The following is a 71,662-nucleotide window of genomic DNA, read 5'->3' on the forward strand; positions in this document are numbered from 1 at the left end:
AGATCCTTATCGGTAGAACCGAATTGCTAGGGTTTGGCAGTGGCTAATGACAAGTGAAACTCGGTGGCGCCGGATAGGAAAAATCGGTAGGACCGAGTTTGGCTTAGAGTTTAGGTCAAATGTGGATATGGGAAAGTAGTTGAGGATTTTGGAGCATATCATTAAGCACATGAAGCAAGAGGCTCATTAAGCAACACCTGATCCCTCCTTAATAGTATTGGCTTTTCCTATGGACTCAATGTGATCTTGGATCACTAAAATATAAAATGAAGAGTCTTGAGCTTTTGAGCTTGAGCCAATCCATTTTCCTTAGCATTTTGAGGGTTCCACTTTCATATCCATGCCATGCCAATCATTGAGCTTTCCTGAAATAATCATCTTGGAATAGCATTAGCTCAATGAGCTATATGTTGTTATGAATTACCAAAACCACCTAGGGATAGTTGCACTTTCAGGGAGTTACTTCTACGTTTGCTTATTATGCCATGCTATGCTAGTAGACGTGGATTGGGTGAGTGATATCCATGACAGATGCGAGTTTGTTAATTAATGGTTTATCTAAGGTGGCAACTTAAACACACATCTGGGTGGATTGAGGCACCTGGGTATTCCAGGACTTGCATGTTTTCTTTTGGACCGCCACCCAGGCTCAAAGGGATCATGAGACTATTCATACTAGAAACTTTCGTGTGCAGCCACAAGCTATTATGGGCTCTAGCATAGTTGACTAAGTCATGCGAACTCTTACAGTGGTAGACTAGCAGATGTAGGGGATGTAGGTGGTACGGTCTACCTGATCGTAAGGTGCGAGCGCTTCTGAAAGACTATGTCTCGGTCATCCGTCTTCTCAAACACCATGTAGTGCGAGAAACCAAACGGAGGCGATCGAGTCTTGTGGGGAAAAGTGCGCAAACCTCTGCAGAGTGTAACAAACTAATCATGGTTAGCCGTGTCCCCAGTTATGGACATCTTGAGTATCTAGTACCTGGATTATCATGTGAATCTCAACATGTTACTCTAAATTAATTTTGTTGGGTTTTTTTAATGATGATGTTTAATTGGGATTGAGAATGCTGTCAACCATTCTCAATGTTTAACAACCACCATGATAGTAATTAAATTTATTCCTTTGAAGTAGGGAAAAATTGGCTTTACGCAAAACTGTAACCATAGAGCTTTCCACCAGCCAAATATGCATATAGTATAGCTGTTTCATTCCATTGTTCTCTATGTGTTACATTGCCAGCATATTCCATGTGCTGACCCATTTCGGGCTGCAACGTTAATGTTGCAGACTTTTCAGACGACGATTAAGGAGTTTTTAGGTTGTGGTTCTATACTCAGTGATGCCGTTGGAGTTGATGGACTCACTTATCTTCCAAGTCTTCCGCTGTTATCGTTATTAGATGGCCTTAAGCCATATTTGCTGTAATAAGTTCTCTATGGAGACACTCTATGTAATAAGTGTGTGATTGCTACTCTGTTATAAATCCTCTGAGTACTGTTATAAGGAAATTGAAGTATTGGTGGATAAGAATGCCGACCTAACTATGAAGCTAGCAGTATTTATGGGAGACCCTACACCAGTAGATATAGACGAAGAACCCAAGGAGATTAGCCCAGAAGACTACATCATCATCGACGACACAGACTCGGACCCAGATGACAGCGATGATGACTATGTTGATGAAGCTGGAGTAGATATCATGGAGTCAGCAACCGGAGAATATTTCTAGTAGACCACCTCATCAGTAGTAGTAGTCCACCATATAAATATAGTAGTCCGAGCACTTTTGCGATAGTTAGATCGATTGTATGCCCTTGTTTGATTGAATGAAGTGAATTGTTTGCTTTTGCCTCATGTGCATATGGGTAGTGTTTTCTCTTTAGACCCCCTCTATTCTTACATCTCATCTTTTCTAAACCCTCAGATGCCTCCGAGACGTGACCCCGAATTTACCTTTCCACCCGAGCTCACCCAGTTGATCCAGCAGCAGAACACATTGATGCAGTTCCTAGTCCAGAATCAGAATCAGGGGAACAACAACAACAACCCACCACCACCACCACCACCATCTGTTGACCACTTAGCCCGTTTTCTTAGGTTGAATCCGCCGGTGTTTTCCAGTAGCACCGAGCCGATAGTAGCAGATGATTGGCTCCGCAAGACAGCTAGAGAGTTGACCACAGCAGGATGCACGGATGCGGAGAAGGTGAAGTTTGCCGCGCATCAGCTTGAAGGACCCGCAGCATCATGGTGGGAGAATTTCACAGCCACTTTCCCTGTCGACACTGTCACATGGGACCAGTTTTAGCAGGCTTTTTGTACTGCCCATGTTTCAGCAGGAGCTATGGTCATGAAGAAGCGTGAGTTTCGCAACTTGCGCCAAGGAGGACGGACAGTTGGCCAGTATGTGGAGGAATTTAGTAAGTTAGCATGTTATGCCCTAGATGACGTTGCTACGGATGCGGCTAAGCAGGAGAAGTTTCTGGAAGGACTGAATGATGAATTGAACATGCAGTTGATGGTAGCAACCTTCAACAACTACCAGGAGTTGTTAGATTGTGCACTTATGATTGAAGGGAAGCAACAGCAAATTGAGAATCGCAAGAGGAAGTATGGACAAGGGAAGTACAATTCAGGAGCTCAGCAGAAGCCATGTTTTACCCCTAGACCGGGAGGACATTTTCAGCATACCCATGGAGGAGGTAGCTCGCACAATCACAATGGCACCAGGAATGGTAATGGGATTGGAGGAAGCAATGGCCAAAATCGCACCAACCCATCAACCCCAGCCAAGAAGGACCTGAGCCAAGTCACTTGCTTCAAGTGTTCAAAGACCGGACATTATGCCAATGAATGTCCTGAATTACAAAATGGAAATGGCAATGGAAGCTCTGGGAAGAAGCCGAACCCTTTCAACAGGGGACAGGTGAACCACGTTAACGTGGAGGAGGTTGAAGCTCAGCCTGATGCAGTAATAGGTAAGTTTTTGGTTAAGTCATTTACTGCACTCGTTCTTTTTGATACTGGCGCCTCGCATTCATACATCTCAAGGGGATTTGTGGATAAGTATAACCTGTCAACCCAAGCCCTTAGGTCACCCATGTTAGTAACCTCGCCTGGAGCAGAGTATATGGCTAGTTGATGGTGTGATCGGTTACCATTAAGGATTGGTAACTATGTTTTTCCCTCAGACCTAATAGTATTGGAATCCCAAGGATTGGATGTGATACTAGGCATGGATTGTTTATCAAAGTATGAAGGGAATATTGAATGTGCTAGTAAGTCAATTTTGCTTACCACACCAGAAGGGAGAAGGATCAAGTATGTATCCCGGCATGTGCCAAAGGGAACTGAAGTAAATTGCTTAACAGGAGTTGTGCATGAGGAAGTACCAGTGGTAAGGGATTTCGCTGATGTATTTCCAGAAGAGTTGCCCGGCATGCCACCGGATAGAGATATTGAGTTTTTGATTGAGCTATTGCCAGGCACAGGGCCAATATCAAAGAGACCATACAGGATGCCTGCAAAGGATTTGGTGGAAATTAAGAAGCAGATTAAGGAGTTATTGGATAAAGGATATATTCGCCCAAGTTCTTCGCCTTGGGGATCGCCAGTACTTCTAGTGGAGAAGAAGGATGGATCGTTAAGGATGGTTGTCGATTATCGAGGATTGAATGAGGTAACGATCAAGAACAAGTACCCACTACCAATGATCAATGATCTGTTTGATCGATTGCAAGGAGCTAAGGTATTTTCCAAGACCGATCTGCGATCAGGATACCACCAGTTGAAGATTCGAGAACAGGATATACCTAAGACAGCTTTTACCACCAGGTATGGGCTGTACGAGTATACCGTTATGTCATTTGGTCTGACTAACGCACCTGCATATTTTATGAACATGATGAACAAAGTGTTTATGGAGTTCTTGGATAAGTTCGTCGTAGTGTTCATTGACGATATCCTAGTCTACTCGAAGAATGAAGAGGAGCATAAGGAGCATTTGCGTTTGGTACTTGGAAAGATCAGAGAACATCAATTATATGCCAAGTTCAGCAAATGTGAGTTTTGGTTGAAGGAAGTTGGATTTTTCGGACACGTTATATCTGGAGAAGGTATAGCAATTGATCCCACTAAAGTAGATACCGTGACCAAGTGGGAAGCACCAACCACCGTGGGAGAGATCCGGAGTTTTCTTGGACTCGCAGGATACTACTGGAGATTCATTGAGAATTTCTCAAAGATTGCGAAGCCTATGACTGAGTTGTTGAAGAAAGATACCAAGTTCATATGGACGGAGGAATGTGAGGCTAGTTTCCAGGAGTTGAAGAAACGTTTGGTTACCTCACCAGTGTTGATTTTGCCAGACCAGACCAAAGATTATGAGGTGTATTGCGACGCTTCACGTCGAGGACTTGGAGCAGTGCATATGCAGGAAGGGAGAGTTGTTTCATATGCCTCAAGACAATTGAAGCCTCATGAGTTGAGTTATGCTACGCATGATTTGGAGTTAGCAGCCGTAGTGCATGCATTGAAAACATGGAGACATTTTCTGATTGGAAATCATTGTGAGGTGTACACGGATCATAAGAGTTTGAAGTACATTTTCACGTAGAAGGAGTTAAACCTCAGACAAAGGATATGGTTGGAGCTCATTAAGGATTACGATATGAAACTGCATTATCACCCCGGAAAGGCTAATGTAGTAGCTGACGCATTAAGCCGTAAGAGCCACGTCAATACATTAATGACGGGAGGAATACCAAGGGAGTTAGCGGAAAATCTTCGTGAACTATGTTTGGAAATAGTTCCGAAAGGCTATGTAGCAGCATTGGAGATTCAGTCTACATTGATGGATAAAATCAGAGAAGCTCAGAAGACTGACAAGGAGATTGCCGTTGGAAATATGCCCTAGAGGCAATAATAAATAGTTATTATTATATTTCCTTGTTCATGATAATCGTTTATTATCCATGCTATAATTGTATTGATAGGAAACTCAGATACATGTGTGGATACATAGACAACACCATGTCCCTAGTAAGCCTCTTGACTAGCTCGTTGATCAATAGATGGTTACAGTTTCCTGACCATGGACATTGGATGTCATTGATAACGGGATCACATCATTAGGAGAATGATGTGATGGACAAGACCCAATCCTAAGCCTAGCATAAAGATCGTGTAGTTCGTATGCTAAAGCTTTTCTAATGTCAAGTATCATTTCCTTAGACCATGAGATTGTGCAACTCCCAGATACCGTAGGAATGCTTTGGGTGTACCAAACGTCACAACGTAACTGGGTGACTATAAAGGTGCACTACAGGTATCTCCAAAAGTGTCTGTTGGGTTGGCATGAATCGAGACTGGGATTTGTCACTCCGTGTGACGGAGAGGTATCTCTGGGCCCACTCGGTAGGACATCATCATAATGTGCACAATGTGATCAAGGAGTTGATCACGGGATGATGTGTTACGGAACGAGTAAAGAGACTTGCCGGTAACGAGATTGAACAAGGTATCGGTATACCGATGATCGAATCTCGGGCAAGTACAATACCGCTAGACAAAGGGAATTGTATACGGGATTGATTAAGTCCTTGACATCGTGGTTCATCCGATGAGATCATCGTGGAACATGTGGGAGCCAACATGGGTATCCAGATCCCGCTGTTGGTTATTGACCGGAGAACATCTCGGTCATGTCTGCATGTCTCCCGAACCCGTAGGGTCTACACACTTAAGGTTCGATGACGCTAGGGTTGTAAAGGAAGTTTCTATGTGGTTACCGAATGTTGTTTGGAGTCCCGGATGAGATCCCGGATGTCACGAGGAGTTCCGGAATGGTCCGGAGGTAAAGATTTATATATGGGAAGTCCTGTTTTGGTCACCGGAAGAGTTTCGGGGTTTATCGGTAATGTACCGGGACCACCGGGAGGGTCCCGGGGGTCCACCAAGTGGGGCCACCAACCCCGGAGGCTTGCATGGGCCAAGAGTGGTGAGGGACCAGCCCCTGAGTGGGCTGGTGCGCCTCCCACAAGGCCCAAGGGGCAGCTAGGAGGAAAAAAGGAGGAAACCCTAGGCTTAGATGGGCCTAAGGCCCACCCTAGGGGGCGCCTCCCTCTCTCCCCTCTTGGCCGCCCCTTGTTTCCCATCTAGGGCTGCCGCCCCCCCCTAGGGGTGGGAACCCTAGAGGGGGCGCACCCTCCTCCCTCTCCCCTATATATAGTGAGGCCTAGGGCTGCCCATAACACGCGATTCGATCTCTCGTTGGTGCAGCCCTGCATCTCTTCTTCCTCCTCTTCTGTGGTGCTTGGCGAAGCCCTGCAGGATAGCCACGCTCCTCCACCACCACCACGCCGTTGTGCTGCTGCTGGATGGAGTCTTCCTCAACCTCTCCCTCTCTCCTTGCTGGATCAAGGCATCGGAGACGTCACCGGGCTGTACGTGTGTTGAACGCGGAGGTGCCGTTCGTTCGGCACTAGGATCATCGGTGATTTGGATCACGACGAGTACGACTCCATCAACCCCGTTCTCTTGAACGCTTCCGCTTAGCGATCTACAAGGGTATGTAGATGCACTCTCCTTCCCCTCGTTGCTAGATTACTCCATAGATTGATCTTGGTGATGCGTAGAAAATTTTGAATTTATGCTACGTTCCCCTACAATTGCCTCTATTAAGGAGAAACTTAGCAAAGGAAAGGCTAAAGGATTTCGTGAGGATGAGCACGATACCCTATGGTTTGAAGACCGTGTTTACGTGTCCAATGACCCGGAGATCAGGAAGTTGATACTGCAAGAGGCACATGATTCACCATATTCGATTCACCCAGGAAATATCAAGATGTATTTGGATTTGAAGGATATTTTCTGGTGGACCGGAATGAAGAAGGATATTGCGGAGTACGTAGTAGTTTGTGATGTATGCCAGAGAGTAAAGGCAGAGTATCAGAAGCCAGCAGGACTGTTACAACCATTGCCGATACCCGAATGGAAGTGGGATAAGTTAGGCATGGATTTTATCACGAGATTGCCCAGGACTCGTTCAGGCTATGACTCGATTTGGGTTGTAGTCGATCGGTTGACGAAAGTAGCTCATTTCATCCCGGTAAAGACCACTTACACCAGTGCTAAGTTGGCAAAGATATACATGACCAGGATCGTATGTCTGCATGGAGTTTCGAGGAGTACCGTATCAGATAGAGGAACCCAGTTTACCTCAAAATTCTGGAAACAGTTGCACGAAACTTTGGGAACCAAGCTAGAATTCAGTACAACTTTTCATCCACAGACAGATGGATAGACCGAGAGAGTTAATCAGATTTTGGAGGATATGCTGAGAGCTTGTGCGCTGGATTACGGATCTAGTTGGGACAACAATTTGCCATATGCAGAATTTTCTTACAACAACAGCTATCAATCTAGTTTAAAGATGGCCCCTTTCGAAGCCTTGTACGGAAGGAGGTGCAGGACACCGTTGTCATGGGACGAAGTTGGAGACCGCCAGTTGTTTGGACCTGACTTGATTAAAGAGTCTGAACAGAAGGTGAATTTGATTCGCGATAGGCTCAAGGTAGCTCAGTCCAGATAGAAGAGTTATGGAGATTCAAAACGCAAGGAGACAGTTTACGAAGTTGGAGATAGAGCTTATCTTCGAGTATCACCACTTTAGGGAACAAAGCGTTTTGGAGTTAAAGGAAAGTTAGCGCCACGATTTGTATGACCATACCAAGTTTTGGAGCGTATGGGAGAAGTGGCCTACAAGTTGGAAACTATTCAGTTGGATAACGATTTGACCTATGAGGAGAAACCAGTTAAGATTCTCGAGTTTGCCAGTCGAGTCACTCGCAGCAAGGTTAACAAGTTTTACAAAGTTCAGTGGATCCACCACACGAAGGATGAAGCCACCTGGGAACGAGAGGAAGATTTGCTCAAGGACCACCCTCACCTATTTTCTAGCCAACCCGAATCTCGAGGGCGAGATTCATCTTAAGGGGGTAGGTTTGTAACATCCCAAATTTTCAATTTGGAATGTTATACATTAGATCATAACTGCATATCATATTTTATTTTCTTTTGGTTTTGATCCTAGAAATTCTACGCAACTCAAGGACCCACGGAGAGAGAGTTGGGGATTTCGTTATTTTCATATTTGAGTTTTCTCAAATTTTGAGAATAGGATCATTTGATTTTATTTATTTTATCATCAATCATTTTTATTACAAAAATATGAGAGAGGGAATAAAATGACTTTTCCAAAATAAAGAAATATTGAGGATTTAATAATAAAATCAAATAAGATTTTATTTTGGAGTTTTTCGCTATTTTATTTGAATTTAGGAAAAATGTGCGTTTTTCAAAATTGCATTTAGGCCTCAAATAAATGTTCACCTTGTGCGGCTTGATTTTAGAAGCCCGGAAAATTTATTTTGGGATTTTTGGAGTCCGTTTAGTATTTCTTTTTATTTTTCTTCCACGCGTAATTATAAAAAAAACGAACCGACCTAACGGGCCGTGTCCGACTAGGACTCCGGCCCGACTAGGCTATATAAGCCGGGGGGAGGCCCAGCCGAAGCCAGCGCCCCAGCCCCGAAAACCGCCGCCGCCGCCGCCGCGCCGCTGCCGCACGCAGCCGGAGGTCCGCCGCTGCCTCGATTTCCGCGCCGGTTTTTTTCTTTTTTTCGAAAAACCGTTCGGTTTTTCTGTCGGTTTTTTTAGTTTCGGTTTTCTTTAAATAGATCGGTTTTTCCGGTTTATTTAATTCAGCGAGCGTTCGTCATTTTTTTCTTTTTCTCGGATGAAATCCGCGATTTTTCTGATCGCGATTCCTGATCCGATTTTCGTTTTAGTATAACTTTTCGCTCGTTTATCGGAATCAGGAGATTCAAGTGCCTGGAGTTTCGTCTCGAAACCCTCTATCCGTTTAACCAACTTAAATAAATTTTTGCTACTGTAAAAAAATTGCCCTAGATTCAGATTAGTAGAACGAAGTTGTTTCTTTCGCCGTTTGACTTTCGTTGCTTCGTTCGATTTGATTCTTTTTGCAAACCGGAGTTCTTAAGTTGAACCTTCTGGTTAGATCTCTTATTCGAGTTTTACTTGTGCATTAGATGAGTACTTATTGTATGTTTGTTTGTTTGTCTGCGATAGAATACCCGGAGTGCGCCGCTTGTTACTTCGAATCGCTAGGTTTCCCGGATCATCAGCAAGGCAAGTAACACTTTGATCATACCTTTTCTACTACCCAGTTTTACTGCATTAGATCAATCCTCACACATTGCATGATTAGGATCTAATTAAATTGTGGGATGAGAAGTAGTTGAGGTAGTACCTATTACCTGTTTAATATCAAACCTTTGGGAGTTACTTCTACGTTTGCTTATTATGCCATGCTATGCTAGTAGACGTGGATTGGGTGAGTGATATCCATGACAGATGCGAGTTTGTTAATTAATGGTTTATCTAAGGTGGCAACTTAAACACACATCTGGGTGGATTGAGGCACCTGGGTATTCCAGGACTTGCCTGTTTTCTTTTGGACCGCTACCCAGGCTCAAAGGGATCATGAGACTATTCATACTAGAAACTTCCGTGTGCAGCCACAAGCTATTATGGGCTCTAGCATAGTTGACTAAGTCGTGCGAACTCTTACAGTGGTAGACTAGCAGATGTAGGGGATGTAGGTGGTACGGTCTACCTGATCGTAAGGTGCGAGCGCTTCTGAAAGACTATGTCTCGGTCATCCATCTTCTCAAACATCATGTAGTGCGAGAAACCAAACGGAGGCGATCGAGTCTTGTGAGGAAAAGTGCGCAAACCTCTGCAGAGTGTAACAAACTAATCATGGTTAGCCGTGTCCCTGGTTATGGACATCTTGAGTATCTAGTACCTGTATTATCATGTGAATCTCAACATGTTACTCTAAATTAATTTTGATGGGTTTTGTTTAATGATGATGTTTAATTGGGATTGAGAATGCTGTCAACCATTCTCAATGTTTAACAACCACCATGATAGTAATTAAATTTATTCCTTTGAAGTAGGGAAAAATTGGCTTTACGCAAAACTGTAACCATAGAGCTTTTCACCAGCCAAATATGCATATAGTATAGCTGTTTCATTCCATTGTTCTCTATGTGTTACATTGCCAGCATATTCCATGTGCTGACCCGTTTCGGGCTGCAACATTAATGTTGCAGACTTTTTAGACGACGATTAAGGAGTTTTTAGGTCATGGTTCTATACTCAGTGATGCCGTTGGAGTTGATGGACTCACTTATCTTCCAAGCCTTCCGCTGTTATCGTTATTAGATGGCCTTAAGCCATATTTACTGTAATAAGTTCTCTATGGAGACACTCTATGTAATAAGTGTGTGATTGCTACTCTGTTATAAATCCTCCGAGTACTGTGTGGTGTCAGCATTACTGATCCAGGGATGACACCGTAGCACAGAGATCAGACTGTTTGAGGTCTGGTCGCTACAACTCCCTTGCCGTCCTTCTTGAAGTTTTTTTTACCCTTGTCTTTCTTGAACTTAGTGGTTTTATTCATCATCAACACTTGATGTTCCTTTTTGACTTCTACCTCTGCTGATTTCAGCATTGAATATACCTCAGGAATGGTCTTTTCCATCCCCTGCATATTGAAGTTCATCACAAAGCTCTTGTAGCTCGGTGGGAGCGACTGAAGGATTCTGTCAATGACCGTGTCATCCGGGAGATTAACTCCCAGCTGAGTCAAGCGGTTATGCAACCCGGACATTTTGAGTATGTGCTCACTGACAGAACTATTTTCCTCCATCTTACAGCTGAAGAACTTGTCGGAGACTTCATATCTCTCGACCCGGGCATGAGCTTGAAAAACCATTTTCAGCTCTTCGAACATCTCATATGCTCCGTGTCTCTCAAAATGCTTTTGGAGCCCCGGTTCTAAGCTGTAAAGCATGCCGCACTGAACGAGGGAGTAATCATCAGCACGTGTCTGCCAAGCGTTCATAACGTCTTGGTTCTGTGGGACAGGTGCGTCACCTAGCGATGCTTCTAGGACATAATCTTTCGTGGCAGCTATGAGGATGATCCTCAGGTTCCGGACCCAGTCCGTATAGTTGCTGCCATCGTCTTTCAGCTTGGTTTTCTCTAGGAATGCGTTGAAGTTGAGGACAACGTGGGCCATTTGATCTACAAGACATATTGTAAAGATTTAGACTAAGTTCATGATAATTAAGTTCATCTAATCAAATTATTCAATGAACTCCCACTCAGATAGACATCCCTCTAGTCATCTAAGTATAACATGATCCGAGTTAACTAGGCCGTGTCCGATCATCATGTGAGACGGACTAGTCAACATCGATGAACATCTTCATGTTGATCGTATCTTCTATACGACTCATGCTCGACCTTTCGGTCTTCTGTGTTCCGAGGCCATGTCTGTACATGCTAGGCTCGTCAAGTCAACCTAAATGCATTGCGTGTGTAAATCTGGCTTACACCCGTTGTATTCGAACGTTAGAATCTATCACACCCGATCATCACGTGGTGCTTCAAAACAACGAACCTTCGCAACGGTGCACAGTTAGGAGGAACACTTTCTTGAAATTATTACGAGGGATCATCTTATTTAAGCTACCATCGTTCTAAGCAAATAAGATGTAAAACATGATAAACATCATATGCAATCAAACAGTGACATGATATGGCCAATATCATTTGCTCCTTATGATCTCCATCTTCGGGGCTCCATGATCATCGTTGTCACCGGCATGACACCATGATCTCCATCATCGTGTCTTCTTGAAGTTGTCTTGTCATCTATTACTTCTACTACTATGGCTAACGCTTTAGCAATAAAGTAAAGTAATTACATGACGTTTATGTTGACACGCAGGTCATAAATAAATAAAGACAACTTCTATGGCTCCTGCTGGTTGTCATACTCATCGACATGCAAGTCGTGATTCCTATTACAAGAACATGATCATCTCATACATCACATATATCATTCATCACATCCTTTGGCCATATCACATCACAAAACACTTGCTGCAAAAACAAGTTAGACGTCCTCTAATTGTTGTTGCAAGTTTTTACGTGGCTGCTATAGGATTCTAGCAAGAACGTTTCGTACCTACGCCAAAACCACAACGTGAATTGCCAATTTCTATTTACCCTTCATAAGGACCCTGTTCATCGAATCCGATCCGACTAAAGTGGGAGAGACAGACACCCGCCAGCCACCTTATGCAACTAGTGCATGTCAGTCGGTGGAACCGGTTTCACGTAAGCGTACGTGTAAGGTTGGTCCGGGCCGCTTCATCCCACGATGCCACCGAATCAAGATAAGACTAGTAACGGCAAGCAAATTGACAATATCGACGCCCATAACTACTTTGTGTTCTACTCGTGCATAGAAACTGCGCATAGACCTAGCTCTGATACCACTGTTGGGGAACGTAGCAGAATTTTTAAAATTTTCTACGCATCACCAAGATTAATCTATGGAGTCATCTAGCAACGAGGGAGAGAGGAGTGCATCTACATACCCTTGTAGATCACAAGCGGAAGCGTTCAAGAGAACGGGTTGATGGAGTCGTACTCGTCGTGATCCAAATCACCGAAGATCCTAGCGCTGAACGGACGGCACCTCCGCGTTCAACACACGTACGGAGCGAGGACGTCTCCCGCACCTTGATCCAGCAAGGAGGAGGGAGAGGTTGAGGAAGAGGGCTCCAACAGCAGCACGACGGCGTGGTGGTGGTGAAGCTGCAGTACTCCAGCAGGGCTTCGACAAGCTCTTATGGAGGAGGAGAGGTGTTGGGGAGGGGAGGGGCTGCGCCTTGGATGTTGTGTGCAGCCCTCCTCTCACCCCTCTATTTATAGGGGAAGGGGGAAGGGGTCCGGCCCCCTCTAGATGAGATCTAGAGGGGGGGCGGCGGCCAAGGGGAGGGGGACTTGCCCCCCAAGCAAGGGGGCGCCCCCTTTAGGGTTTCCCCCCAACCCTAGGCGCATGGGCCCTAGGGGGGGTGGCGCCCCAGCCCACTTGGGCTGGTTCCCTTCTCCATACAGCCCATAAGGCCCTCCGGAAGAGGTGGCCCCTCCCGGTGGCCCCGGTACAATACCGATATGCCCCCGAACCTTTCCGGCGACCGTATGACAACTTCCCATATATAAATCTTTACCTCCGGACCATTCCGGAACTCCTCATGACGTCCGGGATCTCATCCGGGACTCCGAACAACATTCGGTAATCACATACAAGTCTTCCTAACAACCCTAGCGTCACCGAACCTTAAGCGTGTAGACCCTACGGGTTCGGGAGACATGCAGACATGACCGAGACGACTCTCCGGTCAATAACCAACAGCGGGATCTGGATACCCATGTTGGCTCCCACATGCTCCACGATGATCTCATTGGATGAACCACGATGTCGAGGATTCAATCAATCCGTATACAATTCCCTTTGTCAATCGGTACGTTACTTGCCCGAGACTCGATCGTCGGTATCCCAATACCTTGTTCAGTCTCGTTACCGGCAAGTCACTTTACTCGTACCGTAATGCATGATCCTGTGATCAACCACTTGATCACATTGAGCTCATTATGATGATGCATTACCGAGTGGGCCCAGAGATACCTCTCCGTCATACGGAGTGACAAATCCCAGTCTCGATTCATGCCAACCCAACAGACACTTTCGGAGATACCTGTAATGTACCTTTATAGTCACCCAATTACGTTGTGACGTTTGGCACACCCAAGGCACTCCTACGGCATCCGGGAGTTGCACAATCTCATGGTCTAAGGAAATGATACTTGACATTCAGAAAAGCTACAACAAACGAACTACACGATCTTTGAGCTATGCTTAGGATTGGGTCTTGTCCATCACATCATTTTCCTAATGATGTGATCCCGTTATCAATGACATCCAATGTCCATAGTCAGGAAACCATGACTATCTTTTGATCAACGAGCTAGTCAACTAGAGGCTCACTAGGGACGTGTTGTGGTCTATGTATTCACACATGTATTACGATTTTCGGATAACACAATTATAGCATGAACAATAGACAATTATCATGAACAAAGAAATATAATAATAACCATTTTATTATTGCCTCTAGGGCATATTTCCAACAGCCCCAACAAACTTCGTAGAGTTAGCATATTTTGTCGGTGATACATAGTATGTTCATTGACTTTAATAAGAATTTTATTTGAGAAAAAATGACTTTAAGAAGAATTTTATTTGAGAATAAAGGAGAGGTTTCAACGATGGAGATCATGGATAATGTACGTCTAGGTTGGGCGTTGGCATGCTTCTACTAGTTTTTGCGACACATTGAGCTAAAGGCAAGAAAGATACGCAAGTTCAAAAAGTTTATTGCATGATGCATTTGGTGGTAGCATGTTACCATTTTTTTATTATGGTCTCGCATAATAAAACTGGGCGTTAACTTTGCTCATTGAGTCCTGGGCATATCGTTCTTTGTAAAAAGCTTGAGGGCATTTGTCCCTTGGATAAAATAGAAGATAAGCATGTTCTCTACATCAACTTTGAGTTAAGGATTGCTTGGAACAGAAAGATTCCATAGGAATGAATCTGTGAAATGTTCCTAAGGCGTCCTTTTGGTTGTTGATTCACTTTATAAATAACTATAGGAATTCCGCCATTTCTCTACCATTTGGGGGGATTATTAGCATCTGCACTTACATTACGTTTTTGTTCCTTGTATTGTCTATTCTATGTTCGAAACAAGCCATGAATGTATGTATGTTTTTTGTTGTTGTTGAATATATGTATGTTGTTTGGTGCCAAAGCTAGCCTTGCCAAACAAAAATATTCGCCCATCATATATTTTGAATCTGTTTTTGATCCTTTGCCAAAAAAACATAATTTTCAATGAGTATCCATCTACTCCCATTTCTCTTACAAATTCTTGGCAAAATAATTGGCCCAAGTGCGGGCAAAGGAACTGAGAATTTGGAACATTTTGAGGAGTGCCGGGCGCACTTTGTTCGCCTGGTTTTCTCCGCACGCCGGCCGTCTATCAGGATCTCAACGGTACAAAACGCGGCGAGCCTCACCACCCACCTGTCACCCCCGCCACCAGCCCCACACCCCGCATATAACACATGTCCACCTCCATGTCCGTCTCCGTCTCCGCCGCCGCATCTTCCTCCCTGCCTCCCCTCCTCGCCCGCCGCCGCTCGCCGCCGGCGTCCCTCGCCCCGGTCCGGAGCCTCCGGTCCCGGTCCCGCCTCCTCTCCTCCGCGCGCACGACCCCCGTCCTCCTCCCCGCCGCCGCGATGGCCGCCCCGGCCCCCGCCGCCTCCTCGAAGAGGGACCTGCTCATCTTCGACGCCGAGGAGAACCTCGCAGTGGCCCTGGCCAAGTACACGGCGGATCTCTCCGCGAAGTTCGCCACCGAGAGGGGCGCCTTCACCGTCGTGCTCTCCGGCGGATCCCTCATCTACGCCCTCAGGTCCGTTCCCGCCCGTCCTCCCCGGAGATCGCTCCTTCTCTGCCTGCCCGGGGTCTCCCGGATCGCGTGAGGATCCCTGATTCCTTTTTGGTCTCGCAGGAAGCTGACGGAGGCGCCGTACCTGGAGACGGTTGACTGGAGCAAGTGGCATGTGTTCTGGGTAGACGAGAGGGTCGTGCCCAAGGACCATGAGGATAGCAACTACAAGCTCGCCCTCGATGGGTTCCTCTCCAAGGTATTCCCCACGGCTTCTTCCTAGATTTACTCCTCTTCATGCAATTCCTATGGTAAGGCAGGACATTATGAGGATATAATTTTATTTTATTTGCTTGAAATTGATGGGGAGTTATGGATGGGGGAACAGGATTATGGCAATGCCTGGATTTGCTAACAGGTCATTTAGCTTCACCATGTTAACCTCTGAATAAATTTGGGCTGTTTGAGTGTATCCATGCCTAGTAAGAAATTCGGCGATTATATTTGTGGAAGCATATGGCCCCTCTATATAATCATGCGCAACATACCTGCCTACAAAAAGTCATAATTAAACCTGTGTTATCAATTTATTGTACAAATTGTAGGGATGCTCATAATCATTTACATGTATGGCATCATGTCATATTTATGTTAACTTCAGTTGGAAATCATGTAAACAGCTGTACAGATAACATGTGATTCTGGCAAGATATGATCTTACATAAGTTCAGTAGCATTTGGGAACTTTAACCCTGTAAATCTGTAGCTTTTTCAAGTGATACAACTTTCATTTTCTTTGAGAAATTTAGTTACAGTCCTGTAGATAGTGTAGACCGCCTCACTTGAATGTATGGTAGCAACTCCCAGTTTCCACATATTTTGGTCTTTCCTTTAGTAAGTTGGGGCATTCGGAAGACATAATTTGTGGCTTCCAGTGATGGGGAGTTGTAAAGGAATAAGATTATGGTAATGCTTGGATTTGGTAACAGGCTATTTAGCTTCACCATGTTAACTTTGGATAAATTTGGAGCTATATCTTAGTGTATCCATGCCTTATAAGAAATTTGATCAGTGTGTCCATGTATGGCATAGCGCCATATTTATGTTAGCTTCATTTGGAAATCATCTAGACAGCCGTGCAGATAACATGTGATTCTGGCAAAATATGGTCTTACGTAAGTTCCGTTATGTGGCCTGGTAAAACATTTGCAGAGATGAGTCCTGTAAAATCTGTAGCTTTTTCAAGATACAACCTTCATTTTTTGTTACAAGTTTAGTTAGGGCATCTCCAGTGGGAGACGCTAGCAGCGGCTCTTATGATTGAAACAATAAATATCCCAGGAATCTAGCGCTTCCTCTTCCAGTGGCAGACGCTAATAGCGGGTGCTTAGCGATCGCCTGACAAAGTTTCAACTCACGCGGAGGACGAAAGAAAAGGCTAGCGCTCGCCTGCAGCTTTGGCGTCGACGCTGGGTTAGACTCCAGGATTTGTCGGTCTAACTGCCGATTGGACAGGATGCTAGTCCTGGCGCTCACTCCTAGCGCTTCGCATTGTGGGTGCCCTTACAGTTCTTTAGATAGTGACACATTCTTATCTATAATTGTTCCATTCTCATCAGTTTTATAGCTACATGTAACTTTCTACCTATTGAGAAGTCTTTAACTGGGTCATGTCTTCTACTTTGTAGGTACCAATTCCTGCTGGTCAAGTGTATGCTATCAATGATGCCTTGTCTGCTGAGGGAGCAGCAGAGGACTATGAAACTATCTTGAAGCAACTTGTTAAGAATGGCGTCCTTGCAATGTCAAAGACAACTGGGTTTCCCAGGTTCGATCTCCAGCTTCTTGGCATGGGCCCGGACGGCCACATCGCCTCTCTCTTCCCAGGCCATCCTCTTGTTAAAGAGAACACGAAGTGGGTCACCCACATCTTGGACTCTCCAAAGCCGCCGCCACAGAGAATCACGTTCACGTTTCCGGTGATCAACTCGTCCGCATACGTCGCCATGGTGGTAACTGGGGCTGGGAAAGCCGGCGCAGTGCAGAAGGCGATCTCGGACAAGAAGACTTCTGATTTGCTCCCTGTTGAGATGGCTATACTTGATGATGGAGAATTCACCTGGTTCACTGACAAGGAGGCGGTGTCGATGCTGCAGAACTAGTGAGTCCCATGGCGGTCTAAGGGTTTAAGCTCGATCTTAAAATAAAAGTGAATCCCACGGTTGCATTCCTCCCTGGTGGGTCACCTGTACGGTGAACTTGAGCTTTATGTTAGTGTATTGTTCAGAGTAATGTGTTTCGGACACTCCCTCGGCTAAGTCGGCTTCCAGCGTTTAGTAAATAACATTTGCTGAGGCATTGCCCCACCGGTGCTCAGATTATTTTCCAAACCTGTGCTTTTAAATGTTACGCCCCGTGATTACGAAATGCATTCTGTTACTGTCATGTTCCAAGGTGATTTGTGATCATGGCCAGCATAGTTTATCTGATGTGTTGCCTATTGAGTCACGAAACTACTTTTCGTACGATAACAAGTGTTTGAAATCTGTGTGACGTTGCAACTGAAGGGACGTGCTTTGTCTCTTTTTTTAAGCATGAATGGTTTGTCCTGGCGTCGTACAATAATCGGACAAAATGTATCGTATGCATAGAAGGGTTGAGTGAGTCAGGATGGAGGAGACTTCGCTTGGTTCGCTCACTGCAAGTGCAAGGCCAGCACTGGTGTGCCAATGCTGCAGAACAAGTGAAGCAAAATCAGCCAGAGGGCAGAGGGCCTGCGTTAACTGCATAACTGAGGCTGCCCTGCCTGGATTTTTTTTTTCTAAAGGGGGGCCTGACCTGGGACCTGAGTAATTTGTTTCAGGCAACTACCAGTCACTTGTTGAGAAAACAAATGCTGGGACAACTTCTTTTTATTGAGGCATAAATGTTGGTATAACTGCATTCTCAATTTCTCATTTACTCATTGTTGTTGATACATTCTCAAAGCACGGCCAGCCAGGGAAGGCCAAGGCCCACAAGGCTTGACCAACAACAACAACCCCAAGCGCCGCTTGCAGGCCCTGAGTGGGCCTAGTTATTTGGTCTTGTAACTAGTGATGTGCTTCTTCCGGCTAGAAAAAAAGGTGCACACGCTTTTCGAGATTCCCGCCCGATCAATGAAATGTGTATGTGCCTTCTTTTAGAAGTTATGCGCCCTCTATTTAAAGTCGAAGGAAGTAGGATGATAGAGTTTGGTTATTACGAAAAGGCTTGGTGGTCTGTCGAGAAGAGCACCAAATCTGGAGCTCGAAGAAGTTACCGGGTGATCCCCTCTCTTGGCCCCCACAATTCCTGTAGCCTAATCCATCCATGCTACCGGAGAGAATCGATAGATTTTGGTTATTAGGAAACGGCTTGGCGGTCCGTCGAGAAGAGCACCAAATCCAGAGCTCGAAGAAGTTACCTGGTGATCCCCTCTCTTGGACCCCCACAATTCCTATAGCCTAATCGAGTCGTGCTACCAGAGAGAATCGAGTCTGGTCATGCGTGGCGCTTATGAACCTGGAACTTGCTCTTGGGTTTCTATCTTTGGCATGGAAAAACTCATTTATGCGTCAGCAATGTTTCCGCCCAAGTGACGGCGCCAGGACCCAAGCAGCCCGGGCCGCTGCCTGCATTTAATTTGTAGTTGTGGCAAGCAATGTAGCACATCGCTACGATGCTCAAAGGCTGCCTAGGTTTTCGCTGAATCATGCCGCCGCTGCTGTTCCGCCTAGTTGCACAGGGTCAAGAACTTACCCACGCACATGAGACTAGCCCAATAATCGAATGGCTGCAAGATCAACCAAGCAAATGCTTGATGATAAACTTACAACTTGTGGACAACTTCTCAGCAAAACATGTCAGTCAACTACAAGACGTTTGTGGTACTTCATCTTTCTCAAAATCAGGCGGGCTAGTCTATGAGAGATGCTCATACAGATATGGCGTCATGAATGTGCTTACATACATTCATCGAAGTGAGTACACACACGTGTATGTCAGTGTTTGTGTCTATGATGCGTTTCTTAAACAAAAAATAGTACTATCATTTCGTTTCCACTTTTTTAAAAAAGAAGACGACCCCCGGTCTCTGCATCTGGACGATGCATGCAGTCATTTTATTAATTTTATTCAATAAAAACCTTTCAAAGTAATACATCGGTAAGTCTGAAGCCATCATTTTGACAAAATTTGTCGCTGCTCTTACCCATTTGATGAAAGGGTGCCGATTGTCCGAACGGAATACCAAATAGGCATCGCACTAAGCCTAACATCTAAAGTCGAAGGCCCCAATTTCGTAACAAAATCAAGAGAGGAAAAATCGTCTGTCAATCTGGCAGGCACGAACCGAAGTCGCGCGTGATTTGGCTAAGGCCGGGCCAACGGACACATTCAGATTGAGTGCAGGGAGACTAGCCCAACGGACACATCCAGAAGTGAGTGAATGCCGAGGAGAAGTGGTACGGACTCGCTCGTGCCGCCACGCGGTGGCCGGCGGCCGGCCGCACCGGCCTTGGCCCGCGTTCATATCCCGGCATTTGATTTTCCTCATCGGTGGTCCTCTCCTCATGCACACACAGGCTGCCCGCTCACCGGCCACGGCAATCTCTGGAGAAGGATCAGCATGCACAGTAGCATCTTCAATTCTTTTTCCTTTGTCTCTGGAGCATCGGCCAGCCGGTCATGTGACGCGCCGACCGAATGGCCCAAAGACTAGCAGCGGAACGTGGCCTAGAACACAGGGCACCTCCACACAGCACGTATAGTGTACCTACTACGTATCTATTCTTATCGTTATCACGCATGTGAAGTTCTTTGCCCCCATGCGCCATATTTGTGGAGGTGGCCAAGGGAAAGGTTCGTTGAGATTCGGAGGCATCGCATCGGTCTTTGCTCCGGGGGACACGCCGCTCGCCGCTCGCCGCGTGCACGACGACGACGAGGAGGAGGAGCCGTGTCGCTGCCGCCGTCCGTCAGTTGGGTTCTTGACTTGCTGCCAAAGGACAAAGGAGCACTTCATCCCTTTCGCCTTGCCGTGGTCGAGAATCCGTCCTGAATCCCACCCGGTTGGAGCAAATTCGAGTGCAATTCCCGCATTCCTCTTAGGGCCTCTGCAACTACACGTAAACCGCTCGCATACATTCGGATCATGCGGTTCAGATGTATTCTGCTATCCAATGCGGTCCAGCATCGGTTCGTAGGACAATTCAAACACGTTTTCTCTCACAAACCGAAAACAAACATAAATGACTTTATGGCGTTTAAACAAAAACTACGCCCGCTTCTGATCACCCTTACCCATCCAAAACCATCCTCCCTCCCACGCGCGTTCCCGCCCGGCGCCAGCTACCCGCATGCATGTCGTTTTAGAGCGGCCGCTTCAAATTGAAGCCGGCCCAGAGCGAAGGTGGCCTCTCACTGGCACCGTCATTGAAGCGGCGCCTCGGCCGATGGCACCGCCCATGACGCGTTCTTGGTGTCCACGCCTGTTCAATGCTGAAGACGTGTCACTTGACGAGACGGGACAAATATCTACCATGGTAACCATGCTCGTTCAATGCCCCGTCCATCCGTATGTCCCATTATTGTAACGCCCCGAGACCGATGTGCCAGATGTCCTCCAGTTATTCGCTGCTGTTGCCTTGTCATTGCTTGCGTGTCATGCATTGCATATCATATCATCATGTGCATTGTCATATTCATGCATGTTGTATTGTTGCATGCTCCATGTGTGGTTCTTGCACCATCACTCCTCCTTCCTTTCCTTTCTTCCGTTTCTGCAAGTGCCATTTTCCCTTCTCTTTTGATGTTCATCTTTTTCCCAATATTCTAACACCACGTACCTAGCCTCTCTGTCAAATTTCATCTCTATTGGAATTGTTTTGGTTAGGGTTTAAAATGGTTCAAGTTTGAATTTAATTCAAACTTGAATTATTTTTACTTCCTTTAAAAATCTCCAAACCAATTTTGTTAAATAGAGCACATTTTCAGGATCATGAGAATATTTTTTTATATTTCTCTAGCTCCTCTCCTTTTCCCCTGCTCTTTCCTTTTTGTATTTCTGTCTAAAGAAATGGAAAAGAAAAGAAAGAGGCAGAAGCAGTACACCAGGCCAGCCCAGCCCGCCAACCACCTCCCACTCTGGTAATTCCACCTCCACGTAGCATATTTTTTACCCTGGGCCCGCCTGTCAACCTCTCTTCCCTCACCTTTTCTTCCTCCTCTCGATTGCTCTCCTTATCACAGTAAAAGAGGGAGGCAGCACGCACAAGGCCACCGTGGCCACCACGGTGCCCACGCTTCCCCTATAAAGCCAGCGCTTCGCCCCTAGGGTTTCCCTTCTTTCCCTCTCCTCCCTCCGCCGCCGCTGCAGGTGAGCCACCCAACATAGCCGTCGCCTCTTCCACCAGAGAGCTCCCGGAGCAGTTCCATGGCTCCGCCGCGGCCATAGCCCTCCTCCGCCACTGTCTTCGCTCCTGGTCGGCTCGCCTACGTCGTCTTCTTCGTCTTCAATCAAGGCCAGGAGCTGGAAGAACCCAAGGCCGACGCGATCGACTCCATCCAGGCCTCCACGACGTCATCTTCCTCCGCTTCATCTTCTTCATGGTCCAGAGTAGCGCCAAGTTCAGCGAGCCCCGTCATCCCTCCGTCCATCTCTCGCCGAGCCGATCACCCGAGTGTGTTCGTGGTGAGCATGCGCACCTTCCCAGTCATTGTTTCCCCTCGATTGCATCCTGTTACGCGTGTTCCATGTGATTCCCGAGCTCGACTTCGTCGGACCTCGTCACAGGCGAGGAGTCCGGCCTCTTTCCGTCTCGAGCCTGACGTAGTAGGTTCCGCTTGTCGCGTAGGGCTCATCCAGCTTAGATTCGCGCCACTTCGACCTGTGTTTCTTCGAGTTCAAGTATGGCCTCGCCGCCTCTGTTTCCTCAACGCCGGCGACGCCTCCATTGTCACTTGGTGCTGTGCGAGACATGCGGGAGTTCGGGTCCCCGTTGCGGTTCATTTGCGCACCTCAGCCGTAGCTTTTGGTCGCCGGAGTTTCCTCCGACGAGCTCCTTCGCCGTCCCGCTCGCATGCGCCGGAGGCTCCCTTGTTTTCTCTGCTCCTCGCTTGCGCACACGCCCACGCGCATCTTCTCTGAACCAGCCGGCAACCATGGCCGTAGCCATGTCCAGCTAGTCCGGCCTCACGCGAGCCCCTGCATGCATCGCAACCTCACCAAGATCCGCACCCCCACCGCCGTTCTCTAGCCTCAACCATCGATGCTTTGCTCGCCATCGTCGCCGCCGATCTCCGTGCCACCATGGAGGGCCAAGGTCCGCATTTCTTGGTGGTCTTATGACGTTTATCTGCATCTATACCAAACACACAGCAATAGCGCAGTGGATCAGGCCATAAACTTCTACCAGGGAGACCCGGGTTCGAACCCAACCCATCAGGGACATTTAGCCCCCTCAATTTTTGCCTTTGTTACCTCTATGACAGTGGGACCCCACTCGTCATCCTCTCTATCCACACACACACCCCTTTCCACAGCCACTTGGGTCGCTGCACTGTTTTGCTTTCGGCCGCGTATGTGTTTTTTTCCTGCTCTGTGATTTTAGCATTTTCCACTGCATATATATTTACAGGAAATGCCACTTCTTTAAGATGCTAATAACCAAATATCCATGCATCTAAATAAAACATTTCATATATGTAAAATGCCAAGAATTTTGTCTAGTTTCATAATATGCAACTTTTATCTATGTTTAAAATGTTGTTTGTGTATTTTTTGTCCATATGCCATGCTAAAATGCTTTATTTCATAACTAAATAACCGTAACTCGGAATTTCATAAACTTTATATGTAATTGGGGTGGAAAAATGCCTAGTTTATCATGATGGCTTTACTTTGCATGTTTAATAACTCTAAAATTGTGTTTAGGACAGATCAGTACCAAACCTAATATATACATATGGGGATTTACCGGAATTGTTGTTCGTTGCTTTCGGCCTCATTTAAACTTGCCTAGATAGGTAGTTTTCATTTGCTTCACTCTTTTGCCATGTTTAACAACATTTAATATTGTTGAGTATATAAACGAGATTGAACTAAATAACCAAATGTGGTGTTTCGTCAATATGCAACGGAGTTGCATAATGAGCTTCACTTAATTTGTAGGATTGTTTGTGCACTTTGCCATGCCATGCTTCATTAAACCGGACATGCATCATACTTGTTTGCGCATCGTGCCATGTTGATGTGTTGGTTGTTTACTATGTTGCTTGCTTCTTTCCGGTGTTGCTTCTTCTCGGTATTCCGGTAACGTCGCGTTTGTGAGGATTCGTTCAACTACGTCCGTTTGTCTTCTTCATGGACGCGTTCTTCTTCCTTGCGGGATTTCAGGCAAGATGACCATACCCTCGAAATCACTTCTATCTTTGCTTGCTAGATGCTCGCTCTTTTGCTATGCCTATGCTGCGATACCAACCACTTGCTTATCATGCCTCCCATATTGTGAACCAAGCCTCTAACCCACCTTGTCCTAACAAACCGTTGTTTGGCTATGTTACCGCTTTGCTCAGCCCCTCTTATAGCGTTATTAGTTGCAGGTGAAGATTGAAGTTTGTTCCTTGTTGGAACATGGAGATGTTGTTCCTTGTTGGAACATATTTACTTGTTGGGATATCACAATTTATCTTATTTAATTAATGCATCTATATACTGGGTAAAGGGTGGAAGGCTCGGCCGTATGCCTGGTGTTTTGTTCCACTCTTGCCGCCCTAGTTTCTGTCATATCGGTGTTATGTTCCCGGATTGTGCGTTCCTTACGCGGTTGGGTAATAATGGGAACCCCTTGACAGTTCGCCTTGAGTAAAACTCTTCCAGCAATGCCCAACATTGGTTTTACCATTTGCCACCTAGCCTTTTCTTTCCCTTGGGTTCTGAAGACTCAAGGGTCATCATTATTTTAACCCCCCCGGGCCAGTGCTCCTCTGAGTGTTGGTCCACCTGTCAGCTGCCGGTGGCCACCAGGGGCAACTCTGGGCTGGCCTACCCGTACCTAAGACAATCTGAGTGTGCCCTGAGAACGAGATATGTGCAGCTCCTATCGGGATTTGTCGGCACATTCAGGCGGTGTTGCTGGTTTAGTTTTACCTTGTCGAAATGCCTTGTAACCGGAATTCCGAGTCTGATGGGGTCTTCCCGCTAGAAGGAATATCCTTCGTTTACCATGAGAGCTTGTGATGGGCTAAGTTGGGACACCCCTGCAGGGATTTGAACTTTTGAAAGCCGTGCCCGCGGTTATGGGCAGATGGGAATTTATTAATGTCCGGTTGTAAAAAACCTGAAATTGACCTTAATTAAAATGCAACAACCGCGTGTGTAACCGTGATGGTCTCTTCTCGGCGGAGTCCGGGAAGTGAACACGGTGTTGGAGTTATGTTTGACGTAGGTTGTTCTAGGATCACTTCTTGATCATAGTTTCTCGATCGTGCTTTGCCTTCTCTTCTCCCTCTTTTGCGAATATGTTAGCCACCATATATGCTAGTCGCTTGCTGCAGCTCCACCTCATACCTTTACCTTACCCATAAGCTTAAATAGTCTTGATCGCGAGGGTGCGAGATTGCTGAGTCCCCGTGACTCACAGTTACTTCCAAAACCAGTTTGCAGGTGCCGATGTTACCGAGCAGGTGACGCAACCAAGCTCAGGAGGAGCTCGATGAAGATCTTGTCCTTTGTGTTGTTCCGTTTTTAGTTGATCAGTAGTGGAGCCCAGTCGGGACGATCGGGGATCTGTGTAGCATTTGGGGTAGTCTTCTTTTATTTCGGGTTCCGTAGTCGGACCTTGATTGTATCTGGTTGTTGTAATGCTTTATTCATGTATTGTGTGAAGTGGCGATTGTAAGCCGACTATGTATCTCTTTCCCTTATGTATTACATGGGTTGTGTGAAGATTACCTCAATTGCGACATTGCTTTCAATGCGGTTATGCCTCTAAGTCGTGCTTCGACACGTGGGAGATATAGCCGCATCGAGGGCGTTTCAATTATATAGGCTCGCTGGCCGAGAAACCCACTCCGGCGCCTCGCATGACACACCCAAACGCCTGATCTCACTGAAATCTGCTATTTAATGGCGGCCACACCCAGCTAACTCCACACCACAACACAAGCCGCTCCACATCCTTCTTCTTTGCACCGCATCTGTCATGATTGCAGGCGGCGAAACTCTGTGAGAGAGCCTATCCACGGAGATGAAGCACGAGGTGGCCGTCCTTTGCGACCGCCTGGTAGAGCCACTGTGCCAGGCGGATCAAGGTCGGCTTGCTGGCCAGCTCGCCCGAGGTCTCCGGCGACGAGACGATCCCATGATGGAGACGGGCTCCGATGACACCGCACCGAAGCCCGCGCTTGTACACGTCGGCTTCACCATGAAGCAGGCGCATGCGCACTTCAACGCCGCCATGGTTTAGGTGTAGCCTGCACCTATGTCGGTGTTCTAGCCGGCGCAGGAGAAACAATGGTACAACCTGTTCCTCTTGGAGCAGCATCGGCCAGCGGAGGGCCAAATTGACGGTGAGCGCGCGAGCAAGGAGGCCGTGACGGCCATAGCTGCGGCAAACCCCAACTTCGTCGCGGAGTAGCGTGCGATCTATGAGGCCATCCACGCTCAAGCCGCCGCGAAGTTGCAGCTACTGGCGCAGCTACAGGCGATCGCGGAGGAGAACAACGCCAACTGCGCCTCCTACGCGCCGCCGATGAACTATCAGGGGTCTCAGTGGGATGACGACAACGCGGGTGTCATCATTTTCATCGTGGACCTCACGTCCACTGGCGACTGACAAGGCGCGGACTCCTCCGAGGATGAGTAGGGCACGGGAGGTGACTTCGTAAAATCTCAAGATGATATGCCGGCTCAGTCTTTCGGAGATGCTCATAAGAATAGGGTATGCGTGTGTGCGTTCATAGGGGTGAGTGTATGCACGTGTATATGAGCGCTTATGTCAGTACTGATGCTAAAAAGAACACCATCGATGGGCTTGTGTGGCGCTTGGCAGGTAGCATATCGTGTCAAGCCAACCAGCCATGCGTCGAGGTGGCGCGCGCTCCGGCGCACGTACTGTTTCTTTTAAAAAGCATACGTTGTTTTTGGCACTGGCACGTAGTAATACTACCAGAAGTGTCAATGTGTCATCACCTTCCGCCGCTCATTGACGACGACGACGACGACGCCTCTGTGCAGGTGCAGCCCTGTCGCCCCAGCAATGCAAACGCGCGCGCGACCAGTTCAAAACGTCCAAGAAAAACCCCTTCTGTCTAAATCCAGATCTTCCACGCGTCCACGAGCTAAACGTGTCGGCCCACAGTCAAAACTTGTATCCATCCAGCCCATGCCGTTTGTCAAGTTCACACATTATTATTGTTATTATTAATCTCTTTTGACGAGAAGAGGTCACACATTATTTATTGGTCTAGCACAAAATAAATCCTACTCCCTCCGCTCCTAAATATAAATCTTTTTAGACATTTCAAATGAACTTCAACATATGAATGTATATAGACATATTTTAAAGTGTATAGTCACTTGTTGAAATCTCTAAACACATATTTGAGAACAGATGGAGTAGTTTAGTATCTCCTCCGATCTACCAAAGATTCAAGATTATCCCTTGGCAGCTGCCTGAGCCAACCAATCTTGCTTCAACCCGATTTTTTCTAGGATAATTTCAACCCGATTTCCTAAAAAGTCAAATACACCAGAGATACCCGCAAAATAAAAAACACCAGAGATGCATATACTTGCACGACATGTTCAATTTAGTCACAAAGTTGAGAAAAAAAAAGTTCATGTTCAGCTCCCAAGATTGCACTTACAGTGTACTTTAGTCAATTTAGTTAACATGCTCCCTTTTGCCACATCTATCTCTTAAGTTAATAAGTTCAGTGTCAAGGATCTCGGTGCCCAAGACAGCAGGACCTCGACTACGTAGCTCGTAGTCTCGGTAGATAGGAGCGCTAGGGTTTTTGCCTAACTGCTCAATGGTGCGGGAGATGAGATTAGGAGCAGAGGGAGAGATAGGAGATAATGATTTATTGCTTGCGTCAAAGGGTGCAGATTGCAGGATATATAAAGGCCTTATGGGCTTCTAACAAACTAGGAAACTAACTACTCTTGGACTCTAGGAACCAACGTAGGATCAGGACTCCTTGCCCCGATCATGCCTGGTCAGTTGTGGCCGTCGGCTGCTGCTCCTGGGCGCGTGACCCGCGCCTGTACGCAGCGCCCCACATGACATCTCCCCCCCCCCTCGACGAGCAGCTCGTCCTCGAGCTGGAAAGTGGGGTAGCGCTCGACGAAACTGTCAAGATCCTCCCATGTTGCCGACGACGCAGCCTCGCCCTTCCAGTGGACAAGGAGCTGGCAAACGCCGCGTGCGAGGCGTGAACGAGTCATGCGTTCTGGTTCCGGGACAGCCGCACTGTTGTGGATTGGAGTCAAACCCGGCGGGGCAGTTGGAGGCGTGCCGAAGAACTTCTTGAGGAGGCCCACGTGGAACACATCATGGAGGCGCGAGCGCACCGGTAGCTCAAGGCGGTAGGCGACGTCGTTGACGACCTCGGAAATGCGGTACGGCCCGTAGAAGCGTGGCTTGAGCTTGCCCCTGGTCGGCAAGTTGAGAGAAGATGCGGCGCGCTGGCGAAGACGAAGCCACACCTAATCGCCCACTACATGCCTGACGTCGCGATGGCGTCTGTCGTAGTAGGACTTGTAGACCGCCTGCGCCTGCTGTAGTCGATAGCGGACATCAGCGAGTAGCTCGTCTCGCTCCGCCATGCTCTTTGCCACGGCCGCCACCCGCGTGTCGCTTGGCTCGTAAGAGCGAATAGTGGGAGAGTCGTGTCCATACACGAGCTTGAACGGAGTTTCTTGGGTCGCCGTCTGGTAGGCGGTGTTGTAGATGTACTCGGCCCAGGGAAGCCACCGTAGCCACTGTCGCGGACGATCCCCTGTGAGGCAACGCAGGTACATAACAATGAACTTGTTAGCAGCCTCTGTTTGGCCACCCGACTGAGGATGAAACGCCGACGTCATGTGCAGCTTCGTCCCGGTGAGGCGCATGAGCTCCCGCCAAAACGCCGAGGTGAAGACAGGGTCGCAGTCCGAAACCATGGATGGCGGAACGCCATGGAGGCGCACGATCTCGGCGAAGAACACCTGTGCCACCGACTCTGCCGTGTACGGGTGGGCCATCGCCACGAAGTGGCAGTACTTGCTGAAGCGATCCACCACGGTGAGTATGACGGACTTCCCGCCCACGCGAGGGAGCGCTTCCACGAAGTCGATGCCGACGTCAGTCCACACGCCCGTGGGCACCGGCACCGGCAGCGGCAGCAGCAGACCGGCGGGGTGCAAGTGCTCAGACTTGTACATCTGGCAAGTACCGCAGGAGCGGACGTACTCTTGCATTGTCTTGCGAAGGTTAGGTGCGTGGAAGTCGCGGCGGAGAAGATGCAGGGTGCGCAGGACGCCTTCGTGCCCGTCGTCGTGCACTGCGGTGAGGAGCTCCTGGAGTAGCGGGGACGACGGCGGAATGTAGAGGCGGCCGTTAAAAGTGATGAGGCCGTCGGAGAGCGACCACGGCTGCTGCTGCGTACCCGCCGTGATATCCTCACGCAGCGCGACGAGCGTCGGGTCGGTTGACGTAGCTTGCCGGAGGCGATCAATGAAGTCGAAGCGAGGACCCGATATCGCCATGACCGACGTCTCCTCCGTGTCGCGGCGGGAAAGGGCGTCCGCCACCGTGTTTGTACTACCGGCCTTGTACTCCACGGTGAAGTCGAACCCCAGTAGTTTGCCGACCCAATGATGCTGCGGAATGGTTGCCAAACGCTGGTCAAGTAGGAATTTAAGATTGTAGTGATCAGTTTTTACCACAAATTGGCGCCCCCAGAGGTATGGTCTCCAATGACGAATAATGAGCACCAGGCCGATGAGTTCCCGTTCATATGCTGCCAGGGAACGGTGACGTGGCACGGCCGGCCGGCTAAAGAAAGCCACCGGGTGCTGGTCCTGAAGAAGGACGGCCCCGAAGCCGTACGTAGAGGCGTCACACTCGACGATGAACGGCCGCGTGAAGTCCGGCAACGCGAGGACGGGAGCCGTGGTGACCGCCGTCTTGAGGGTGGTAAAAGCTGCTGCCGCCTCCGGCGACCAGGAGAAACCATCCTTGCGAAGGAGGGCTGTCAGTGGCGCGGGAACCACGCCAAACTCCTTGACAAACTTGCGGTAGTACCCCGCAAGGCCGAGGAACCCCCGGACCGCGCGCGCCGAGCGTGGCTGCGGCCAATCGGCCACGACCTGCACCTTTTCCGGATCCATGGCCACTCCTGCAGCGGAGATGGTGTGACCCAGGTAGGAGATCGACTCGACGGCGAACGCGCATTTGGATCGCTTGACGAAGAGCCGGTGCTGGTGCAGGACGGTGAAGACGGTGCGCACATGTCGGACATGGTCTGCCCACGTCTCGCTGAAAATGAGGATGTCGTCAAAGAAGAAGAGAACGAAGCGGCGCAGGTACGGCCGCAGCAGATCGTTCATGAGTTCCTGGAACGTCGCCGGCGCGTTGCAGAGGCCGAACGGCATCACCAGGAACTTGTAGAGGCCATCGTGGGTACGGAAGGCAGTCTTTGGGATGTCCTCCGCACGCATCCGCACCTGGTGGTAGCCGGAGCGCAAGTCGAGCTTGGTGAAGAAATGAGCGCGCCGGAGCTCGTCGAGGAGTTCGTCCACCACCAGGATCGGAAACGCATCCTTGACGGTGATGGCGTTCAGGGCGCGGTAGTCTATGCAGAAGCGCCAGGACCCATCGGGCTTGTGGACCAGCAGTACCGGCGATGAGAATGCGGAACAACTCGCTCGGATGATGCCCTGGGTGAGCATGGCGGCGCACTGATGCTCCAGCTCGTCCTTGTGCGCGGCCGGGTAGTGATACGGACGGACGGCCACCGGGGCGGAACCGGGCAGCAGGGTGATGCCGTGGTCGCGGCTGCGGGGTGGTGGCACGCCGGAGGGTTCGGCGAAGATGCCGTCGAACTCGGTGATGATGGCTTCGAGGAAATTGCGGCCATTGCATGATTTCAGGGCTGGCCCGTCCGGTCCTGCAATGCCCCGCCAACAGACCTGATGGCCCCTCCGCCAGAACGTCATGGAGAGGGCGCGGAAATCCCACAGGATCGGTCCAAGCGTCGCCAGCCACTGCGTGTCCAGGACGACGTCGTAGCCCGCGAGCGGCAAGGCGAGGAAATCCTCCGAGAACGCCTCTTGGTCGATGCGGAAGGACACGGCGCGGTATGCGCCCTGGCACGGAACGCGCTCGCCGTTGGCCACCGTGACACGCATCTTCTCGGTGGTGGGGGATGGCAGTGTAGCCCGAGCGGCCGTCTCCTCGGCGATGAAGTTGTGGGTGGAGCCTGAGTCGATCAGGGCGAGGAGGGAGACACCCCCGAGGGTGATATGCATCTGCATGGTCTCGCTCGTGCGCACGCCGGAGATCGCGTGGAGCGAGATCCGAGGGTCGGCCGGCGAGGCATCAGCGGTGGCGGAGGCCGTGTCGTCGTCGTCCGGTGCCAGGTCGAGGAGAAAGATGCGCTGGCACACGCGGTTGTGGCCCCTGCCAAACTTCTCATTACAATTGAAGTATAGGCCCAGGCGACGGCGTTCCTCCATCTCTGCCTGTGACAGGCGTTTGATTTGGCGCCCGCCCGGCAGACTGGGGGCCTGCTGGGGTGCGGCTGGTGGAGCCGGTGCGGGGGGCGCGAGGCGTGGTACGGGCGCCGGCAGGATGCCCTTCTGCTGAAAACGCACCGGTGGCGCGGAGGCGAGCGCGCACTGGTCGCGCAGCTCCAATTTGCGGGCAAGGCTCATGGCGACGGCGAGGGACTGCGGGTTGTGGATTTCCACGTCGAGGCTGAGGGGTGGCTGGAGTCCCGCAGTGAAGATCTGAACCTTCTATGTCTCTGATAAGATGCTTGCCCGGGGGAGGAGCGCCTCAAACCGCTCCTGGAAGTCGACGATAGACGTTGTGCGCTTGCACACCATTAGTTCGCCCAACGGGTTAGCGCGCAGAGGTGGCCCGAAGCGGAGATTGAGCAGCTCGGTGAAGCGGCGCCACGGAGGCGTGCCCTCGTCGCGCTGAACCTGCATATACCATAGTTGGGCAGTACCCTCGAGATTGTATGACGCCATCCACACTTTCTCCTCCTCGGCGATCCGTTGTTGATGGAAGAAGGACTCGCATCTGTTGATGAATGCGAGAGGATCTGACTTGCCGTCGAACTTGGGGAAGTCCATCTTCTGAAACCGGGGCGGTCGATCATTGTGGTGCTGCCCATCGTGGGCGCCGTCAGCGCTCGACGAGGAGGCGGACTTGTCCTTCTGGAGTGCGGCGACGGACGTCTGCAGGGACGCCACCGTTGCAGTCAAGGCCTCGATCATCTTGGCCAGATCAGCGGTGGTTGGTTTTGCCATGCCGGAAGTAACCGAGGCGGCGGCGGATGGTGGCGATGGAGGTGTGCTTGGCGCGGACGCAGGGGTGGCGGCGGGCTGCGGATGGAGCGTGGACGAGGAAGAGGATCGCCTGGAACCTGATACCAAGTTGTCAAGGACCTCGGTGCCCAAGACAGCAGGACCTCGACTACGTAGCTCGTAGTCTCGGTAGATAGGAGCGCTAGGGTTTTTGCCTAACTGCTCAACGGTGCGGGAGATGAGATTAGGAGCAGAGGAAGAGATAAGAGATAGTGATTTATTGCTTGCGTCAAAGGGTGCAGATTACAGGATATATAAAGACCTTATGGGCTTCTAACAAACTAGGAAACTAACTATTCCTGGACTCTAGGAACCAACGTAGGATCAGGACTCCTTGCCCTGATCATGCCTGGCCAGCTGTGGCCGTCGGCTGCTGCTCCTGGGCGCGTGACCCGCGCCTGTATGCAGCGCCCCACATGACATTCAGTAGCAATGAAGCATCCTAATATATCGATGTAGTTTTTACATTCATCACCCCATATGTCATCGAGTGGATAGATTGTGGGCTGCGGTTGAGCCTATTCTCACATAAACATGGTGCTACATGGCTGATCTATAGACAACTTTAAATTTGTGAGCATCCATGAAATTCGGGGAACTTCTTTTGAACCCGGGAAAAACAAAAATAAACTCACATCATTTTTTAAATTTGCGAATAGTTTCAAAGTTCATGAATATTTTTTATATCCACAAACATTTTTTATTCATGATTATTTTCAAATACATTTTTTCATTTTTAAAATATTCATGATTATTTTTATTTTATCGAAACATTTTAAATATTCTTTCTACCTTTTTTAGTTTTCCTTCCTCTTTGTTTTTTTTCTTTGCTTCTCCAGATGGGTGTGACATTGAAATGATAGACTAATCATATCAACAAGAAATACCTTCTTTTCACAGAGCTCATTCACAAGGAACTTCAAAAGTTAAGTATACTTGGCTTGGAGCGATTTGAGGGTGTATGACCGACTAGGAAAGTGATCCTGAATGCGCACACGTGAGGATAAATTACGCAGAAAAGACTAGTGTTGGCCTCTGCAGCTAGTCTAGATCTCGTTAGGCGCAATGGCCGGGAACCTTTGGTTGTGGACATGGCGCTACAATGGGACGAGGCCCAATCCTGCGCGTGTGGGTTATTTTACTGCCAGGGGAAGGGGCAAACATATTTTCTGCTTCGTGCGTTCGCGAGGAGGTGGCACGAACTTGCTGGTGTTGGGCCAAGTGGTCTGGTTGCCCCTTTCTCCGTCTTCCCCGCGGGGGTCCTCGTGTTTGCGATGGAATCGCCATGTCGTGCTAGAGCTGGTGGAGAGCTTGGATGGAAAAATCATGCAATGGAGATCCGGGCTAACATGAGCACCTGTCAGAGAGCCGTTGCAGCTAAGCCCTATGATAATTGATCTAGCCTCAAGGTTGGGAGGCGGCTAGATTTAGATTGGATCCTTTTTGGCGATGAAAATCAGTGCAGGGAGAACGATTCTGAAAGGTAGAGGCACGAGTGAATTGAGTTGTGTGTGTGTGGTGGTGGGGGGGGGGGGGAGGGGGGGGTGCATCGTGCATGGGTATAAGGCCATGCCGAGTGGCGGAGACAGGGGACCAACAGGGGCCTGCCCCCCTAACATCAAGGATTGCTACTATTTTTATTGATGAACAATGAAAATAGTGATGAATTGTTGCTAACAACCCATTTTTCTACAATTTGGCCCTCCCTAATCTCTTTTAACAGCACCCGGTCCCTCTAATACAATTTTTCCGGCTCTGCCATTTGCCATGCCTATGCATGCCAGCAAAGTACGTAAGTTAGAGAAAAGGAAGATCCATTTTGGTTATGGTCGTATGGTCAATTTGATTTACGTAGGATGAAAACCGGCGATACACTCAAATACAAACAACTAACAATGGAAACACTGAACCAAACACCATTGACCGAATAAATCAGGAATATCGGTCAACTCGGTTCAATTTAGTTCTTCGAATTTCGGTAAAATACTTACTCATAGCCAGGGAACGGTTCTTCGATTTCCAGTGTAAAAGTGCTCACCTCTAATCGTAATAGAACGAAAAATGAGGCTAAACTCACGACCAAGAAGCGACGCGGCAAATCACACATTACCCTCTACCATGAGGTTTGAGCAATTTGAAGGCACCACCACTGGTTTCCTCTACCGCCTCGCATCTCAAAAGAAGTGCCTCAACGCAATTGGTGCAAGGTTTGACAATGTTCATTGGAAAATATATAAACAACTACAATTGTAAATAAATACCAATCCTATAAGTTTCAAAAAAAAGTAATACCAATTCTGTATTGTATTGTGGTCCTTGTGCCGGCCCGCATTCATACCTCCGCGATTCATTGGACCATACGAAGAAGGACGAGCACATGACCTTCGCTGTTTGTTTAGCTTCTCCTGAGAGCATGGGCCAACAGGTCATGTGACTCCCTCACATGAGCGCGCGCCGAAAGACCAGCAGAACGTGGCCTAGAATATAGGGCGCTCCCGAATCTATCTATCCTCACACCGTGCATCGCCATGCATGTGATGTGATGAGAGGTCACCGGCCGCGTCGTATCGTCCGTCGTTGCGGTTGTGGCCCAACGGAGTAGAAAACTCGAGGTTCGGAAGCATCGGTGGTGCTCCGGGGGACACGCCGGCCGCTCGCCGCATGTGTCGTTGCCGCTGTGGGGGGTCTCGTCTCTCTCTTTGGAATGAGTTTGGCTCTTGACTTGCTCCCAAATGCAACCCTTTTTTCGCTATGTGTTTTTGGAGTGTATATCGTACTGTACTAGTAGTTTCTATGGAGTTTGAGCGAATTCTCGTGGAATTCCTGCGATCAAAGGTGTTGTGGTGGGTGGTCACGTGAAGGCACGGCATCAGAAGTGTTCTGCATTCCCCAGCGAGTGATCATGTGAATTTCGTTATAGGCCCCCCCCGTTTGGTTGTGGGCAAGGGAAAACTTGAGATTCGGGGGCATCGGTCTTGCTACGGGGAACACGCGCACGCCGGTCGCCGCATGAGGAGGAGCCGTGTCGCCGCCGCCGGTAGCATCCCTTTCGCCTAGCCGCAGACTGATAATAATCTGTCCTAAATCCCACGAAGTTGGAGCGATTTCAAGCGAAATTCCCACGTTCCTCGTAAGCAACCGCATTTTTGGTACTAGTACGACGAGGCCATCAGTATACAACCCACCTGCCTTTTTAACCGCCTGTGGCACTGGTCCCTTCTGTCTAGTCTAGCTATATAACAAGCGGCTTCATTAAACAAAAAAATTACCACTTTGTTTTGTCTCGCCAGCATCATCGATGTACATGCATGCATGAGCTTGGCACGCACGTAGGATACGTTGTTATCATGGCAGCGTCTTGGCAGGTAGCTCCATGAACGAACGAATGAATCAATGTGCGCGGCTGTGCCTGCTCCGGCACCTCATGGATGACGTGCGCCTCTCTGCAGCCGTGTCGCCCCAGAAAGGAAACGAACGCGCGCGCGACCAGTTCAAACAGTGGATAAACGAGTCCACGCAAAAAATAAAAAAAAAATCTTGTGAAGAGAGACTCTTGTGGCCAGCAAAAGCTAGCAAAAAATTTGTCTCAACCCAACATTTTTTTCTTCTGAAGAGAGACTCTTGTGGCCATCGACTGCGGACCAAAGAAGCAACGACGATGGGCGACGCCGCCTTGGTAAGGCATTTGTGACCAGCCGTGTACGCAGAGGAGCACATGCCTGTTGCATCTCCTTCTCCTCCGGTCCTCCCCTTGGGCCGCCACAACGGGGGAGCGCGAGGTTGTGGGATGCGATGACGTTGGTGGCAGAGGATGAGAATGTGAAGGCAGAGGGAGGTGGCGGTAGTCAAGGAGACCAGGGAGGCTAACAGGCGACGATGCCATGATGGCATATGACTGACGGGAAATTCGGGGAAGTAGTTAGACACATTGACATGTAGGCCCCACCTTGAGGAGAATTTATGTAGCCCAACATTTAGCGTTTTTGTGTTTGTATGTGGACTGGAAAGCCTTCATATATTTTGGTGATCGTACTCCTGACGATGAAAATATGGAGCATACATGCAAGCGAATTTGCTTTATAATATAAAGCGGAAGGAAACCCTTTTTCTTACTACACATGCAGGCGAAGATATTCGAGCAATTTCGAGTGAAATTTCCGTGCTCCTCGAGCAAGCGCGTCTTTTGTTTTTGTACTAGTAGCAGTAGTTAAACAAGAAATTCTACTACTAGTACAATTTCTTGGCCTGCCAGCGCCACCAACGTACATGCATGCATGCCTGAGGAGCTCACGCAGGAGTACGTTGTTATCATGGCATGTCAGTATATTAATTTTGGCACGTAGCAGTGCCATCCATGAACAAACGAACGAACAAACGGATGAACGCGCGCGCGATCAGTTCAAATCAAACGGAGAGTGGATGATAGACGAGTCCACGCAACAGCAACAGCACCACACCTTCCGTTTCTCCCAAGAAAAAAAAGCTTATCACGTCAGCCGTTGACTTGACTGGCTAACTAAGCCCCAGATGGAGATCTTCCACGGGCTAAACGTGTCGGCCGACAGAGTCAAAACTAGCAATAGATCGTATCCATCCCGCCCGCCCACGCCGTTTGGCGACTCCACCACACACCATTATTGGCCCGTATACAACGCAATAGAAATTCCAAGAAACTCTAGAACAAGCCGTGTGGATGGATATCCCACCATCATCTACCAGACGGCTGACCCAAAGATTCAGCCTTCCGACCCAGGAGTACCACACCAAAACTTGTTTCAAACCGATTTTTTTCTTTTCAAAATGGGATGAGAAGCTGGCCAGTGGATGAGGATAAACATGGACAATAATTGAGAGGAAAAAACAGGCAAGGATCTTGGGAGGTTGACCTAGAGAGCGGAGGACGCCGGCCGGCCGCGGGGCTCTTGAATGCCGGGCAGTTGAGTGTCCTGCGATGCGTGTCCTAGCGGCGGTAGGTCGGGCCATCGATGCCGTGTGTCTCGCTGACCGGCGGGCCCCGCGTGGCGGCCGGGGCGGGACCCGTCGAAGCGCCCACGGCACCCCCACCCACTCCCCCCCCCCTCTCCGTGTGTGTGGCTTTATTGGCGTCACATGCCCCCCCTCCCCCCTCCCTCTCCCCTACCACTTCTGTCCATTTGCCAAAAGCTTAGAGTTAAAGCACGGTGGGGGGAAAAACCAGATTAACCTGTGGCAGGCGCCGGCGACGAGATCCTGGGGCGGCGGGGATGGCGCCGGGGAGGCGGGGGCGGAGGCCGTGCAGGTGCTGCTAGTCGCTGCGCGTGGAGGGTAGTGGGTGGGTGAGAGGGACCGGCCGACGGACGGACGGACGGACATGAAGGCCCTGCGGCGATCCAGCACCTCGACCTCTCCGTCCTCCTCCTCCTCGCCCACGGCCGCGTCCTCCCCGCCATCCTCGTCCTGGATCCACATCCGCTCGCTCCTCGTCGCGGCCGCCTCGTCCAACTCCTCCTCCTCGGCGGCGGCGGCGGCGGCGGCGGCCGCCGCGGCCGCGGGGAGCTCCGTGCCCGCCTTGGCGTCTGCTGCGTCGGCGGCGGCCGCGGCCTCGTCCTCGTCCTCGCCCGCCGCCTCCTCCTCGCCGCGCTCGGATCGGTGGGTTCCCTCCCCTTCCCCCCTCTGGATTGGCCAGAGCCGGCGAGTAAAAATGCCAACTTTTCAGCCTTTCCATAGCTTCTGATCTGGTGCTGTGGGCTCCGGCATACCTCGCTGTAGTTGAATTGGTGGCCTGGAGTCCAGTGAAATGCTCGAATTAGGATTTTTTTTCTGTTTCGATCCAGTCGAGCTTTGCGTTCCAGTTTCGATTAGAGTGGATCGTGTGGTGATGGCTTGGCTAAGTGCTTCAACCACTTGTCATCTCTACGAATGAATTAGCTCTATACTTTGTTCCAAATATGCCTCTTTTGTGAGTTGAAGCATGTACAGTAAGTTATATCCTGGTGCTCTTTTGGTCTAGTCTAGTGACAATGTTAGTGCTCAACTTACAGATTTCAAAGGTGTGCATTGCTGTTTGAATAGAGAGGTAGCTTGCTTGCTGCTAGCTTGAATTGATAGCTACTTCAGGTTGCTTTTGTTGATTCTTAATGTTAGATGCCATGGTATGTAGGACCTTGGAGGTGACCTGTCCCCCAAGGAAAGCAAATTTTGCTTCCTACAAATAATACTGAATAATACTTTAAAAATTAGTAATACTGAATATGTTATGCATTTATTCGGTTTGATAGTGAAGCTTTCACACTTGAACGGCTCCCTATAAAATTGAGCTAGTTCCTTCTGTGCAATTCTACTAACGTGGAGTTACGGAATGTTGTCAATCATGCGCCATCTAAGCTTGTGTGCCACAAACCAATTCCTAAACCACATACGTTTAAGTTTTACTTACTGCCGTGTTGCCTTTCAGCTTGTTTGTTTTCACCAACGTAGTGATACAAAAAAAAAACTACATAGAAATGATCATATGTTCTCACTGAAGTCATTTCATCTAAGCTCACCCTGACTGCGGCTCCATTTTGAGCTTGAGCTTATATTGTTAGAAATTAATGTAAGGCTCGGCTATATATGGTTGATTTGAAATATGGGCGAGCAGTATAAAATCTATTGATGCAATTAACAATAAACCTGCCCCGGAAGTTGCCTAGTTTTAGTATAATAAGTAGTAACTTCAAGAACCGTAACTGCAGGGAACTTATTCTATATGAAGCTGATTTGATAAACTAATCACCTCAATTTTATTTACAGTAGCATCTTTTGCATGCCTAATGATTTCTCATGCACACTGTTTTAAATTAAGTATGATGCATTTAAATAAGCATGAAAGTATGATTAAACTAAGGAGTGAAGAATTCGCTGTTTATGTGCTGTATCTATGTGCCTATGAACAGTATATGCTAAATGTGCATGTCATGGCACTGGACTGGAGTATGGCACTGTAGTACTCCCTCCGTTCCTAAATATAAGTCTTTTTAGACATTTCAAATGGACTACAACATACGGATGTATGTAGACATATTCTAGAGTGTAGATCCACTAATTTTGCTCCGTATGTAGTCACTTGTTGGAATCTCTAAAAAGACTTATATTTGGGAACGGAGGGAGTATATAGCTAGCTAGTTTGTTTGCCGACCTTTTCTTTCGTTCACCAATACCTCTGCTTGTGCTCTTTGCTAAAAAAATATAATTCCTTTTGTCAGGGGAGGAATTAAATCTCCGTGGTCTCGAAGGAAAAGGAAAAGAGTACTTTCTCGTCAGCAGTGGGACGGTCAATTTTCAGCTAATGGGAAACTTCGTGATGGGGGAAAGAAGGTCCTAAAGAAAGTCCGTAGTGGGGTAAGCATAGTTATTCATTTGCATATATGGCCTGCATATGTACTTGTCTATGATGCTTGGTTGTAGTTTACACACTGAAAATTTACACTTCTCTTACTGTACCAGGGTATTGAACCAGGCATTCGGGCTGAAGTTTGGCCCTTCCTACTAGGAGTGTGAGTTACTTGATCTCTTCTATTCTTAGTAGTAAGATTCATATCTTTGACCAAATTTGAGATGTCAGCTACATACAAATATTCCCCAGAGCACCTTGTTGGATGACGATGTAGTCAGTTAAAGCAAAAGATAATCAAGATGATCGGCAGATGTTTTAGGGAGGAAATAGGTGCATATGGCTGTAGTACTACAGTAATAGCATTACCACCAAGTGCTATCCTGCAAAACGCAATGTGCACACACGCGCATGAGCTTGGATGGATGTCTTTTTGGGTGTGTCATTCATGCCTATGGTCACTGCTGCGGTCATCAACACACTTGTCTTCATCATTGGAATGCTTGGTGTCATTCTTGATTGTGTACGAACCCGGCTTATTAACTAGTAACTCAAAATATAGGACAGGGAATACAGTGCTCGTACGTATCGATCTTATCATGAGCAATGAGTGTGGTTTTGTGACCTTATCTTATGAACATGCACGTATCGATCTTGTCATGAGCAATGAGTGTGATTTTGTGACCTTATCTTATGAACATGGGCAGCAATCTTATAAGAATGTGCAATTGCAATATTACCTTCAATTTGTGGTTGATATCCTAAATTATGTTTAGATTGTGTTTAAAAATTTAGTTTATATGTTCTTATTTAATATACTTTGCCACTTCAAATCCAGAGAGATTTACCTTGTCAATTTTGTGTGCAGCTATGATTTAAATAGCTCTGAAGAGGAACGGAATACCATCAGGATTAAAAAAAGGTACTGTATTAATATCTGAAGATTAGTTTCTTGATATAAATTGGTCTTTGCTTTATTGTAGCCTACCCCATCTTGTTTGGGACTAAAGGCTTTGTTGTTGTTGTTGTTGTTGTTGTTGGTTTGGTTGAATTCCTGGTTTGAATTAATCATAAGCATTCCGCTCATTGCGCCATGATTCCATAACGAACTGAAAATATGTGATACTGCATAGGCAGAAACATTTTGCTCAGCAGTATCTTATTCCCCTGATTAATTCACACGAGAATGGTGGTGTGAATTTGTAACTGCCTAAAGCAAATGACCCAGTAAACCAATGATGTTCTACTGTTATTAATATCCTGCCTAATCTGTCAAGAGTTTTTGGACTTACATAGCTTTTGGTTCAGGAAAGAGTATGAAAAACTGAGGCGGCAGTGCCAGCACATTCTGAATGGGTACAGAGGAAGTGGGCTGAAGTCAATAAATGAAGTGAATAATGAGGAGTGTTCTGCTCAAGGAAGTGGTGCTGAAGGATCAGAATCGCCTTGTTTTGAAGATGTCAATGTCGAGAAGGCTTCTAGGTCACTCGAGGAACCGAAGCCTGAACACAGCGAGGCCGAGCAACTGGAGATCACTATGTGTGATGATGTTATGGAATCTATGGAAGAAGACACAAGCGAGTTAATTGATGCTTATCCATGCATAGCAGAGTCAGAATCTTCTGACTCCGAATCATCGGATGAAGATGACTCTGGAAGGATATCCGTGTGTGGCGAGGATAGCTGTGATCCGGATCCTAAATTTGCTAGGAGTTCTTCGTTCAAGGCGGATATTTTTCGGTCTAGCAGAACCTCAGAGGACTTCGCGACATGGCAACGCATTATAAGGCTGGATGCTACCCGGGCAAATGCGGAATGGATTTCGTTCTCCCGTAACCAGGCCGAAGTCCCCAAGGAGAAAGCCCTACAGTCTGCAGCATCTGTTGGGTTGAAAGATTATGACCATTTGGAGCCCCATATGATTTACCATGCTGCTCGGTTGGTCGGACTTCTTGAAGCGTATGCGATCTACGATCCGGAGATCGGTTACTGCCAAGGTATGAGTGATCTCTTGTCACCGATAATCGCGGTGATGGAGGAAGACGATGCTGCGTTCTGGTGCTTCGTGGGTTTCATGAGGAAAGCCAGGCACAACTTCAGGCTGGACGAGGTCGGGATAAAGAGGCAGCTGAAGATCGTGTCGCAGATCATCAAGCGCAAGGACTCGCACCTGTACAGGCACCTGCAGAAGCTGCAGGCCGAGGACTGCTTCTTCGTGTACAGAATGGTGGTGGTGCTCTTCAGGAGGGAGCTCACCTTTGAGCAGACCGTGTGCCTGTGGGAGGTGATGTGGGCCGACCAGGCGGCCATCCGGGCCGGGATCGGGAGGACCACCTGGGGGAAGATAAGGCTGCATGCCCCGCCGACCGACGACCTGCTGCTCTACGCCATCGCGGCCTGCGTCCTGCAGAGGAGGAAGCTGATCATCGAGAAGTACAGCAGCATGGACGAGATACTGCGGGAGTGCAACAGCATGGCCGGGCAGCTGGACGTGTGGAGGCTGCTGGACGACGCGCACGACCTGGTCGTTAACCTCCATGACAAGATCTGAGCTGATGCAGGTGCCCGCTCTCCCTCGTTCTCGCGGCGGCGGCAAAGGAGGCCTCGTCGGAACTTTGAGGTATCTATGCTGCTGCTGCTGCTGCTGCTCGTCGAAAGCGTTCTGTTATCTTCTGTCAGGTTCCTGGCACACGAACGAACCCGTTCTTAGGTATAGAGGATGTTGTAACCTAGAGCGAGGGCGCCTGGGCGCGGCCTCGCATACGAGGCACTGAAATACGACTGCTATTCATTGTTTAACCTGTTATAGGCGAAGCAACAGATATTTTTTCACGGATGACGGTTTCATCCACGCTGAAGGTATGAAGTAATAACCAGCACAGACAGAGGTGTCTTTGTGCGCAGTTTGTCGATGCAATGCAAGGGTCCAAAACGTTCTCTTCTGTGTAATGGTATGTATGTTGCACTTTGCACGCCTTGGTAGCAGCGGTACTTCCTGTATGCTGGAAAACTACTCCTTTATGCCTTGGTAGATTTGATCTTTTTGCCAAAAAAAGAGTCCAAAGTGTCTCATTTTCTGGCTGTAGAAGGGCAAGATGTGGGCTGTGCAATGATGATATATTGATCGGTGCACCAGGCACGTATATACGAGTACAGAGGGGGGTTACAACCTCAACTATACAGAGGAAACATGAGGTGGGCCCTATACACAAATATTCACGATTCACGTACGTAATATACTCAACCCCCCCCCCCCCCCCCCCCCCCCCCCCGCGCAGCGGCGCCAGTGACAGAGGGGGTCACAACCTCAATTATACAAAGAAAACATGAGGTGGGCTCTATACACAAATATTCACGTACGTAATATACTCAACCCCCCCGCGCCATGCAGTCGAAGCGGCGCCCGTGACGCAAAGACTGGAACGAAACTCCTCGAAGATGGAAGTCGGCAGTCCCTTCGTCATCACATCGGTGAACTGTTGTGCAGTCGGAACATGGAGAACCCGAATACGTCCAAGGGCCACCTGCTCACGCACAAAGTGAATGTCAAGCTCAATGTGCTTAGTCCCGCGACGATGAACGGGGTTGGCGGAGAGGTACGCCGCAAAAACGTTGTCGCGATAGACAACCGTAGCCTGGGATACGTCGTGATGCAGCTCCTGAAGTAATTATCGTAGCCAGGTGCACTCAACAACAACGTTAGCCACATCTCGGTACTCAGCCTCCGCGCTGGAGCGCAAAACTGTGGGTTGTCGCTTGGACGACCACGAGACGAGTGAAGGACCGAGGTAGGCGCAGTAGCCGGAGGTGGATCGACGAGTGTCTGGGCAGCCAGCCCAGTCCGCGTCGGAGTAGGCCACCATCTCCAGAGAAGTGGACGCCGTGAGGGTGAGCCCAAGGGTCATCGTGCCACGAATGTAACGGAGGATCCGCTTCACGAGAGTCCAATGGGAGTCATGAGGGGCGTGCATGTGGAGACACACCTGCTGAACAACATACTAAAGATCCGGTCTGGTGAGAGACAAATACTGAAGAGCACCGACGATAGACCGGTAGAAGGGAGCATTCGACGGTAGCGAGCCCTCAAGAGCAGAAATCTTGGCCTTCGTGTCAACAGGAGTAGCAACAGGGTGACAGTTGAGCATGCCAGCACGCTCAAGAAGCTCATGCGCATACTTCTGCTGATGAAGAAAGAAGCCGTCCGGCCGCCGAACAACCTCAATGCCAAGGAAATAATGTAGAGCACCCAAGTCCTTGATGGCAAACTCGTCACGCAGCCGGAGAGTAATCTGCTGAAGAAGAGCTGCGGAGGAGGCCGTCAAGATGATGTTGTCGATGTAGAGGAGCAAATATGCAGTCGTGTCACCGTGGCGATAGACGAACAGGGAGGCATCCGAGCGAGTGACGCTGAAACCCAGTGTCTGAAGAAACCCGGCGATCCGCTGGTACCAGGCGCGGGGTGCTTGCTTGAGCCCGTAGAGATACCGGGACAACAAACACACATGGCCAGGAAGAGATGCGTCGACGAAACCGGTGGGCTGCTCACAATAAACCTGCTCCTCAAGATGACCGTGGAGGAAGGCGTTGGAGACATCCATCAGATGAACTGGCCAGCCTCGGGACACCGCAAGCTGAAGGACAGTGCGGATCATGCCCGGTTTAACAACCGGGGCAAACGTCTCAGTGAAGTCAACTCCAGCGCGCTGTTGGAAACCACGAACCACCGAGCGAGCATTGTAGCGCTCAAGTGTACCATCTGAGCGGGTCTTGTGGGGAAAGACCCACTTGCCGGTGATGACATTGGCGCGAGGAGGCCGGGGAACCAGTGTCCATGTACGGTTCTGTTGAAGAGCGTCGAACTCTTCCTGCATCGCCGCAAGCCAGTGAGGATCATGGAGGGCTGCGCGAGCGGACGCGGGAAGAGGAGACGGCTCCGCGGTGGAGGTGGCAAGGAGGTACTCGCCACTCGAGTACCGCAGGCTCGGACGGTGAACGCCGGTCCTAACCCATGTAACAGGGCCAGACGGCAACACCGGAGCGGCCGGCGAGGCGGGCGGCGAAGCAGCCGGCAAGGCCGCCGGCGACGGGACCGGCGAGGCGGCGGCCGAGCTTGCGACGCCTGAGTCGGGGGCGGCGGGTGAATGGGGGGCGCCAGCCGAGGCATCGTGGTCGGCCGAGGAGGCCGAGAGGGCAGGCGCCGGCGTGGGGGCGCGAGACGCAGCTCGTCCCACGACGTGAGGACCGCCAAAGCCCGGAGGCGGTCCGAGAGCCGGGCGGGGCCGTCCACCTGACGGAGTCGCTGAAGGGCCGCCGGTGGCCAGCAACGACGAGGCGACAAGGAGTACCTGCTGCTGAAACGGAAACACCATCTCATCAAAGTAAATGTGTCGGGAGGTGAAAACACGATGGGAGACAGGATCATAGCAGCGGTAGCCCTTATTATTAGGTGGGTAGCCGAGAAAGATGCATGCGACGGAGCGGGATGCAATCTTATGAGGTGCAGTAGCGGCGATGCTAGGGTAGCATAGACAGCCGAAGATGTGAAGCTCATCATAAGAGGGTGGTGCACCGAAGAGGAGGTGATGAGGTGCAAAGTTCCCGTGAGTGCGACATGGATGGATATTAATGAGGAGTGAAGCGGTTGCGAGAGCGTCAGGCAAAAAGCGCGGAGGCACATTGGCGTGAAAGAGGAGAGTCCGAACACAGTTATTAAGAGGGCGAAGGATACGCTCAGCGCGCCCGCTCTGCTGCGAGGTGTACGGGCAGGTGAGACGAAAAGTCGTGCCATGTGTGGTGAGGAGAGTACGAACAGCTAGGTTGTCGAACTCCTTTCCGTTATCTGTCTGCAATGCAAGAATGGGACGACCAAACTGCGTGAGAACATAGGAGTAGAAGGCGGCGAGAGTGGATATAGCATCCGACTTGCGGCACAATGGGAAGGTCCACACATAATGTGGGAAATCATCAAGTATGACAAGATAATAAAGATAGCCCATATTACTAGTAACATGAGAGGTCCAAACATCACTATGAATTAACTCAAACAGGTATGATGCAAAATGAGAAGAAGCCCTAAACGGGAGACGGGCATGTTTGCCGAGGCGACATGCATGACACGAGTGATCCTCGTGTTGGGGAACATAGTAATTTCAAAAAAAAAATTCCTACGCACACGCAAGATCATGGTGATGCATAGCAACGAGAGGGAAGAGTGTCGTCCATGTACCCTCGTAGACCATAAGCGGAAGCGTTATGACAACGCGGTTGATGTAGTCGTACGTCTTCATGATCGATCGATCCCTAGTACCAAACGTACGGCACCTCCGCGATTTGCACACGTTTAGCTCGGTGATGTCCTGCGAACTTACGATCCAGTAGAGCTTCGAGGGAGAGTTTCGTCAGCATGACGGCGTGATGATGGTGATGATGATGCTACCGGAACAGGGCTTCGCCTAAGCACCGCTACGATATAACCGAGGTGGATTATGGTGAAGGGGGCACCGCAAATGGCTAAAAGATCAATGATCAACTTGTGTGCCCATGGGGTGCCCCCTCCCCCTTATATAAAGGAGTGGAGGAGGGGGAAGGCCGACCCTCTCTATGGCGCGCCCTGGGGAGTCCTACTCCCTCCGGGAGTAGGATTCCCACTTTCCTAGTAGAAGTAGGAGCCCTTCCAAGCAAGAGTAGGAGAGGAAAGAAGGAGGAGAGAGGGAGGAAGGAAAGGGGGCCCGGCCCCCCTCCCAATTCGGATTGGGCTTGGGGGCGCGTCTCCCTCCTTTCCCTTCCCTCTCCTCTATTCCACTAAGGCCCAATAAGGCCCATATACTCCCAGGGGTTCCGGTAACCTCCCGGTACTCCGGAAAAATGCCCGAACCACTCAGAACCATTCCGATGTCCAAATATAGGCTTCCAATATATCGATCTTTACGTCTCGATCATTTCGAGACTCCTCGTCATGTCCGTGATCAAATCCGGGACTCCGAACTACCTTCGGTACATCAAAACACATAAACTCGTAATATCGATCGTCACCGAACGTTAAGCGTGCGGACCCTATGGGTTTGAGAACTATGTAGACATGACCGAGACTCACTTCCGGTCAATAATCAATAGAGGAACCTGGATGCTCATATTGGTTCCAACATATTCTACGAAGATCTTTATCGGTCAAAACCACATAACAATATACGTTGTTCCCTTTGTCATCGGTATGTTACTTGCCCGAGATTCGATCGTCGGTATCTCAATACCTAGTTCAATCTCATTACCAGCAAGTCTCTTTACTCGTTCCGTAATGCTACATCCCATAACTAACTCATTAGCTACATTGCTTGCAAGGCTTATAGTGATGTGCATTACCGAGAGGGCCCAGAGATACCTCTCCGACAATCGGAATGAGAAATCCTAATCTTGATCCATGCCAACTCAACAAACACCATCGGAGACACCTGTAGAGCACCTTTATAATCGCCTTGTTATGTTGTGATGTTTGGTAGCACACAAAGTGTTCCTCCGGTATTCGGGAGTTGCATGATCTCATAGTCATAGGAACATGTGTAGTTATGGAGAAAGCAATAGCAACAAACTAAACGATCATCGTGCTAAGCTAACGGATGGGTCAAGTCAATCACATCATTCTCTAATGATGTGATCCCGTTAATCAAATGACAACTCATGTCTATGGTTAGAAAACATAACCATCATTGATTCAACGAGCTAGTCAAGTAGAGGAAAACTAGTGACACTCTGTTTGTCTATGTATTCACACATGTACTAAGTTTCCGGTTAATACAATTCTAGCATGAATAATAAACATTTATCATGATATAAGGAAGTATAAATAACAACTTTATTATTGCCTCTAGGGCATATTTCCTTCAGTCTCCAATTGCACTAGAGTCAATAATCTAGATTACATTGTATTGATTCTAACACCCATGGTGTCTTGGTGCTGATCATGTTTTGCTCGTGAGAGAGACTTAGTCAACTGGCCTGCAACATTCAGATCCGTATGTATCTTGCAAATCTCTATGTCTCCCTCCTTGACTTGATTGCGGATGGAATTGAAGCGTCTCTTGATGTGCTTGGTTCTCTTGTGAAATCTGGATTCCTTTGCCAAGGCAATTGCACCAGTATTGTCACAAAAGATTTTCATTGGACCCGATGCACTAGGTATGACACCTAGATCAGATATGAACTCCTTCATCCAGACTCCTTCATTTGCTGCTTCTGAAGCAGCTATGTATTCCGCTTCACACGTAGATCCCGCCATGACGCTCTGCTTGTAACTGCACCAACTGACAGCTCCACCATTTAATAATAACACGTATCCGGTTTGTGACTTAGAGTCATCCGGATCAGTGTCAAAGCTTGCATCGACGTAACCGTTTACGACGAGCACTTTGTCACCTCCATATACGAGAAACATATCCTTAGTCCTTTTCAGGTATTTCAGGATGTTCTTGACCGTTATCCAGTGATCCACTTCTAGATTACTTTGGTACCTCCCTGCTAAACTTATAGCAAGGCACACATCAGGTCTGGTACAAAGCATTGCATACATGATAGAGCCTATGGCTGAAGCATAGGGAACACTTTTCATTTTCTCTATATCTTCTGCAGTGGTCGGGCATTGAGTCTGACTCAACTTCACACCTTGTAATACAGGCAAGAACCCTTTCTTTGCCTGATCCATTTTGAACTTCTTCAAAACTTTATCAAGGTATGTGCTTTGTGAAAGTCCAATTAAGCGTCTTGATCTATCTCTATAGATCTTGATGCCCAATATATAAGCAGCTTCACCGAGGTCTTTCATTGAAAAATTCTTATTCAAGTATCCTTTTATGCTATTCAGAAATTTAGTATCATTTCTGATTAACAATATGTCATCTACATATAATATCAGAAATGCTACGGAGCTCCTACTCACTTTCTTGTAAATACAGACTTCTCCAAAAGTCTGTATAAAACCATATGCTTTGATCACACTATCAAAGCGTATATTCCAACTCCGAGAGACTTGCACCAGTCCATAAATGGATCGCTGGAGCTTGCACACTTTGTTAGCATCTTTTGGATCGACAAAACCTTCTGGTTGTATCATATACAACTCTTCTTTAAGATATCCATTAAGGAATGCAGTTTTGACATCCATTTGCCAAATTTCATAATCATAAAATGCGACAATTGCTAACATGATTCGGACGGACTTAAGCATCGCTACGGGTGAGAAGGTCTCATCGTAGTCAACTCCTTGAACTTATCGAAAACCTTTCGCAACAAGTCGAGCTTTGTAGACAGTAACATTACCGTCAGCGTCAGTCTTCTTCTTGAAGATCCATTTATTCTCTATGGCCTGCCGATCATCGGGCAAGTCAACCAAAGTCCACACTTTGTTCTCATATACATGGATCCCATCTTAGATTTCATGGCTTCAAGCCATTTTGCGGAATCTGGGTCATCATCGCTTCCTCATAGTTCATAGGTTCGTCATGGTCAAGTAAAATGACTTCCAGAATAGGATTACCGTACCACTCTGGTGCGGATCTTACTCTGGTTAACCTACGAGGTTCGGTAGTAACTTGATCAGAAGTTTCATGATCATCATCATTAGCTTCCTCACTTACTGGTGTAGGAATCACTGGAACTGATTTTAGTGATGAACTACTTTCCAATAAGGGAGAAGGTACAATTACCTCGTCAAGTTCTACTTTCCTCCCACTCACTTCTTTCGAGAGAAACTCCTTCTCTAGAAAGGATCCATTCTTAGCAACGAATACCTTACCTTCGGATCTGTGATAGAAGGTGTACCCAACAGTCTCCTTTGGGTATCCTATGAAGACACATTTCTCCGATTTGGGTACGAGCTTATTAGGTTGAAGCCTTTTCACATAAGCATCGCAGCCCCAAACTTTAAGAAACGACAACTTGGGTTTCTTGCCAAACCACAGTTCATAAGGTGTCATCTCGACGGATTTAGATGGTGCCCTATTTAATGTGAATGCAACTGTCTCTAAAGCATAACCCCAAAACGATAGCGGTAAATTAGTGAGTGACATCATAGATCGCACCATATCTAGTAAAGTACGATTACAACGTTCGGACACACCATTACACTATGGTGTTCCAGGTGGCGTGAGTTGCGAAACTATTCCGCATTGTTTCAAATGAAGTCCAACCTCATAACTCAAATATTCGCCTCCACGATCAGATCGTAGAAACTTGATTTTCTTGTTACGATGACTTTCCACTTCACTCTGAAATTCTTTGAACTTTTCAAATGTTTCAGACTTATGTTATTAAGTAGATATACCCATATCTGCTCAAATCATCTGTGAAGGTGAGAAAATAACGATATCCGCCACGAGCTTCAATGTTCATTGGACCACATACATCAGTATGTATGATTTCCAATAACTCTGTTGCTTGCTCCATTGTTCCGGAGAACGGAGTTTTAGTCATCTTGCCCATGAGGCATGGTTCGCAAGTACCAAGTGATTCATAATCAAGTGATTCCAGAAGTCCATCAGAATGGAGTTTCTTCATGCGCTTGACACCAATATGACCTAAACGGCAGTGCCACAAATAAGTTGCACTATCATTATGAACTCTGCATCTTTTGGCTTCAATACTATGAACATGTGTATCACTACTATCAAGATTTAGTAAAAATAGACCACTCATCAGGGGTGCATGACCATAAAATATATTAATCATATAAATAGAACAACCATAATTCTCTGATTTAAATGAATAACCGTCTCGCATAAAACAAGATCCAGATATAATGTTCATGCTCAACGCTGGCACCAAATAATTATTATTTAGGTCTAATACTAATCCTGAAGGTAGATGTAGAGGTAGCGTGCCGACGGCGATCACATCAACTTTGAAACCATTTCCCACGTGCATCGTCACCTCGTTCTTAGCCAATATTCGCTTAATCTGTAGCCCCTGTTTCGAGTTTCAAATGTTAGCAACTGAACCAGTATCAAATACCCAGGCACTACTACGAGCATTAGTAAGGTACACATCAATAACATGTATATCAAATATACCTTTCACTTTGCCATCCTTCTTCTCTGCCAAATACTTGGGGCAGTTCCGTTTCCAGTGACCAGTTCCTTTGCAGTAGAAGCACTCAGTCTCAGGCTTAGGTCCAGACTTGGGTTTCTTCACTTGAGCAGCAACTGGCTTGCTGTTCTTCTTGAAGTCCCCCTTCTTCCCTTTACCCTTTTTCTTGAAACTGGTGGTCTTGTTGACCATCAACATTTGATGCTCCTTCTTGATTTCTACCTACACAGCCTTTAGTATTGCAAAGAGCTCGGGAATTGTCTTATCCATCCCTTGCATATTATAGTTCATCACGAAGCTCTTGTAGCTTGGTGGCAGTGATTGAAGAACTCTGTCAATGACACTATCATCAGGAAGATTAACTCCCAGTTGAGTCAAGTGGTTGTGGTACCCAGACATTCTGAGTATATGTTCACTGACAGAACTATTCTCCTCCATCTTGCAGCTGTAGAACTTATTGGAGACTTCATATCTCTCAATCCGGGCATTTGCTTGAAATATTAACTTCAACTCCTGGAACATTTCATATGCTCCATGACGTTCAAAACGCTGTTGAAGTCCCGGTTCTAATCTGTAAAGCATGGCACACTGAACTATCGAGTAGTCATCAGCTTTGCTATGCTAGGTGTTCATAACATCTGGCGTTGCTCCTGCAGCGGGTTTGTCACCTAGGAGGTGCTTCCAGGATGTAATTCTTCTGTGCAGCAATGAGGATAATCCTCAAGTTACAGACCCAGTCCGTGTAATTGCTACCATCATCTTTCAACTTAGCTTTCTCTAGGAATGCATTAAAATTCAACGGAACAATAGCACGGGCCATCTATCTACAACAACATAGATATGCAAAATACTATCAGGTACTAAGTTCATGATAAATTAAAGTTCAATTAATCAAATTACTTAAGAACTCCCACTTATATAGACATCGCTCTAATCATCTAAGTGATCACGTGATCCATATCAACTAAACCATGTCCGATCATCACGTGAGATGGAGTAGTTTTCAATGGTGAACATCACTATGTTGATCATATCTACTATATGATTCACGCTCAATCTTTCGATCTCTAGTGTTCTGAGGCCATATCTGCATATGCTAGGCTCGTCAAGTTTAACCTGAGTATTCTGCGTGTGCAAAACTGGCTTGCACCCGTTGTATGTGAACGTAGAGCTTATCACACCCGATCATCACGTGGTGTCTCGGCACGACGAACTGTAGCAAAGGTGCATACTCAGGGAGAACACTTATACCTTGAAATTTAGCGAGAGATCATCTTATAATGCTACCACCGAACTAAGAAAAATAAGATGCATAAAGGATAAACATCACATGCAATCAATATAAGTGATATGATGTGGCCATCATCATCTTGTGCCTTTGATCTCCATCTCCAAAGCACCGTCATGATCACCATGGTCACCGGCTTGACACCTTGATCTCCATCGAAGCATCGTTGTCGTCTCGCCAACTATTGCCTCTACGACTGACTGAAGCTACCGCTTAGTGCTAAAGTAAAGCAATTACATGGCGATTGCATTTCATACAATAAAGCGACAACCATATGGCTCCTGCCAGTTGCCAATAACTGTGTTACAAAACATGATCATCTCATACAATAATATTTAGCATCATGTCTTGACCATATCACATCACAACATGCCCTGCAAAAACAAGTTAGACGTCCTCTACTTTGTTGTTGCAAGTTTTACGTGGCTGCTACGGGCTGAGCAAGAACCATTCTTACCTACGTATCAAAAACCACAACACGGTATAGTGATTGCTTTTTGATCTTCAGAAAGAACCCTGTTCATTGAATCCGATTCAACTAAAGCTGGAGAAACAGACACCCACTAGCCACCTGTGTGCGAAGCACGTCAGTAGAACCAGTCTCGCGTAAGCGTACGCGTAATGTCGGTCTGGGCCGATTCATCCAACAATGCTGCTGAATCAAGAATCAACTAGTGACGGCAAGCAATATGTATATACCCACGCCCACAACTCCTTTGTGTTCTACTCGTGCATATAACATCTATGCATAAACCTGGCTCAGATGCCACTGTTGGGGAACATAGTAATTTCAAAAAAATTCCTACGCACACGCAACATCATGGTGATGCATAGCAACGAGAGGGAAGAGTGTCGTCCACGTACCCTCGTAGACCGTAAGCGGAAGCGTTATGACAACGCGTTTGATGTAGTCGTACGTCTTCACGATCGACCGATCCCTAGTACCGAACATACGGCACCTCCGCGATATGCACACGTTCAGCTCGGTGACGTCCCGCGAACTGATGATCCAGTAGAGCTTTGAGGGAGAGTTTCGTCAGCACGACGGCGTGATGACGGTGATGATGATGCTACCGGAATAGGGCTTCGCCTAAGCATCGCTACGATATAACCGAGGTGGATTATGGTGGAGGGAGGCACCACACACGGCTAAAAGATCAATGATCAACTTGTTTGTCCATGGGGTGCCCCCTCCCCCGTATATAAAGGAGTGGAGGAGGGGGAGGGCCGGCCCTCTCTATGGCACGCCCTGGGGGAGTCCTACTCCCTCCGGGAGTAGGATTCCCCCCCTTTCCTAGTAGAAGTAGGAGCCCTTCCAAGTAGGAGTAGGAGGGAAGGAAGGAGAGAGGGAGGAAGGAAAGGGGGGCCGGCCCCCCTCCCAATTTGGATTGGGCTTGGGGGGCGCGCCTCCCTCCTTTACCTTCCCTCTCCTCTATTCCACTAAGGCCCAATATGGCCCATATACTCCCTGGGAGGTTTCGGTAACCTCCCAGTACTCCAAAAAAATGCCCGAACCACTCGGAACCATTCCGATGTCCAAATATAGGCTTCCAATATATCGATCTTTACGTCTCGACCATTTCGAGACTCCTCGTCATGTCCGTGATCAAATTCGGGACTTCGAACTACCTTAGGTACATCAAAACACATAAACTCGTAGTACCGATCATCACCGAACGTTAAGCGTGCGGACCCTACGGGTTCGAGAACTATGTAGACATGACCAACACTCACTTCCGGTCAATAACCAATAGAGGAACCTGGATGCTCATATTGGTTCCAACATATTCTACGAAGATCTTTATCGGTCAAAACCGCATAACGATATACGTTGTTCCCTTTGTCATCGGTATGTTACTTGCCCGAGATTCGATTGTCGGTATCTCAATACCTAGTTCAATCTTGTTACCGGCAAGTCTCTTTACTCGTTCCGTAATGCTACATCCCATAGCTATCTCATTAGCTACATTTCTTGCAAGGCTTATAGTGATGTGCATTACCGAGAGGGCCCAGAGATACCTCTCCGACAATCGGAATGAGAAATCCTAATCTTGATCCATGCCAACTCAACAAACACCATCGGAGACACCTGTAGAGCACCTTTATAATCGCCGTGTTATGTTGTGATGTTTGGTAGCACACAAAGTGTTCCTCCGGTATTCGGGAGTTGCATGATCTCATAGTCATAGGAACATGTGTAGTTATGGAGAAAGCAATAGCAACAAACTAAACGATCATCGTGCTAAGCTAACGGATGGGTCAAGTCAATCACATTATTCTCTAATGATGTGATCTCATTAATCAAATGACAACTCATGCCTATGGTTAGGAAACATAACCATCATTGATTCAACGAGCTAGTCAAGGAGAGGCAAACTAGTGACACTCTGTTTGTCTATGTATTCACACATGTACTAAGTTTCCGGTTAATACAATTCTAGCATGAATAATAAACATTTATCATGATATAAGGAAGTATAAATAACAACTTTATTATTGCCTCTAGGGCATATTTCCTGCACCTCGTTCTTATTACACGTGAAAAAAACTCCGATCTATATGACGAAGGGTGGCGGGATTGGGATGCCCAAGCGAGCGTGCCAAAGATCCACTCCGGTGGCGAGAGCAACAGGGGCGGCGGAAGTGGTGGAGGTCGCGGAGTGAACCGGGTAGAGCTCGTTGGGGCTGTCACATCGGTGGAGTACCATCCGGGTGCGAGCGTCCTTAACAGAAAAACCACATTCGTCAAATTCAATGGTAACCGGATTTTCAGGTGTAAGAGAACGAACAGAAACAAGATTTTTAATAAGCTCAGGAGAAACTAAGACATTAGACATGGATATTGATGTGGAGTTAGGCGGAAAATTTGCATGACCTATGTGAGTGATAGGAAGAGAGGAGCCGTTACCGACGGTGATGCGATTGGAAGTGTGGACGATAGGAGGTGTGGAGGTTACCGGGACAAGCGGCCATATGCGTGGTAGCTCCGTTGTCCATATACCAGTCGCTGCCGCCGGTGTAGCTGGATGGTGAAGGGGCGGTGTGAAGAGCCGCCAGAAGGGCCGAGTCCCACAGCGCCGACGGGAGAGGCTGCGGCGGGGCCGTCAGGGGCAGCAATGGCAGTCCACCTAGCTGCGGCTGCTGGCCGTAGGGCGCCACATAGGGCTGTGGCGCGGTGTAGAACGCCTGGTGCGACGGTGGTCGGGCGTCGAGAATACCCGGGGCAGGGGCACGGGGAACCGATATGGTGTAGGCGTGCACAAAACCGGTCCATGGGTTCTGGCCGGCGTACTCCTCCCTGAGCGCTCGCGCCCCCTGCTTGCGACCGCCGCAACGACCCCCCCCATTGGCCGCCGACTGGGGCGGCGTGAAGGGAGCAGCCGGGGCAGCGGGAAAGCGGGCACCGCCGGCTGGGGCGGCGTCGGGCGCGGAGGTGGTGGGGCTTGACCTTCGCGGGTGCCGGCGACGAGGGTGGTGTGGGTCGCCCGAGTCCGTGCCATCCTCATCCGGTGCTCCTCCAACTTGACGTACGCCACCACCTTAGCGAAAGTAGGCTCCGGGATGAGAGTGAGGTTGGACGCGGCGTTCCCAAAATCCTCGTTGAGACCGGCGGTGAGGGTGTTGATGAGGAGCTCGTCGCCAGCCGTCTCCCCGAGATCGCGGAGCTCATCGGCAAGCTTTTTCAGGCGCATGCAAAAATCGTTGATGGACAAGTCAAGCTGCTGGCACCCGTAAAACTCGCCGTGGAGGAGGACCTTGCGCTGCAGCTTGTTGTTGGTGAAGAGGCTGTTGAGCTTGGTCCAGACGGCGTAGGCATCGTCGTCGTCATCCACCACGGTGTGGAATAGGTCGATGGAGATGGTGAGGTAGAACCAGCGGATGATGGTGGCGTCGAGGACATCCACTCCTCGTCATGGATCATGAGGGCCGAGTCCACGATGCCGTCGACGTGGCCATGAAGGAGGTACTCGCGGAACACCAGTGAAAAATACCGCTTCCAAGCGGAGTAGGAGGCGGTGGATTGATCAAGTTTCACCAGGAAGCGCTCGTGGATGTTGAGGTCGCGGACGAGAGTGACATAGGGACTGACGAACGGGTTGGAGACGGTGAAGAAGGAGGAACTCATGGCTAGGGTTAGGGTTTGCGACGCGTGCGCGACACGGGGTGGAGGTGGTGCGGCGCGGGTGGCGGCGCAGGGTGGGAGGTTGTCGCGACGCGGGAGAGCGACGTGGGTGGAGGGAGGGAACGGAAGCGAGGCGGCGATCGGCGGCTGCGGCGGCGTAGAGAGGCAGCAGCGGCGGGATGCGCGATAGTGGGAGGCGGCGGCGACTGGCGGCAGCGGCGGCGACCGAGAGGACGGTGGCGGCGGCGGGGAGTAGCGGCGGCGGCGGCTTAGGGTTTAGGATCATGCTGCGATAGATACCATGTAGAAGGGCAAGATGTGGGCTGTGTAATCGCAATATATTGATCAGTGTATCAGGCACGTATATATATGAGTACTGAGGAGGGCCACAATCTTTACTATACAGAGAAAATAGGAGGTGGACCCTATACACAAATATACACGTACATAATATACTCAACACTGGCCTTGGAAGGTTGATTTTTTAATCAGTTTATTGGTCCAACTTACTGTGAAATGACACTAAGTGTCAGGCTTGCATACGTAGTACTTGCCACCTACTGCTTGAGGGAACAGTTGATTTCGACATAGTATTCTTTTTTGTGAGGAGATAGATTGGAACATCTTTTTCTTTTTTTCCGAGGAGATAGATTGCAACATCTGGGTAAAAAGGTCTTAGAGGTGTCGTAGAGAGGGCAGGCTCCATGAATTTAGTGCGCCGGTGGCGAAATGTAAAATAGGGCCCATAAATTTTTAGGAATCATATGCCTAAGAAACTGATTATACACTACTTATCATTCCAAAATCACCTAAAAAAATTTAATATTCCAAAACAAATATACTAGGTACAGTGCATCAGGTATCAATGCGATTATTTTCTGTGAAAACAAAGAGCATATGTATGTTTTAAAAAAGGTGGATTTTATTAGCTTAAAATGAAGCATCAAAAGAATACAGATATAATGAGCACACGTCTGGTCTCTACATAGGCCCTGTTTGGTTCAGTTTTTATCGACGGATTCCGCTGCCGCGCAGCAGAATCTGAACCAAAGGGCGAACCCAGCAGAATCAAATTTCAGAAATCCACTGCCAAAATCCGAATCAAAAGCGGAAGCAGCCCAGGACGTGCTTTCCAAAATCTGATTCCACTGTGGGCCAAACTCTGAAAAAACTGTATCAGCTGCTTTGCTAAATGACCTACATCCTTTTCACATCAAATTTTCCATAGCTGTTTTTCCACAGCAGATTTTCCACAGCTATTTTTAAAAATCCACAGCTGAACCAAACATGGCCATAGTTATAATGCACAAAATCAACACAAACACACATAAAAAAACACGCATGCAAATAGCAAAGTAATATAAGAGCAAAAATATGCATGGGTGAGAAAAAATAATCCAAAGTGATCAGATCCGTGATCGGCAAACTACAGGAAAGACGATAACCGCACGTCGTGGTATTTGCACGGCAGATGCCATGGGGTGGCTTATCTCGTGTGGATGGGCCCATGCTGCTAGTGTGTCTGGCCTCCAGTGGGGCCCGGCGGCTGCTGGGTCCTACCAGTCGTGGAACTCGCTGGCTACTCGGTACTATGGACTGTAGGCCGTGGCATCACGGGGTGGGTGGCACGATGCCTCTATAGTGACGGGCCGCTCTGACGTAGGCCTTCATGGTTAGCAGTACCGGTGTCACTGTAGCCACTCTCCCACGACGTGGAGGGTGTCTTGTCATACGGTTGGATTTGACAGGCGCTAACCCCGCCGGCTGCCGGCTGTGGCCAGCCGGCCCCAAGCGGGGAGAGTCGGCCGAGGGGCCAACCGGCTTGAGGGAGTTGAGTTGTCCTTGAGCCTACCCAATGGTCTTGAGCAGAGGGCCTCCACAAGTTTCCCCCGAAGATAGGTCATAGACGGCGATCGTAGCTCCTGATGAAGACAAGCCTGGCTGGTGAGGGCATCCCAACGTGAGACCGGCCAGACTCTAGGGACGCCGGCTGCCTGCGGCCGGCCAGGCCGACGCTCGGCTGGCGCTGAAGCTGAACCACCCGACAGGCGTGTCGATTCGTACTCCGCCATGGGCCAGCCACGTGCCATGTGTAGCTCAGAGAGGGGCCGGGGCCTGCCAGACCACACGCAATGGGGCGTCGCCGCTGGCCTGGCCCGCCAGCAGGATTAGCTGTGGCCCAACCCGGTGGTTGCGCTTCCGCGGAGCCATAATGTAACGCCCCGAGACCGATGTGCCAGGTGTCCCTCGTTTATTTGCCATCGCTGCCACGTCATTTGTTTGCGTGTTGCACTTTGCCATGTCATCATGTGCATTTCATCTGCATGTTTTTCAAAACTTGCATCCGTCCGGATTTCCCACTTTTCTCCGTTGTCCGTTTCGGATTCCGACACTCACACACGCATCCGTCGCACCTCCTAAATCTTGTTTCGTGAGCGGAAGAAAAACATTCTCGGAATGGACTGAGAGTTGACGAGGGGTCTTGGTACATCACCAGTAGACCGCCTGTCAAATTTTGTTCCATTTGGAGGCCGTTTGATGCACCAACGGTTAACCCCGTTAACAGCCGGAACCCCTCTCTCTTTGCAGCTAAACACCCCTTCACAACAGCCCACTAGCCCATCTAAACCCCCTCCATACTCTTCGTCATTGGATCATGACCGTGTGGGCGAAAACTGTACCTCAATAGCCCTCTCCTAGCTCCCTCTACCTATAAAATGGCACCCCCCTACATTTTCAGGCAAAACCCTAGTCTCCCCCTCTCCCGCTGTCGCCAGACGCGTCCACTGATGGCCGGGCATATCCGCCGCCGCCCCTCGCCCAATCGGGAGCTGCCACGCCACCGCCGCCAAGCCTCCTCCACCGCGCCCCGCCGCGGCCCGGATTGCCCCCCCGGCCCGAACCACGCGCGCCCTCTGCGCCCGCGAGCCACAGCCGCCTGTCCGCGCGCCGCCGCACCAAGCCGCCGTCGCCCGCGCCGCGCCGGACACCGCCGCCATTCGCTCGCCGCCGCCCGCGCCGCGCCAACGGAGCCCCGCAGCTGCGCCGCCGCCCCGCCTCCCTCTCGCCGGCGACCACCACCGTCATCGACCTCGTCGCCGGCCACTGCCTCCCCCGCGCGCCTCGTCGCCGGATCCGGCCATCGTCGACCCCGCCGCCCCGATCCGCCCTGCCTCAGTGCGTGCGCCCAACCCTAGATCCACGAGGTGTAATTTTGTCTAAGTCCCTGTGTTTCCATCTTATGTGTGCATCTTCTTCATGCCGTAACTCTGTGCTCGTTGCTCCGATTTGCGCATATGATATGCCAAAATGTTCATCTCTGAATGCTCTACATGTTGGTTGCATGTGCATTCATGTTACTGTTCATCTTGATGCCTTAATCCTTGTTGCAAAAGTGCTAAATGATATAATCTCCTGGAAATTGTCATAACATGCCTATTTGTCCTTTTCATAGCATTTTGCGTGATTTTCTTTTGAGTACCATGCCGTCATAATTTGGGAGCATATTCATGCCATCCCTACAGTGGTGCAATCCATGCTTTTTTATGTGCCCCGTGGTGACTAGAACAAGCATGCAAAGTAGGGTACTTGCTATTGCTGATTTCAGTGACATAGTGTTTTCTGCTAAGTCTGTACCTGCTATATTATGTTCCCATGTTAACCTGAATCTACTAGTGAATCCATGCATAATCTGGAGATGCTCATTAAGGACATTTTGAAGTTAATGTTATGATCTATCCATACATGTCCTTGTTTGCAATTATGGCCTACTGTAGCTTGTTGTTACCATGCTCTAAATTTTCTAAATAATATTTCTATCAGCCTGTTATCAGTAAGTCCATTTTTGCCATGTGAATAGCTAGTGTTGTATGCATCCTATGACCACATTCTTGACATGAGTAGCTGCAAAAATATGCCTTCTTCCTGTTGATTGCATTCTTATCATGATATGCTTTGATATGAGTTGCACAAGCTTGTAAACATGCCTACTTATCGCTGTTTCTGCCATGTCCAGTAAATTCCACTAAGTCTAAAAATCTGTTATCATTTGCAATCTTGCTATGGTGTTTTAAACATGTTCTATTGGTTTTTAGCAATAGCTCAGTGATCATGTGTTGTAGTGCTTGACATATACATACTTGCCATGCTCTTTGATGCCATGAGATGTTCCTGTAGCATATACTTTTATTGTATCAAAGTATGCATCATGAATCTGTTTTCAGCTTTACTCTATTTTTCACTAAGTCTGAGAATCTGTTATGACTTGCTTACTTGTCTTGATGAATGCCATTGATCTAGAGGTTATATGAAGATGCTTAGTAATCATGTTTTGCCATGGATAACCTGTACTTTAATGCCATTATTTTGGTTGCTATGATCTTACACTGTAACATAATTGTTTCATGCCTCCAACATGTCAACATGTTATTCCTGCTCACATGTATGCCCTGTTTTTCATTGTCATAATCAGTGTTATAAAGTTGCCTTTTGCTTTGCTCATGTTGGATTAATCTTGATGCCTATGAACCTGAACCTTGATGACAATTGAAGCATGTAATCTGTACTTGAAGTGCATACCATGGTTGCACCTATATTGTTCTTATAGCATGTTGTTATGATGCTTGTAAGATGCCTAGTTGCTGTTTTGGATAGCTTGTCCTTTAAACTTGTTTCGTGTGTATGTGTTGAACCGTGGCTTCGTTTGGAGCATGCTCTAAATGAAACTTGCGTAGTTTTGCATGTAGTTTCATCATACCATCTTGCATCCATGTTTGAGTGTGTTTGCTTGATGTTTGCATGCATTTTGCATCAATGCCATGCTTAACTTGTTTTGCTCATATCTTCCAGCCCGTAGCTCCGAATTAAATGAACTTTAAAAGTAACTTGACTAGAAAGATGTGTAGATCATCATGGTGCACTTTAACTTGCTGTTTAACAACTTTAACATAATGTGTTATTCAAATCTGGACCAATTTTGAAATTTGCATATGGGGAGTTTCCGGAATTGGCTTATGTTGATTCCGGCCTCATTTAAACATGCTTTGATGTGTGGTTCTTGTATGCATCATCTCTTGCCATGAGTAGCATCATGTAGCCTTGTCATGCATCATACTTGGATGAGCATCATGCCATGTTATGTGTTGTGTTTTTACCGTGTTGTTTGCTCCTTTCCGGTTGTGCTTCTTCTCGATAGTTCCTGTTTCGTTGCTACCGTGAGGATTCGTTCGTCTATGACCGTTCGTCTTCGTCATGGACTTGTTCTTATTCCTTGCGGGATCTCAGGCAAGATGACCGTCACCTTGGATCTCACTACTATCTTTGCTATGCTAGTTGTCTCGATGCTATCGCTATGTTGCGCTACCTACCACTTGTTTATCAAGCCTCCCAAATTGCCATGATAGCCTCTAACCTTTTTCCACCATCCTAGCAAACTGTTGTTTTGCTATGTTACCACTTTGCTCAACCCCTCTTATAGCGTTGTTAGTTGCAGGTGCAGTTGCAGGTTGTTCCATGTTGGGACATGGATATCTGGAAGGCTCGACCTTTTGCCTGATGTTTTGTTCCACTCTTGCCGCCTTAGTTTCCGTCATACCGGTGTTATGTTCTTTGATTTTGCGTCCCTAACACGATGAGGGTTTATGGGCCCCTCTTGACAGTTCACTTTGAATAAAATTCTTCCAGCAAGGCCCAACATTGTTTTTACCATTTTGCCTAATAAAAACTAAAACTTGCATAAGGACTTTCCAGAACCCGAGGATTCTTAATCAACCCCCTGGCTAATGCTCCTCATGAGTGTTGGTCCAAACTAGAGCACTGTGTGGGGCCGCCCCAGGGCAACCTGGGTTATTTTGGCACTTGTACGCGTTGCTCATCCGTCGTGGCCTGAGACGAGACACACGCGGCTACTATCAGGGTGTCGACACGTCGGGAGGTCTTGCTGGATTTGTTTTACCATTGTTGAAATGTCTTGTGCACCGGGATTCCGAGTCTGATCGGAGGGTCTCAAGATGGAGGAGTGTCTCCACGGATCATGAGCTTGTCATGGGCTAAGTTGGGACACCCCTGCAGGGTTTAAACTTTCAAGAGCCATGCCCGCGGTTATGTGGCAAATGAGATTTTTGTTAATATCCGGTTGTAGTGAACTTGAAGTAAACTCAATTAAAATACACCAACCGCGAGCGTAACCGTGACCGTCTCTTTTCGGGTGAGTTTGAGAAGAGAACACGGTGGGGTTATGTTTGAACGTAAGTAGTTTAGGATCACTTATTGATCATTACTAGTTTGCGACCGTTTGTGTAGATTCTCATCTTACTCTTGTAATCATATGTTAGCCACCATACAATGCTTAGCTGCTTGCTGCAACCCCACCACTTATTCTATCCATTGAGCTTTGCTAGTCTTGATACCCATGGTAATGGGATTGCCGAGTCCTCGTGGCTCACAGATTACTACAACAGTTGTAGGTACAGGTTATGCGATGATCATGACGTGAGAGCGACGTTTACTTGTTTGGAGTTCTTCTTCTACTTCTTCGATCAGGGGATAGGTTCCGGGTCAGCAGCCGGGGCTAGCAGGGTGGATGTCGTTTAAGTTTCTATTTGTGTTTCATCCGTAGTCGGATGTTGATCTTATGTATGATGTTTGATGTATTAATGTGGCATTTGTATGCCCTTTGTATGTATCCATATCTATTATGTAATTGTACGATGTAATGATATCCACCTTGCAAAAGCGTTTCAATATGCGGCTCTATCTGTCGGGGGTTGGGTGCGACATGTGCCAATGGATGGCTTATCATGGTGGGAGCGAGTAGAACGTCGTCGGTGCCTGGAAGCGGGATGAGGCGTAGACACGAACGCCAACGTACTTTACCCAGGTTCGGGGCTCTCCTAGGAGATAACTGATATGTCTTCGTCGTATCTACTTTTCCAAACACTTCTGCCCTTGTTTTGGACTCTAACTTGCATGATTTGAATGGAACTAACCCGGACTGACGCTGTTTTCAGCAGAATTGCCATGGTGTTATTTATGTGCAGAAACAAAAGTTCTCGGAATGACCTGAAACTTCACGGAACATATTTTCGGAAATAATAAAAAATCCTTGCAAAAGATGAAGACCATGGGGCCCACACCCTAGCCACGAGGGTGGGGGGCGCACCCCCCTACCTCGTGGGCCCCCTGGAGCTCCTCCGACCTCAACTCCAACTCTATATATTTGCTTTCGGGGAGAGAAAAATCAGAGAGAAGGATTCATCGCGTTTTACGATATGGAGCCGCCGCCAAGCCCTAAAACCTCTCGGGAGGGCTGATCTGGAGTCCGTTCGGGGCTCCGGAGAGGGGAATCCGTCGCCATCGTCATCGTCAACCTTCCTCCATCACCAATTTCATGATGCTCACCGCCGTGCGTGAGTAATTCCATCGTAGGCTTGCTGGACGGTGATGGGTTGGATGAGATTTATCATGTAATCGAGTTAGTTTTGTTAGGGTTTGATCCGTAGTATCCACTATGTTCTAAGATTGATGTTGCTATGACTTTGCTATGCTTAATGCTTGTCACTAGGGCCCGAGTGCCATGATTTCAGATCTGAACCTATTATGTTTTCATCAATATATGAGAGTTCTTGATCCTATCTTGCAAGTCTATAGTCACCTATTATGTGTTATGATCCGTTAACCCCGAAGTGACAATAATCGGGATACTTACCGGTGATGACCGTAGTTTGAGGAGTTCATGTATTCACTATGTGTTAATGCTTTGGTCCGGTACTCTATTAAAAGGAGGCCTTAATATCCCTTAGTTTCCGCTAGGACCCCGCTTCCACGGGAGGGTAGGACAAAAGATGTCATCCAAGTTCTTTTCCATAAGCACGTATGACTATATTCGGAATACATGCCTACATTACATTGATGAATTGGAGCTAGTTCTGTGTCACCCTAGGTTATGACTGTTACATGATGAACCACATCCGACATAATTCTCTATCACCGATCCATTGCCTACGAGCTTTCCATATATTGTTCTTCGCTTATTTACTTTTCCGTCGCTATTGCTATCATCACTACAAAATACCAAAAACATTACTTTTGAGACCATTACCCTTTGCTATCATTACCACTACTATCATATTACTTTGCTACTAAACACTTTGCTGTAGATATTAAGTTTCCAGGTGTGGTTGAATTGACAACTCAGCTGCTAATACTTGAGAATATTCTTTGGCTCCCCTTGTGTCAAATCAATAAATTTGGGTTGAATACTCTACCCTCGAAAACTGTTGCGATCCCCTATACTTGTGGGTTATCAATGACACCCCTACTCCTGCTCTGCGGGGTCTCCGCATGATCACTAAGGCACTAGTGAGTACATTGGTGCTCCTCGAGCTGTATGCTAGAGGTAGAAGAAGGCATGCACATTCTCTCCTTCCTCTAGGTATGAGTATAGTTCTAATCGGTTCATAACCCTTTGCATGGGTGCCCTGGGGGGTTTATATAGGCCTACCCCCAGGGGTTCAATGGTAATCAGGCCGGGTGTAGGGCCCGACTGTCAGTGTCTCTGGTCACCGGCTTCTCCACCGGCGGCTGGGGCCCGCCGCCTGGTGGGCCCCGCCGACTGGTCTGGTACGGAGCCAACAGGCCGCTCCCGCTGCTCACGGGTCCTGCCGGCTGCTGATCACTGTAGCCGTGGTACTAATGACACATGCTTGGTCTGGGGAGCGTGGCTATAGTCCCGCCGCGTGGTGGGAGATCACTGTAGCCACTCCGGGTCTCATATGGTTAATGGTGCGCAGACCTCGAGGGAGGAACATGCCACCTGCCGGGAGCCGGCCTCCCTCAGGTCCGACTGGTCTGGCCTCTGCCGACTCCCGGGCTCTCGCTGCCTAGTAGGGCCCGCTGCCTGCAGGCCGTACCGACAGGTCGTTGTGGGAACAGGGCCTCACCCGCCAGCAGGGACGTCAGGGATGGAGTGACAACAATGCCACGTACAGGCAGAGACTCCGCCCATACGGAGCACTGTGGCCACGCCCGACCCTGGATATGGGGGGGGGGGGGATGGGCTACACTGTAGCCTCACCCCGTCTCGTCTTCTTAAATGGGAGCGCGGACTCCGAGGGCGCGGTGGGCCGCCTGGTAGGAGCGGGCCTCTCTGGAGGCTGCCCGCGGGAAGTTGACCCGTCTAGTAGCCGCCTTCTTGAACTCGGCCGCCTTCCGGCAGCCGGCCGCTTGGGACAGTCGGCCACCAGAAGGCGACACTTCTTCTTGGTGCCTTTGAGGGGCGCAGCCAGCCCCGATGTCTTGAAAGGCTCAGGGACTTGGGTTAGGCTACCTGTGGCCCATTACTCCGACAGTAGTCCCCGAAGCTGGTGAGGCGTCGCAGCTGATCAGCCGAGAGGCCTCAACACTTTCCTCCTCCGAGTGCCCTGGTCTGAATCCCCATCCGACTCCTAGCGTGCCAAGTGGAGGGAGTCGGCCACCGCCAGTCAGACTCGTTGAAAACTTTGAACGCGACGACGGGAACCAGGTGGCTTATTAGCGAAGCCTCCAAGCCCGCCGCCTGCTGTGGCCTGTGGGCACGCCACTTGGCGTCAACCAACCGGGCCAGCCTGCCAGCCCACACGCGCGATGGGACATGACGGCAGGCTGGCCCCGCCACTACCGGGCCTCGGCACGCGAGCAGATCCGCCGTGGCCGAGGCGGCCGGTTGAGCTTCCCCGCGGAGTTACCATGCGTGGTAACTCACGCGACAAACGGAGGGACGTGGGGTCATGGACACAGTTAATACCACGATCCCCACGCTCGCCCCCTCGGCTTCATAGCCCAACGGCTATAAGTAGGGGGGAGGGGAAGCGGCAGAGCATGCACGCCGTCCTGCCCCTACTCTTGCCTCTTTCTTCCCCCTCTCGCCGCAGCGCCCTCGAGCTCCGCCGGAGTGCTGCCGCCGTCGCTTCCGTCGAGCTCTTCCGCCCTGAGCCCTTCTCAGCCCTGCTGCAATCCCAGCTCCCCCGCCGCGCCATTTTCCTCGCCAAGGTCTTCATGGGGCGTGAGCGGGGAGGAGACTGGGAAGGATCGAATGTCAATGACGACCACATCGCCTTCCTCCGCGACACGCGACGCCTTCCCGACGCTGGCTATGTGAAGGCGCACGTGCCTCTCGAGGGGGAGATTTCGCCGGCGTCGGGGGATGGCGAGCGGGTCATCTTCCGCTCGCACTTCATCCGTGGCTTCGGCCTGCCAGCGAGCGGCTTCCTCCGCTCGTTCCTCGAATTCTACCATCTCCAACCTCACCACATCACGCCCAATACCGTCATGCTTCTCTCCGCCTTCGTCACGATGTGTGAAGGCTACCTCGGCATTCTCCCCACCATCGAGTTGTGGGGAGCGTTCTTCTACACCAAGTTGGGCACCTCAGTCCGGGAGGTGGCTGCTCAGTGCGGTGCCTTCGTCGGCGTGCACCGTTTGTCTCCAAGGAACCCATTCCCCTCCATCAAGCTGCCACAGTCCGTCAAGATGTGGTAGCAATCTTACTTCTATGTGCAGAACGTCGACCCGACCGTCGACTTCCTCAACCTACCGGCCTACGAAGCCGGCCCACCGGCTGAGCCTCGGGCCAACTGGGGCTACAAGCCGAAGCCGGTGTCACCAGACGGCGCCGCCGCCATCAGTCGACTTCGGGTGTTGGTTGAAGCCGAAGGCCTCAGAGCATCCGACTTGCTGGTCGCCTTTGTCGCACGCCGGGTTCTCCCGCTCCAAGGCCGGCCTCACTTGATCTGCCGGATGAGCGGGCACCGCGACCCATGCCGGCTGAGTACCAAGGAGATGCCAGCTACCGAGGTGGCAAACTTGGTGAACGAGATCTCCGACCTCAAGCTGGATGGGTCCTGGCAATTCGGCAAGCAGCTGTACTCCCGCACGGACCCGCCGCCTGCCGTAAGCTCTTCAATCTTTTCCCTTTTCCGTGTTTTATCTTGATTCCGCCTTGTTGAATCGACCGACCTCCCTCTTGCTTTTTGAAACAGATCTTCATGTCTGAGGCGACGACCGCTGTTGTGGGGGCGGGCGGCCCCTACCTATCGAACTGAGCTGTAAGCGATGTGGACGACCCCGACTTGGGGGTGGCCGCCTTGGAAGATGACGCCACAGGCGGCGTCTACGGAGCAGGCGGCTCTGAAGAAGGAGTCAGCGTCGAGTCGTGGCCGGATGACTTCGAGGAGGAGGAGGAGCCGCGCCCTTCACGAGGCGCCGACAAGGCAGACGCGGGCCCCTCCGCCGAGCCGTCTGGCCGAGGCGGTACGCGAAAGCATAAGCAGGGCGCCGCCTTGTTCGGCAGCGCGCCGAAGAAGGCCAAGAATCCGACCGCCGTGACCAGGCGGAAGGAAGCTGCCGCGAAGGCGGCCAAGTTCCAAAAACTCCCAAAGGCGCCTCCCATGGTGTCGGCGTAAGTATCTTTTTCTCGTGCCTTCCTTTCTTGTTGATTTTATCTGAGCTTCTTCTCCTTGTCTTCTTGATTTAGGGCTCCGCTCTTACTCGAGAAGTCGGCCACCGCCTCCGTTATCGGGTCGGCGAAGGCCTCCACCATCAGCCGGCGAATCGATCCTGCTGCCGACCTCCGGGAGGCGCGGGAGCGAAACACGCGTGAGTTGCGCGAGGAGCAGGAAGCCACCCGCCGGGAGAAGGCGGAGGCCGCCGTGCTGAAGAAGTTGGTGGAGGCCGAGGCCGATGCCGCCGCGAAGAAGCGGCTTAAGGAAGCCGCGCGCCGCCAGGAGCCGGTCTTCGTCGTCCCCCTGAACTCCATGCCGCCACCGCCAGAGTTTGTGGCACCGACTGGGGGTGCCAGCGATGATCACCCGGTCATGGAGAGGGAGGGCGGCGACGTCGCCATGCCGAACGTAGTCGTGCCTCCAGCACCGCCATCCAAAGGAGCGCAGGACAAGTAGCCAGCCGACCCACCAGTGCCACCAGCCGGAGCGAGATGGTAACGGGCCCAACTCCTGAGGTCTGCACACCATCGCGCCACCGGTTTGCAAAGGCGGCTTCGGTACCGCGCCCGTTGGAAGTCGGTGCCACGAGCTCATCGATCCCGGACGCTGAGGCGACCAGCGCCGCGCCCGCCGACTGGGTGCAAGGAGGCGGGACGGGCCCCTTGAACCAGGCGATCCTGGACGTCCAAGGCAAGCTTCGAGCTGAAGCCGATGCCCTGAAGCGGTGCAACCAGGCATTCCTAGAGTAGCGAGCAGCCATCTGGGTATGCTTCTTCATCTTTGACTCTTGAATTTCTTTACTTCTTTGCGGGGGCGCGCCAGTGCACCCGCTTAGTGTAGTCCCCGAGCTTTGGGCCTGCTGCCGAGCAAGCAGCTCGAAGCTTTTAATTTGGCGAGCTCCGAGTACTAACTTCATCTGTTATCTTCGTTATAGGACTATCACAACCTCCGCGCAGTCGTGTTCAACTCCAACGTCCGAGAGCTAGACCGACGGGCTGTCGACTTGTTGGAGAGCCGGAGTAAGTCCTTGTTTCTTTTCTCTACGGGGGTGCACTGGCGCACCCGTGGGCTGTAGTCCCCGAGATTTGGGCCGACTACTGAGCAGGCGGGCCGGATCTCCCCGGCATCTGCTCTCTTCTTTTCCGTTGGCTGCTGATGCCTTTTCCTTTCTCCCTTCTTGCAGAGGCCAACGCTGCCTTGCAGCAGCAGCTTGGTGAAGCCGAGACCGCCTTGCGTACCAAGGAGGAGGAGTGCAGCAAGCTGGCCGAAGAGCGTGACCGGCTGGCCACGCAGCTGGCGGAGCTTCTCAAGACAGCTCAGAAAGAGGCGGAGGCGAAAGAGTCTGGTCTCCTTGCTGAGTTCGAGACCGAACGCTCCGTTTGGACTGATAGGGAGGCAATGTTGACTGCCCTTCGGCGAGATTGAAGACATGGTTGACGGTAGAGTTCTTCCTTCCTCTTTCTTTGATTTGCCGGCTGCTGACTAGGCCGACCTCTAGCTCCCGGCTTCTGCCTCACTTGCTTTCTGCTCGTGCAGACTTCTTCTCTGGCCACTCCGGCGCCGCCAACCAGGCCATCGAGGCCTATCGCGAGGAACGGAGGGCAGAAGGAGCGCAAATTGCTGCCGACGCCCCCTGATCCCTTAGTGATCAGCTCCTCAGCATCCAGGCCCGCCTTCAGCCGGCTTATCGGATTCTGTGCCGCCTTCAGCGCGTCGGAGCCCAGACGATCTCCGCCCTATGGCCAGACATGCCGGCTCCATGCACTCCCAGCCGGACCGCCGACTGGCTGGAAGTGGTGGCTGGCCATCTTGAGGCTTGGAAGGGCTCCTCAGCCCGGGCTAGCGCACGCCAGGCCCTGGAGTTCGTCAAGGCGTGGTACCCTGGGATAAATCTAGCCCGGTTGACCACATTTCGATAGGAGGCCCAGGAGGAGCTGGTGGCGGTGGAGCGTGATCTCACCAAGCGGGCGGTGGCGATCGCCGAGTACACCAACACCAACGTCTTCGTACCGGAGCTGGCTGAGAATGGTGCCGAGGTGCCACCAGAGTGGTTCGGGTTGAACCCGGAGGATGGCGAGGACTCGGCCGAAGTGATCGACTCCAGCGACAAGGGAAAATACGACGAGGAAAAGGAAAGTGAAGAGGAAGCGCCAGAGGTTGAAGCGGACGGCCAGCCTCAGCTCGACCACGCCTCCAGCAACGAGCCACGCCAGAGCGAGCCGACTTCTGCTGAAGGCAACCAAGCAGAGACTGACCAGCCGGCTGCTCCACCAACCGGCACCACCGACTCCACCGTTCCGCCGAACCCGTCTGCTGCTTCCTAGGCTGCCAATTTATCTTTGTTTTTACCTGCTTATCAGTCTCGACAAACTTTATTAGCTTCGCACAATTCCACCCATGGGGTCTACTTCAAACATCTGTTGAATATTGGCCAAGGGGCTTTTGTTATGTAAATACTTTTGCCGAGTTCTATCTCTTCTCGCTTTCTGCTCCTTGGCCTTTTTCCTTTGCCGCCCTCCCTGAGTTGCCGTCTTGCCAGCCGGACAGCTGCTCTGCGGACTGTGGCTGGGTCAAGTACTTAGCCAGTTTGGGAAGGCAAGTACTTAGCCGACTAGAGCGTTTTAGCAATTTTAAGTAGAAGCCGACCGGCCGGCTGCGCGGCAGCCGGTCGGTGAGGCGGGGAGCCGGCTTGAACTATGCACATGCTTTTGGGTCCTTAGCCATTTTTCGTGTGGGCACCCTTTCCTGCCTTTGGCTCCTACCTACCGGGTAGCTGTTCTGCGAGCTACGGCTTTGGCAGGAGAGGGCTTAAGTGCCAACACATTACTTGTCCGGCTACTGGAAGCATTACATAGGACAAGGCGGCGAGCCCCCAGGTCGACTGGTCGAACCCGGTGCCAGGCGGACTAACACATTCATAGGCATAATACTTATCATATAGATAAAGGAGGGCAGTCCCCGAGCTTCTTCTCGGGGGACCTGGAGTCTTCATACTTAATACAAAAGATGGCTTGGTACATACTACGTTAACTATAAAACCTTCGAAGGAGGTTTGCATTCCATGGTCGTTCCGTCTCCTTGCCGGAGTCATCTCTTTTGCGTGCTCGAGGCTTCTGAGCATCGATCAGGTAGTAGGAGTCGTTTCCCAACACCTTGCTGATGATGAAGGGGCCTTCCCAAGGTGTCGAGAGCTTGTGCTGGCCGGCTGTTCGCTGGATCAGCCGGAGCACAAGGTCTCCCTCTTGGAAGGATCTTGGCTTGACCTTCCAGTTGTAGTACCGGCGTAGACTCTGTTGGTAGATGGTGGACTGGCTGAGCGCCGGCAGCCGGCCCTCTTCCAGTAGATCGACGCTATCTTCTCATGCTTCTTTTGCCTCTTCTTCGGTGTACATGGTGACTCGAGGGGAGTCGAATTCTATGTCCGTCGGGATGACGGCTTTGGCATCGTAGACGAGGAAGAAGGGCGTGAAGCCAGTTGACTTGTTCGGAGTTGTGTGCAGGCTCCAGAGGACGGTCGGTAGCTCGTCGAGCCAACAACCGGTCAAGCGCTCCAGAGGCTTGACCAGTCAGGGCTTGATGCCAGACAAAATGAGGCCGTTTGCCCGCTCCACTTGGCCGTTTGACAGTGGATGGGCAACGGACGCTAAGCCCAGTCGGATGCCCTGCGTCACGCAGAAACGAGCCAAGGCGCCTTTGGCAAAGTTTGTGCCATTGTCGGTGATGATGCTGTGTTGTATGCCATACCGGATGGTGATGTCGGTGATGAAAGTCACAGTAGTCGGACCGTTCAACTTCTTGATTGGTTTTGCTTCTATCCACTTGGTGAACTTGTCCACCATGACAAGCAGATGAGTCATGCCGCGGCGTGCTGTCTTGAATGGTCCCACCATATCCAGCTCCCAGACAGCGAAGGGCTAGGCAATGGGGATGGTCTTGAGTGCAGAAGCCGACTGATGAGGCTTAGAGCGGAACTTCTGGCACCCTTTGCATTTCTAGACTAAGCCTTTGGCATCTTCTAGAGCAGTCGGCCAGAAAAACCCATGGCGGAAAGCTTTGGCAACAAGAGCTCTTGACGCCGCGTGGTGGCCACACTCGCCTTGGTGGATATCTTTGAGGATTGCTTGACCTTGCTCTGGCTCTACGCAGCGCTGGTACATGCCCGTGACACTGCGCCTCACAAGTTCTCTGTTGACAATGGTGTACGCTGCTGCCCGGTGTTGGACTTGCCGGGCCGAGATCTCATCAGTTGACAGCTCTTTGTTCACTAGAAAGTTGAGGA

At 49.5% G+C, this 71,662-nt stretch overlaps 2 protein-coding genes and 1 long non-coding RNA gene across 3 annotated transcripts; all 3 read left to right on the forward strand.

Annotated features, from left to right (window-relative positions):
• Positions 1 to 15,100: 15,100 nt before the first annotated feature.
• On the forward strand, positions 15,101 to 17,916 carry LOC125510237 (putative 6-phosphogluconolactonase 4, chloroplastic). The gene is made up of 3 exons (XM_048675359.1): positions 15,101 to 15,495; positions 15,595 to 15,730; positions 17,160 to 17,916. Exons 1-3 carry the CDS (start codon positions 15,146 to 15,148, stop codon positions 17,631 to 17,633), a joined length of 960 nt encoding a protein of 319 aa, XP_048531316.1. The 5' UTR covers positions 15,101 to 15,145; the 3' UTR covers positions 17,634 to 17,916.
• Positions 17,917 to 21,820: 3,904 nt separating this feature from the next.
• On the forward strand, positions 21,821 to 25,438 carry LOC147972356 (uncharacterized). The gene is made up of 2 exons (XR_015602499.1): positions 21,821 to 22,183; positions 25,150 to 25,438. It is a non-coding gene; the product is annotated as an uncharacterized LOC147972356 (long non-coding RNA).
• An 11,757-nt stretch (positions 25,439 to 37,195) lies between these two features.
• LOC125510238 (rab GTPase-activating protein 22) lies at positions 37,196 to 42,364 on the forward strand. Its single transcript, XM_048675360.2, has 5 exons — positions 37,196 to 37,699; positions 39,295 to 39,430; positions 39,536 to 39,585; positions 40,291 to 40,344; positions 40,731 to 42,364. The coding sequence occupies exons 1-5, from the start codon at positions 37,422 to 37,424 to the stop codon at positions 41,971 to 41,973; spliced, it is 1,761 nt and encodes a 586-aa protein (XP_048531317.1). The 5' UTR covers positions 37,196 to 37,421; the 3' UTR covers positions 41,974 to 42,364.
• Positions 42,365 to 71,662: the final 29,298 nt, after the last annotated feature.

The sequence above is a fragment of the Triticum urartu genome, chromosome 5A (genome assembly GCF_056163025.1).
Source record: "Triticum urartu cultivar PI428250 chromosome 5A, HENAU_Tu73, whole genome shotgun sequence".
Lineage (NCBI taxonomy): Eukaryota > Viridiplantae > Streptophyta > Magnoliopsida > Poales > Poaceae > Triticum > Triticum urartu.

What these genes read in the sequence shown, in the direction of transcription:
- LOC125510237 (XM_048675359.1), top strand. Translation starts at nt 15,146, where the DNA reads ATGTCCACCTCCATGTCCGTCTCCGTCTCCGCCGCCGCATCTTCCTCC. An exon ending in TCCCTCATCTACGCCCTCAG is followed by an intron (nt 15,496 to 15,594) that starts GTCCGTTCCCGC and finishes TTGGTCTCGCAG; the next exon opens with GAAGCTGACGGAGGCGCCGT. An exon ending in TCGATGGGTTCCTCTCCAAG is followed by an intron (nt 15,731 to 17,159) that starts GTATTCCCCACG and finishes TCTACTTTGTAG; the next exon opens with GTACCAATTCCTGCTGGTCA.
- LOC125510238 (XM_048675360.2), top strand. Translation starts at nt 37,422, where the DNA reads ATGAAGGCCCTGCGGCGATCCAGCACCTCGACCTCTCCGTCCTCCTCC. An exon ending in TGGCCCTTCCTACTAGGAGT is followed by an intron (nt 39,586 to 40,290) that starts GTGAGTTACTTG and finishes TTTTGTGTGCAG; the next exon opens with CTATGATTTAAATAGCTCTG. An exon ending in ACCATCAGGATTAAAAAAAG is followed by an intron (nt 40,345 to 40,730) that starts GTACTGTATTAA and finishes CTTTTGGTTCAG; the next exon opens with GAAAGAGTATGAAAAACTGA.